This window comes from Myotis nattereri (assembly GCF_964212035.1).
Source record: "Myotis nattereri genome assembly, chromosome: 3".
Classification (NCBI taxonomy): domain Eukaryota; kingdom Metazoa; phylum Chordata; class Mammalia; order Chiroptera; family Vespertilionidae; genus Myotis; species Myotis nattereri.
In genome coordinates this window covers 178,638,080-178,695,995 of record NC_138077.1, presented here as the reverse complement: position 1 = coordinate 178,695,995, position 57,916 = coordinate 178,638,080, and the positions used below count along the sequence as shown (strand labels likewise).

At 52.9% G+C, this 57,916-nt stretch overlaps 2 protein-coding genes and 1 pseudogene across 3 annotated transcripts; all 3 read left to right on the top strand.

Annotated features, from left to right (window-relative positions):
* Positions 1–4,131: 4,131 nt before the first annotated feature.
* Positions 4,132–4,422, top strand: LOC308517172 (putative monooxygenase p33MONOX; annotated as a pseudogene). Its single transcript has one exon. The product of its transcript is annotated as a putative monooxygenase p33MONOX (transcript).
* Positions 4,423–18,439: 14,017 nt separating this feature from the next.
* LOC308515546 (maestro heat-like repeat-containing protein family member 7) lies at positions 18,440–27,668 on the top strand (the record flags this gene model as incomplete). Its single annotated transcript, XM_081086066.1, has 3 exons — positions 18,440–19,664; positions 23,733–23,821; positions 27,528–27,668. The coding sequence occupies 3 exons, from the start codon at positions 18,440–18,442 to the stop codon at positions 27,666–27,668; spliced, it is 1,455 nt and encodes a 484-aa protein (XP_080942192.1).
* An 853-nt stretch (positions 27,669–28,521) lies between these two features.
* On the top strand, positions 28,522–55,921 carry LOC308514903 (maestro heat-like repeat-containing protein family member 7). Its single transcript, XM_081085246.1, has 19 exons — positions 28,522–28,595; positions 28,866–28,995; positions 30,697–30,792; positions 31,479–31,583; positions 31,795–31,930; positions 34,452–34,564; positions 34,858–35,040; positions 35,378–35,532; positions 37,924–38,062; positions 41,233–41,432; positions 44,786–44,923; positions 46,738–46,852; positions 47,222–47,362; positions 48,008–48,187; positions 49,005–49,160; positions 49,419–49,541; positions 52,446–52,548; positions 54,779–54,841; positions 55,597–55,921. Exons 1-19 carry the CDS (start codon positions 28,573–28,575, stop codon positions 55,839–55,841), a joined length of 2,544 nt encoding a protein of 847 aa, XP_080941372.1. The 5' UTR covers positions 28,522–28,572; the 3' UTR covers positions 55,842–55,921.
* Positions 55,922–57,916: the final 1,995 nt, after the last annotated feature.

Below are 57,916 nucleotides of genomic sequence, written 5' to 3'. Positions count from 1 at the left end.
GAAACCAGGGATCTACAGACCTACAACAAGCGCCTTCCCTTCTCTGGCCCTGGTTCCCCATTGGTAAAAGGAGGCAGGTGGATTGTCCCTTCCTCTTTCTGCCCTGCCCTAGGGAGTAAAGAAGATCTGGCCAGGGCTGGTGACAAGGACAGATTAGGTCTGCCTAAGGAGCTGACTTTTTCTTCCACCCAGATTGTGGCTGATAGTCTATCTACCTGAGATAAACCGATAGGCCTGGCATGCTGCTGGCCTGGGTCATGCAGGTCACGCCTGGGACAACAAGTCCATGCAGAGAGATTGAGTTACCATCTCCAGCAGAGGGTGTCCTGGGGCCCCTGGCAGGGGAAGGAAGTTAGAGACTGTCCCGACTTTAGCTCCCTGGAGTTTACATGAGTCCAAAAATCACCTGTAATGGGCACAAGGACTTCAGCTTGCAGAGGTTCACAGAGAAATCAGCAGGGCCCCTGGGGACTGATTCAGGTGTATGTATGTGGGTAAGAGTGTAGATGGAAGAATGAATGACGGGCAAATGGAGGGAGCCTGGGAGTGGGGAGCAAGTTGGGAGTTTGGTTCAGGTCCGGTGGAGTCCTGAGCTGTGGGTCATCCCCTAGGAGCTACCCAGGAGGACACTAAATATAGGGGTCTGGGGCTCGGGGCCAAAGACAAGGATGTGAGCATCATTTCCTGTCTAAGGCACAGAGAGGAGTGGACGCAGACCACGGGGAACCGGGGAAGCGGTCAAGAAGAGTGGGGCAGAATGAAGAGGGTGGAAAGGGTCCCAGGAGCGAATGCAAGGATCACTTCAAGAAGAAAGGGTGGTCAGTTATGCCAGGAGCAGAGTCCCGTAAGGTCAGCAAAGTGCCGCCAGATTTTTTAAAATATATTTTATTGATTTTTTACAGAGGAAGGGAGAGGGATAGAGAGTTAGAAACATCGATGAGAGAGAAACATCCATCAGCTGCCTCTTGCACACCTCCCACTGGGGATGTGCCCGCAACCAAGGTACATGCCCTTGACTGGAATCAAACCTGGGACCCTTCAGTCCACAGGCCGAAGGGTCTACAGGTTTCCTGAAGTTGGAGCAAACACAAAGCCCTGTCCCGGCTTCAGGTCCATGCCCGCTGTGGCAAAGTCCAGTATGGTCTGCACCGGCCCAGAAAGAGGGCCGGCGTCCAGAACTTCCGGGCCAGGCCGTGCTGTCCCCATCGGGCCGGCTCAGTCCGCTCGCTCCCGGCGGTGCTTCGGCTGGTGCTGCGCCCAGGCCCACAGTTGGAGTCCGCGTGGCTGCCAGACCCCAGGCAGCGGCTGGGCCCAGGTGCCCGCTATGTAGAGAGAGCACGTGAGTGCACGGCCAAGCGCATGTAAAGGCAGAGAGCGCGCACGCTCTTTGTTAAGCTGGGATTATATTATCTGGGGCTTGGGAAGGACCAGGCCCCCTTTCAAAATAACCCGTCCATTTCCCAGTCCCTCCTGTGCTTGGGTGGGGTCCTTCCCCTCACAACTCATTTCCTAGATCTTCTGGGGTCTGTCTCCCTCATCCAATCTGATCCTTTCTCCAGGCTAAGCTCTGCCCCTTAGTTCCTGCTGCCCACGCCTCCTAGTGGGAGCGCCTCCCCTGTGCCAGCGTGGCTTCTACTGCACATGCACCCAGCAGAGGAATTTCCCCTTTACTGTTCACTCCTTCGCCCTCCCCCCCAAAGTCTGGGTGAGTGGACTGACTGTACCCTGGGAGACTGAAAAGCCAGGGGAGGGAGGGTGTGAAGCCCTTTGGTGGGGCAATGCTGCAACTGCCTAGTAAAGCAAGCCCCATTGGGTTCAGCTCCCCAGGCCATCCAACTCAACCATGCCTAGCTACTTACACCAACAGGGGTGCTCTGGGAGGTGAGCCGGCCTGGGTTGCCCCAATAGCGAGCTTGGCGCCAACTGTTGGTGGTGAAACAGCACCAGGTGTTAGACTGGTGGAGTCAGATGGACCTCGGTTTAGCAATCGGTACTTGAGTTCTGGCTGAGAATTCTGAGTCGAGACTCAAACTATAGAGAGGTCATTTAGAAAGTCACAGATGTAGAAGTGAGCTGTAGAAGAAATGGCGTCAGGAAACAAGCTAGAGAGGCAAAGGAAGGGCTCTTGGAGTTTAAGAGAAAGGCAAGGAAAACGTGCCTGGGGGGAGGGGGCGGGGAAAGGTGGCCCCTGCTCTCTAAAGAGAACTCAGATTGGGTTCTTTATTTTGAAGGCTTTTATCTGCTCCCCAGAGGTAGAGAGTTTAGGACGGTCCCAGGGAGGGTCTCAGTGGAATATTCATTAGCTTTCCAGGGGTGTCCCCTCAGGCTCCTGGCTTCCACTGATTGGTCCCTGCTAGGGGAGGGAGTCATTAATCAATGCAGCTGGTCAGCTGTGGTGTAGCTCCCTCTGGTTTTGCTGCTTTTCTGGGCCTGGAGCTGAAACACAGCTGAGGCCTAGATGTCATCTCTAGGGCTTAATGCTTAAGGGAGTGGTTGTGCAAGGGCTTGTGTGTGTGTGTGTGTGTGGGGGGATCCCACGAGGCTATTTCCAGGCCCCCTTGTTCCTCCTCTAAGGGGATCTACCACGTGACTAGTGACATGTGGTCCAAACCACATGACCAGCGACATGAAAGGTCAGGGGGCCTAACCCGAATGACGAGCAATACGCCAGGGGAGGAAAGGTTACCTTGGGGCAAGGTCTTTGTTTTCCCAGTTCTGCCCATTGCTAGGCACTCAGGGCTTTCCAACCTGGTGCCCTTCTGGTGTACCTGGCCCATTGTCCTTGCTGTGCTCATGTCTGCCTAACAGCCTGCCACACACCTGGAGGTGACGGGGAGCCTTCACCTATGAGATAAGCAGAAAACCCCGGCCCCAAATAACGTCACTCACGCTGGAAGTCCTCTATACCAAACCTAGATGTAATACCCGATGTAACTGTAATGTCAACCTTTCCCAGAAACATTAAATCTTAATCAACCAGTATGGAATTTTCTGGTCAAGCACCTGTAAGTAAGGTCATCTGTCACCCCGGCCCTCTCCATTCCCGTAGAGCAGCGGTTCTCAACCTGTGGGTCGCAACCCCTTTGGCAGTCGAACGACCCTTTCACAGGGGTCGCCTAAGACAGTGATGGAGAACCTCTTGAGCTCAGCATGTCAGCATTTTGAAAAACCCTAACTTAACTCTGGTGCCATGTCACATATAGAAATTTTTTGATATTTGCAACCATAGTAAAACAAAGATTTATATTTTTGATATTTATTTTATATATTTAAATGCCATTTAACAAAGAAAAATCAACCAAAAAAATGAGTGTCATAGGTTCGCCATCACTGGCCTAAGACCATCCTGCATATCAGATATTTACATTACAATTCATAACAGTAGCAACATTACAGTTAAGAAGTAGCAACAAAAATAATTTTATGGTTAGGTCAGAACATGAGGAACTGTGTTTAAGGGCCAGAAGGTTGAGAACCACTGCCCTAGAGGCAGTCTGCTTGATGAAACCCCCTCCCTTCTTTTCCTCAAAGACAAGGCTCATGGCCCTGAAGTAATCCTTTCTTTTCTTTCCCTAATAGCTCCCTTTCCCCACCCTGCTGCCTATCAAGCCTTCCTAATAAAATCTCCTGCCTTCCCCTAAGAAATAATCCACTTTGCCTGAAATAATCCACTCTTTGAAAGTCTGAGTCCCACCCTTTTTTTTTGCCCAAAAAAACCTTCCATTTTGTACAACCCCCTAGTACAGTAATGGCGAACCTGTGACACGCGTGTCAGAGGTGACACGCGAACTCTAATTGCTTGATGGGCTGCAGCTGGTTCCCGAATTGCTTAATCAAGTTAATTAGACCTCAAGTTTATGCAGGCAGGTGGAATTCGTCTTTTGACACGAGATGCACTCAGCTTTGCATTTTGGAGGGTGACTCTGGAAGCTGGTATTGAAAAATGGGAAACTAGATACTGTGTGCCCTGGCCGGTTTGGCTCAGTGGACAGAGCACCAGCCTGCAGACTGAAGGGTCCCAGGTTCGATTCCGGACAAGGGCACATGCCTGGGTTTTGGGCTCCATCCCTAGTAGGAGGCTGGTCTCTTCTGGCTCTTCCACAGCCTTCCCTGGGCCCAAATCTTAGCACCATGGATTCTGGAAGTGGACATAGAGACAGAAACTCGGCAGATAAATGCAGCCTCTTTGGACCAAGATCCCTCCAGAAGTCTGATCTGGAGGCATTGCCACCAGCCCTACGGAGGAGCCCAGAAGCCTCCAGTGGAACTGAAGCGCATGCAGGCCACCCGAAGGCGGAAGAGCCAGCAACCTTCACGCCGCCCAAGATGGACCTCCCAGCGATGGGAGGGAAGAAGCAACCACCTCGGACCCACAATCTCAAACCCCATGACTTGAATGTGCTCACACCCACTGGCTTCTAGAGCTTTCTCTTCCAATGACTCTGAAGACGGGGTGTCTGGCACCCACTTCCTTTATTACCCTGGCTCTGACATAGGGATGGGTTGGGTTTGTTGTTTTTAAACCTCTTTTTTTAAAAATTAATTAATTAATTTATTTATTTATTTATTTTTTAATATATTTTTTATTGATTAAGATATTACATATGTGTCCTTGTCCCCACGTTACCCTCTACCCCCCCCCCCCACTCATGCCCTCACCCCCCTGTTGTCCGTGTCCATTGGTTAGGCCTATATGCTTGCATATAAGTCCTTTGGTTGATCTTTCCCCCTTACCCCTACCCTCCCCTACCTTCCCTCCAAGGCCCGACAGTCCAATCAATGCCTCTCCGTCTCTGGATCAGTCCTTGTTCATCAGTTTATGTTGTTCATTATATTCCACAAATGAGTGAGATCCTGTGGTATTTATCCGCTCTCCAGTTCCATCCATGCTGTGGCAAATGGTAAGAGTTCCTTTTTCTTCTTCCTCTTCTTAAAGAATACCTTTCAGCATTTCATATAATGCTGGTTTGGTGGTGATGAACTCCTTTAGCTTTTTCTTATCCGTGAAGCTCTTTATCTGACCTTCTATTCTGAATGATAGCTTTGCTGGATAAAGTAATCTTGGCTGCAGGTTCTTGCTATTCATCACTTTGAATATTTCTTGCCACTCTCTTCTGGCCTGCATGGTTTCTGTTGAGAAATCAGCTGACAGTCGTATGGGTACTCCCTTGTAGGTAACTGACTGTCTTTCTCTTGCTGCTTTTAAGATTTTCTCTTTATCTTTTGCTCTTGGCATTTTAATTATGATGTGTCTTGGTGTGGTCCTCTTTGGATTCCTTTTGTTTGGGGTTCTCTGCGCTTCCTGGACTTGTAAGTCCATTTCTTTCACCCGGTAGGGGAAGTTTTCTGTCATTATTTCTTCAAAAAGGTTTTCAATATCTTGCCCTCTCTCTCCTTCTGGTACCCCTATAATTCTGATGTTGGTACGCTTGAAGTTGTCCCAGAGGTTCCTTACACTATCTTCATATTTTTGGAATCTCTTTTCTTTTTTCTTTTTCGGTTGGGTATTTTTTGTTTCTTTGTATTTCAAATCTTTGACTTGATTCTTGGGATCCTCTTGTCTGCTGTTGGATCTCTGTAAATTATTCTTTATTTCAGTCAGTGTATGCTTAATTTCTAGTTGGTCCTTTTTCATGTCCTCCATGGTCTCACTATACTTATTGAGGGATTCATTAAATTTATCGGCGGTTTCCATAAAATTCTTGAAAAACCTTATAAACGTGGCCTTGAACTCTATATCCAGTCGTTTGCTTTCCTCCATTTCTGCCATTTGTGACCTGTTTCTTTGTCTCTGCATTTTGGCTGCTTCCCTGTGTTGATAGAGTGGCCCTGCGCGCCAGGTGTCCTGTAGGGCCCAGTGGCTCAGCCTCCCTAGTTACCTGAGGTGGATACTCTTGGTGCATTCTTGGTGCCTTGGTTGTTGTAGGATCACTGGGAGGAATTGACCTCCAGGCCAATTGGCTGTGAGAATCAGCTGTGTCTGAAGTGGGAGAACTTCTGTGCTGAAGACACCCTTCTGGGGCAAGACTTGCTTCAGTGGGGCTTTGGTGCTCACTGAGTCTGCTCCCTGAGTGTGTCCCTTATGGATCTGAGGAGTTGCAATCTGGATGGTCCCCCTCTGACCACTGGGTACAGTGGCTCCTGGATCTAAGGAGGTGCTAATTCAGCCTCTGCCTGAGGCCACACAGCAGGAGCCACGAAGAGGCTCAGCTGTGAAGCAATGCAAGCTGCTGCGGGGCCTTGGGCCTTCTCTTGGAAGTTCCGGGTCTGCCTGGCTCGGCTGCAGTTAGGTCCATTCACATGCAAAAGCCTCTGCCACAGCCTGGGTGGGGCGGGGTCTCAGGGAGTCAAAGGGCGGAGCAAGCAGCTATGGCTGATTCTCCTAAGGAGTCACGCGTCTCAGTGACCCGATAATTGCTGCAAGCACCTCTGAGGGAAAGCCGCACTCAAGTTCGCCCGCTGCCCGACAGTCCAGCTTCTCCCCGTATGAGTCCTGGGTCCCCAGAGACTTCCCGGAACCGGAGTTCAGAGCAGTCGGGAGCTTGTGATTCAAAAAAACAGCTGTGTCCTCAGGTGCCACCCCCTTTCCGCGCGTGCGTGAGCCGCCGTACCTCTGCATTTCACCTCCGCAGCTCCTCTGGCTCTCAGTGTGCTTTTCTTTTCTTCTAGTTGTAGAAATTACACTCAGCCAGCTTTCCTGTCGTTCTGGATGATGTCTGCTCTGTCCTTTGCGGTATTTTTCAATTGTTGTGGAGGGCGGCAATTTCCTGGTGTTTATCTATGCCGCCATCGTAGTTTCTCCTGTTTTTAAACCTCTTAACCTGGGGCTAGAACTGGAGGCATAGTTGGTTTTTGAGAAACATTAGTGCAAAGCTTGTCCTTGTGTGGAAGAAACCATTGTGCATTGCTTTAATTTAACGTTAGACTAAATACTCTCAGCAGTGATGTATGGGGGGCCTCATCAACAATTTTTGCATTTTTAGCCTAGACAAGAACTCAGTCATTGCTTACGAGGTAGAAAATGTTTGTGTTGCTCCCAAACCAAGGCCCCCCCCCCGCCCCCCCCCCAAACCAAGGCTTCTTTTTTTCTTTTTCTTTTTCTTTTAAATATCATGGATTTTTACAGAGAGGAAGGGAGAGGAGATAGAGAGTTAGAAACATTGATGAGAGAGACACGTCGATCAGCTGCCTCCTGTACACCCCCTACTGGGGATGTGCCTGCAACCAAGGTACATGCCCTTGACCGGAATCGCACCAGGGACGTTTCAGCCTGCAGGCTGATGCTCTATCCACTGAGCCAAACCGGTTAGGGCTAAACCAAGGCTTCTTGATTCCTTTACCAGGGTCAGCGAGGGCATGGACCAGTTGGGGAGCAGAGGTACTCACTGACTAGTTTCTGGCCCTCTCGGCGGCTGGTGCTGTGTGCTCCAGACTTGTTGGTTCGGGGACCTAAAATCTGCTTGAGATCTGGGCGTGAAGAAAAGCCGGGTTTGGCAGGGACCCTTCTCCTGCGTGGAGACCAGAGCCCTGGCTATGGCTGTTGGGGAGAGCCGGTTTCTCTTTTTTTAAAAAAATATTTTTATTGATTTCAGCGAGGGAGGGTGAGGGAGAGAGAGAATAGAAACATCAATGATGAGAGAGAATCATTGACTGGTTGCCTCCTGCATGTCTCACACCAGGGGTTTAGCCCACAACCCGGGCATGTGCCCTGCCTGGGAATCGAACCTGACGCTCAACCACTGCGCCATGCTGGCTGGGCAAGAGGCACTTCCTACTGTGGTGCCTCCAGGGCAGTTCTGCGGGGCAGGGCTTCTCTTTCACGTGTCAACAAACAATTTATTTGTGTCTTCTGTTATGCTCACGTCTCTTACTTGTTTTGACAATAAAAGTCCTTCCTACTTTCTTAAAAAAAGAGAGAGAACAAATAAACTTAACTATCCTGTAATCCAGTTCCTACCTTGCCTTCCCCATTCTTCCTTACATCCTCTCCTGAATTTCAAATTCATAAAAGAAACTCCAAACTTTTTCTCTGGAGCATTTGAGATCTTGCTCTCCCACTTTGGGCTCAGATAAACTCTTATAAAAATTTTCTACAGGTTCGGACATTTCTCACATCTACATTGTCAATTACATTATTGTTTTGGGTGGTACCCAGTGACATTTTTGTTGTTAATCCTCACCAGAGGATATTTTTCCATTGATTTTTAGAGAGAATGGAAGGAAGGGATGGGAAGAGAGAGAAACATCAATGTGAAAGAAACACATCAATTGGTTGTCTCCTGCACTTACCTTGACTCCCAACCGGGGCCTGGGATTGAACCTGCAACCCAGGTTTGTGACCTTGACAGGGACTCAAACATGTGACTTCATTGCTCTGGTTGATGCTCCAATCACTGAGCCACACTATCCAGGGCCCAGTGACGTTTTTCTATCTAGTCATAGGTAATCTTAATTAGCTTAGTTATTGTTCGTCCTTATCATGGAATCTAGGTTTCACTTTGAGTCTCCCGGCCCGCCCTCATTCCCTTCCTGTTCCACCCTTACCTGTGTGTGTGTGTGGGGGGTGGGGGTGGGGGGGGTGGGAGGCAGGGTGGAGGAGGAGGAAGGTGAGACACCCCAGGCAGTGTCCTAGCTTCTGACTTTGGGCCAGTCCTTTACCTCCTCACAGACTCCCTGGTTGGGACGCTCTTTGCCCTCACCCCCCTATGCATGGGACTCCACCTCAGGTCTGCTGCACCCCAAGCCTTCATGGTCCTGAGACCCAGGCAAACAGAGGCATAAAGTCAGTGGGGCTTTTATGGAGAGGCTTGGGCACAGGTCAAGGAATTCTGTCTTCACTTGAGTGAGGTCATTTCCAGGCAGTGGTGGAGGGTCTGAAGATAGATCCTTCTTTGGATTCATAACCAGTAATGTTGGTGGTGAAACTGTACCTCAGTTCTTAAAAAGAAAAAAAAAAAAGAAAAAAAATATATATATTGATTTCAGAGAGGAAGGGGAGAGAGAGAAACATCAATGATGAGAGAGAATCATTGATTAGCTGCCTCCTGAATGCCCCCTCCTGGGGATCAAGCCCACAACCCAGGGATGTGCCCTTGACTGGAATTGAACCCAGGACCCTTCAGTCTGCAGGCCGACGCTCTAGTCACTGAGCCAAACCAGCTAGTGCAGTGATGGTGAACCTTTTGAGCTCGGCCTGTCAGCATTTTGAAAAACCCTAACTTAACTCTGGTGCCGTGTCACATATAGAAATTTTTTGATATTTGCAACCATAGTAAAACAAAGACATATTTTTGATATTTATTTTATATATTTAAATGCCATTTAACAAAGAAAAACCAACCAAAAAAATGAGTTCGCGTGTCACCTCTGACAAGCGTGTCATAGGTTCACCATCACTGGGCTAGGGCCTCAGTTCTTTTTTAAAAAAATATATATTGACTTCAGAGAGGAAGGGAGAGGGAGAGAGAGATAGAAACATCTACACTAATAAAAGAGAAACATGGTAATTGGCGTACGACCGCTACCCTTTTCATTGGCTAATCAGCCAGATATGCAAATTAACTGTCAGCCAAGATGGCGGCCGGCAGCCAGGCAGCTTGAAACTAACATGAGGCTTGGTTGCCTCAGTGATGGAGGAAACCAACGTTCCCCGCCTGCGGCTGCAGGCCTCTGAACCTGAAGTTTGAAACATTTTAACAAATACCGCCAGCAGATTCGCAACATTGTATGCAAAGGCCAGTAACCTACTTTCAGGAGCGGAGGCCTAAGAGCTGGAGCCAAGCCTCAAGCTAAAGCTGGCCCAGAATAAAAAAAAAAAAAAAAAAAAGGAAAAAAGGAGCGTTTGGGAGTTCAGTCACCCCCAGCCTGAAAACAGCCCTCAGCCCCTCACCCAGACTGGCCAGGCACCCCAGTGGGGACCCCCACCCTGAAGGGTGTGTGACCAGCTGCAAACAGCCATCATCCCCTCACCCAGGCTGGCCAGGCACCCCAGTGGGGACCCCCACCCTGATCCAGGACACCCTTCAGGGCAAACGAGCTGGCCCCGACCCGTGCACCAGGCCTCTGCCTTATATAGTAAAAGGGTAATATGCCTCCCAGCACCGGGATCAGCAGAGCCGCGAGGCCTCCTGGCACCGGGATCAGCATGACAGGGGGCAGCGCCCAAACACCCTGATCGGCCCTGCTCTGTGTGTGACAGGGGGTGGGGCCACAACCCCCCCACGCCCACGGGCCCTGCTCTGTGTGTGACAGGGTAGAGCCATAACCTCCCCATCAGCCCTGCCCTGAGTGTGACAGTGGCGGCGCCCCAATCCCCTGATTGGCCCTGCTCTGTGGATGATAGAGGGCGGTGCCCCAACCCACTGATCTGCCCTGCTCTGTGTGTGACAGGGGACGGTGCCCCAACTCCCCTATCGGACCTACTCTGTGAGTGACAGGGGGGAGCTCCTCAACCCCCGGATTGGCCCTGCTCTGTGTGTGACAGGGGGTCGTGCCGCAACCTCCCCATCGACCCTGCCTTGAGTGTGACAGGGGGTGGTTCCCCAACCCTCCAATCGGCCCTGCTCTGAGCCTGACCAGGAGCTGCACCTAGGGATTGGGCCTGCCTCTGCCACCCGGGAGCAGGCCTAAGCCAGCAGGTCGTTATCTCCTGAGGGGTCCCAGACTGCGAGAGGGCACAGGCCGGGCTGAGGGACCCCCCCTTCCCCCCGAGTGCACAAATTTTTGTGCACCGGGCCTCTAGTCAATGATGAGAGAGACACATCAATTGGTTGCCTCCTGCAGGCACCCTGACTGGGGCCTGGGGTTTGAGCCTGCAACCGATGGACCTTGGTTCGTGAGTTCAGCAAAGAAAGATTCAGAGCCAAGAGCTCAAATACAGAGGTAGAACGGAGCCACAGAAGAAATGGGCTCAGGAAACCAGTTACAGAAGCAAAGGATGGACCCTTGAAGCTCAGAAGAGGGAAAGAAAACGGCAACATGCCTGAGGGTTAAGGAGAGGGGGACCAGAAAGGTGCAGGTGTGACCTGGGGGGAGAGAGTGCTGGGTCCTGCCGCTTGAGGTTTTTTTTTTTATTAAGTATGGAAAACTTTATGAATTTGTGTGTCATCCTTGTGCAGGGGCCATGCTAACCTCCGTATTGTTCCAATTTTAGTATCTGTGCTGCTGAAGCGAGAACTTCTTGAGGGTTTTAAAGCTGGGACTTGCTCTCGCTGGTTTGGCTCAGTGGATAGAGAGTACGCCTATGTACTGAAGGGTCCCAGGTTTGATTCTGGTCAAGGGCACATGCCCAGGTTGTGGGCTTGATCCCCAGTAGGGGGTGTGCAGGAGGCAGCCAATCAATGATTCTCATCATTGATGTTTCTATCTCTCTCTTCCTCTCCTTCCCTCTCTGAAATCTATTATATCCTATATAATAAAAGGCTAATATGCAAATAGACCGAACGGCAGAACCACCGGAAAAAACCAAACAACCAGTCGCTATGATGTGCACCGACCACCAGGGGGTGTGTGCGGAACATGGCGGGCATTGGCTGCAGTGGGATGGTGGAGCAAGTGAGCGGGGGGTGCCAGACCAAGGCACGGCACTGGTTGCTGTCATTGGGGCTAGCCTCTGGTGGTTACTGAAAATTCTTTGCTCCTGTGCTCTACAGTTCCACCCGATGCTCGCACCTGCTGCGGCTCTGGCCCTGCTCGCACCACTGCCAGCGCTGGAGCTGCCACTCAAGCCCACTGCCAGCGCTGGAGCTGCCACTCACACCCACTGCCAGCGCCGGCCCTTCCCACACCTGCTGCCCGTGCCCAGCACTGGTCCCGATCACTCAGCACCATCAGCAGGTGTGAGTGGCGGCTGCTGACCCTGATTACCCCTGAGAACTTTTCCACCTCCCCCTGCTCTTGAGGGGCGATTGAGGCAGCAGCAGCCGCTTACACCCACTGATGGTGCCGCCCCACTTGCACCCGCTGCTGGCGCTGGCCAATTGCTCCGGTGGGTGTGAGTGGGGCCGGCGCTGTCAGTGTGTGGGAGCGGTGGTGGTGGTGGTGGCGGGAGCAGGGCTGCCAGCAGATAGGACCGGGGCCGCGGCAGGAGGGACCGGGCGGGGGCGTGGAGGATGGGCTGAGACCTGCCCTTGTGCCTACTGCAGCCTTGCGGCCCACAGTTCCTTTCAAGGTACACGAATTTGTGCACTGGGCCCCTAGAGTATATATATAAAAGCCTAAGCGACTGGCTGACCGGCTGACCATCTGATAGCTATGATGCACGCTGACCACCAGGGGGCAGATGCTCAATGCCGGAGCAGAAACCACAGGCATGGAAACATGGAACAGACTGATGAATCTCAGAGGGAAGAGGGGAGGGGAGAGGATGGGAAGAGATTAACCAAAGATTTTATGTGTATACTAGGGTTCCTTGGCCTGGCCATGGGGATCGGGCTGAAACCAGCAGTCTGAATCCCCAAGGGGTCCCGGATTGTGAGAGAGCACAGGCCAGGCTGAGGGACCCCACTGGTGCAAGAATCTGTGCACCAAGCCTCTAGTCCAGTGGTCGGCAAACTGCGGCTCACGAGCCACATGCGGCTCTGTGGCCCCTTGAGTGTGGCTCTTCCACAAAATACCACATGCGGGCACGCATGTACAGTGCGATTGAAACTTCGTGGCCCATGCACAAAAGTCAGTATTTTGTGGAAGAGCCACACACTCAAGGGGCCAAAGAGCCACATGTGGCTTGTGAGCCGCAGTTTGCCTACCACTGTGAAACAAGTATACAAGATGAGTGTGGATGGGAGAGTTGGAAGGGGTCGACCTCAGCGAACACACCTCAATCAGATTGAGGACGTTCTTAGCAAAGGCCAGCTTAGGAGTACCCTAATTAAGTTAACACATTTTGTACCGCTCAGGAGTTTTCTCGTGTTTCGCGCGCCATCTGTTAAGGACCGCTCACGAGTGTTCTCGTTTTTCACGCCCATGGAAAAAGGAGCGAATCTAGATACTTATGTAAATTTTGTTTGTTCCCTCTTCATAGAGGAAAATGTTTTACGCAGTGCCATACGTTAAAAAAGTACTAGGAGCTTTAATTGTTTAATTGTTTTTGTAAATAAAAATGTTATAATTATTGAAAAACAACATCTAAACTGCATTATGATGATTTAAATAACGTGCAGTTTGCCCGAAAACGTGCGGTCCCTGGCGTATGTCTTAGAGAATTCTATGCGGTACGCAATGTGTTAATAACAATGTACCCACCTATACAGTTTAAGTTTAAAAAATTTGGCTCTCAAAAGAAATTTCAATCATTGTACTGTTGATATTTGGCTTTGTTGACTAATGAGTTTGCTGACCCCTGCTCTAGTCCATATATATAAAAGGCTAATATGCTAAGTGTCCAACCATCTGACTGGTTGCTATTATGCACACCACCAGGGGGCAGACGCTCAATGCAAGAGCTGGCAGCAGTGGTTCTCAGGTGATACACCCCAAAACCAGAGAGGAGGAAGCCTGATTCCTCAAGGGGCTGCACGATTCCACCTTTGGCCATGGTTACATTGTTGCTGGGACACCGTCAGCCCCGAATCTGGTTTACTGCACACTTGCGTTTGCATTCCTCACCCTGTATGACAGCAACTTTGCAGAGTGCCCTCTCATACTCCGGGACCCCTTGGGGGATGTCAGAGGGACAGTTTCGGCCCAATCCTCACAGGCCAGGCCGAGGCACCCCACCTGCCAGAGGTATCCTGCTTACTCCGCAGAAGCCCTTTGAGCGATGGTGCCACCCTAGGTGTGGGCAGCGGTTGGCTGTGGGGCGGGTCTGGGCGAGACAGACAGGCCACCTTCTAATTAATTGTCTTTCAATGTGCATGGATTCGTGCACCAGGCCACTAGTACATATACAATAGAGGAGATCTTAGGGGCTGATCTCAATAGAATATTTATCAGCTTTATGCTGATGGGGCAAAATGAGATTTATTCCCTTAACTTCATTGTCCTTGGGTGTGGCTGGCACAAATGGCACTAATTGGATATCTGCTATCTATCTCCCTGAGTAATTTAAGCTATTTATCCTCTGGTTGGGAGGAGATGTGTAAACCATTTACTCTTAAGTGTCCTTGGTTAGGAAAGATAGGCTTTTGTGATTTACTAGATGGCTGTAAACTGCTTGGCCCTTTAACTATGTGTTTCCCTATTCCACTCGCCTGGCTCACCAGCCTGTCTCAGAACACCTAGCTGCTTCTCCCTTCAGTGCCAGGGCCCCATTGGCTGGGAACTCCTGAGTCCTGGTGACCTCACAAAGACGGTGACACCGGGCTGGGCTCGGGGAGCCTAGGTAAGTTGAGAGGTGGCTCTGGGAGAGTCCCCGGGGTGAGGGCCTTCACAGTCCACAGGTTACCACCTAGACCCCACCCCCTGGGTAGACCTCTCTCCCCTCTGGCTGTAATTCCACAGTTAGAACTTCATACCTTTGGCTTACAGATAAATTTTCTATTACCGTGTGGATGCCCCAGGTGGAGGTAACACATTCAACTTCCCATCAGCAGCTCAAGCCTCTTGGAGAAAGTTTAGACTTTCAAGTTCTCAGAGAGTGGCGGGTGGGAATTGGGGGCAGGGGAAGGAGAAGAGAGTGAGAAGACGAGGAAGGGAGCATCATTGCCCGGGGGAAAGAGGAGGCAGATGACCTGGAAGCACCATACAGAGTTATCGCAATATTATTAACCGTATTCCTTATGCTTTATATCCTGTGACTATTTTGTAACTACCGATTTGTGTTGAAAGAAATTTTAAAGGAAGATCTTTGTGGCTCAATTTGGGACCATTGTCAAGAGGGGAGAGGGCAATTCCAAAACCAGCTCCGAGGCAATGGGGGCTTCACTGGGGTCTGGCAGTAGTGAGAGAGACATGGGAATATTAGATCTATCTATCTATCATCTATCTATCTATCTATCTATCTATCTATCTATCTATCTATCATCTATCTATCCATCTGTTTTTTTTACATGGGAAGATATTTAGGAACTTTTCTGGAGCCAGAATGAGCAGAACTTGGCTAAATCAAATGCAGCAAGTGAGGGAGAGAGCTGTCAAGGATACTGTTTCTGGCTTGGTTAGTGGTGCCAGTTTCTTTCAGTGGAAGAGAATAGAAGAATCCAATTTGGGGAAAAGATGGCATGTTCTGGTTTGGATTGTCTAGATCTGAGGTGTCCTCATGCCAGATGTATGTGTGCACTGGCATGCGTGTGTGTACACATACTCACACGAGTGCCTAACATTCTGGGCCCATCCACCTCATAATCATGTTCTCAGCGAGGAACTGGAAGACCCACTGAGAGCGTCTCCTCCTGAGGGACCAGCAAGGGCTGGAGGGCTCCCTGAGGTGGGGAAGGCAGGATGGGAATCAGCCAATGGTTCTCCAATCATGGACAGGACTGGCTGTTTTATGACCGTCCTCTGCCCTCCCCGTTTGCGGCCCTGGCTTTGGAGCAAAGGCCAAAAGGTAGCATGTGGCTGTCAAGACAGTAGTGAGTTCCTTTCGCTCCCCTGGGACCCACCCAAGTCCCTCAAGAACCATCACTCCTTTCAGTGCACAGTGGCCTTTAAAAAAAATCTTTTAAAATGTTTTTATTTTATTTTATTTTTAGAGAGAGAAAGGGAGAGGGTGAGAGAGATCGAAACATCGATGAGAGAGAAACATCATCAATCGGCTTCCTCCCACACGCCCCCTACTGGGAATTGAACTGGAAACCCTGGCATGTGCCCTGACCAGGAATCAAACTAGTAACCTTTTGGTGCAGGGGACCATGCTCAACCAACTGAACCACACTGGTTGGGCCTTTTTAATTGATTTAGATTTAATTGACAGAGAGAGAGAGAGAGAGAGAGAGAGAGAGAGAGAGAGAGAGATTATGGTTGCCTCCCTGAACCTGCCACCTTCTGGTACACAGGATGACATTCCAACCAACTGAGCCACACCTGACCGGGCACACATGGCCCTTTAATGGAGGGCAAATGTGGGCTGCCTCAGTAATGGTCAGGCTGCTCTGAGGTCCCTGCAGGATGGAGGGGGTTGAAGGAATAGGAGAAAGTGTGTGCGTGTGGGGAGAGAGCTGCTCTTTTCTCATGGAAGGGGGAGAGGCAGCCAGGGCTGAGACCTGTGGTTTCCGCCCAGTGACCTGGTTTTGTGCATCTGCTGTGTCAGAGGGTATAGGTCACACTCTCCCACAGCCCACGCCAGCTAGGCTTTCCAGCACCTTTTCACTCTCCGGGCTGGATCTGGCTCCTATTTTTTCTAGGTTGAAAATCCTCTCTTTGATAACCACGGTGTGTGTGTGTGTGTGTGTGTAAACAGGTGGAAGGGGAGATCAAGGGATGATCCAGGGCTTTTTGGAGCCTAAAGTGTTTTTTTGTTTTTTGTGTTTTTTTTTATAATTATGAGACTCCCCTTTAAGTTAAAGAAGACAACATTGTGAATGCAAAATGAAGCACGGTCCCTTTGTAAAGGGGTTGCAAGCAAGGAGCCCTGGCATTTTAAACTGAATTAGCTTCAGGGTAAAAGTGCTTCTGGTGCCGATGGTGAGTGAGCCTTTCCTGCTCCGGAGGCAGGACGCAAGGCTGCGCACAAACTGCTTGCTGGGAATGAAGGCAGCTCCCCCTGTGCTCCGCCTCACTTTCCCCACCGCACAACCGGCCTTCCTCCTCTCTGCCCAGTGCCTGGCGGGAGGCATAGAACACATAGCAACCATTATAGAAGGCCTTCGGTGGCTGTGTGAATGACCCCAGGCGGCAGGCTTTGTGCTCCCATCTTAGAGACAGGGAAGAGGGGGTCAGAGGGGGAAAGTCCCTTATTACCCAAGTTCACTAATATTAGTAAGAGGATGAGGTGGGATTTGAACCTGGGACAGCATGACTCCAAATCTATGGTCTTTCCAAAGCCAAGTTATAAAGATGCACAGCAAAGTTTGTGGAACAAATGATTCAGTGAGTGAGTGCATGAATTAATAATGAATGAATAAGTGATCAAATCAGCTAGTGGGAGAATGGCTGGGCGAATGAAGAAGAGATAAGAGGATGGAACAACAAGCTTATTTGTTGAACACTTACTGGTGTAGACTCATAGGGATCGTATTGTCCAGAGGGGGAACCAGATGCTGTGTGCCGAGAAGGGGGAAGTGGACCAGAGGCCTTGGGGACTCACAAGTGGACCTCACTTGTTTGGGGGACCTGGAAGGCTTTTAACATTTGAGCTGAAACCTGAGGTGGTGAAGCTGTGGGTGCTAGCCAGGGAAGGAGGCTGGAGAAAGGGGTGCCCAATGCCCGAAGGCCCAGACTTAACCCAGGAGCCTGACTCCTTGGAAAAACTAAAGGAGCTGAGGGGATAGAGAGGAGTGGGGAAGGGAGTGTGGATGGGCAAGAAGGGTGAACAGGGAGTTGGGGCAGACACAGAACGGCCTTTTGCTAAGGATTGAGGGTGCTGTCCTGAAGACAACGGGAAGCGATGGGGTAGGCAGACAGGCGGCATAAACAGATGGTCTTGGCTGCCCTGAGGGTCATTGGGGTGGGTGACCTTCCTCCCCTTGGCCGCCATTTCAAGTGTATAGTGCAGCAACAATGTCTAACTTCTGGACTCTGTGTGTGTGTGCCTGCCTTGTAGGCTTTGCTCAGTAAGTATTGAAAAAGCCGCTCTTCACCTGACTTGATCTGCTTCTGTGTCTCCTTCCAGGGGCCCACTCCTGCCTAAGAACACCATGCATGCAGGTGAGCTATGTCTAGGGGAGGGGGTGGAGTGGGGTGGGGGGGAATTAGGGAGTTGGCCCCGCAGTCAGACTGCTGGGTTGAGGCAAGGCTGTGCTTTTGACGATGATCTCAGGGTCTCTTCTACGTAGCCTGCCCCACTCGGAACAGGCAAACTTTAGCGGGAGCAGGCAGCTCTGCCAAGGCTGCTGTGGGAACCTTGGGCCATAGTCATTTGCAGAGTAGTTTTAGCAAGTTGGGGGTTGGCTGGGAGCAGTGTGACCAATAAGGTGCTCCTTCTCCCCTTTTTCTCCCTCAGGCGGGAGAAGTTCCTCATCTGTCTGTATTTGTGGACTTCCTACTGTGCACTTGGCACAGTGCTAGGTGCTGGGGATGCCCCAGGGACTAAGATATGCATGGTTCTTGCCCGAGTGGAGTTCAGGTCTGGCAGGGGCGAGACCACTAATTGAGTCATTGGAATAAAGTGCACTGAATATTTTGTCGTGGAGGTTGGGGCTGGAAAGGTGGGCTGGGTGTGGTCATGGAGAACCTTGTAAGTGACACAGGGGCCTCATTTTAAAGAGAGCAGGGGTCCTTGGAAAGATTGTAACAGGTGAGGCTTGGCTGAATTTGCCTTCTCTCTCTCAGGAACACTGCGGGGAGCCCAACAGTCAGCTGTCAGAGAGAAGGGGCAGTGGCATTGACAGACCTCTAGACGGGCATGGCTCTGAGTCAGAGGGCTAGTGTGGTCCTCTGTGAAGACCCAAAGAAGACACCCAGTTTCAACTCCACTGGGGCCCCAGGTTTAGGCTCTGACACCATCTCTGGGCCAAACCCAGACACAGACCTTGTTCCTGCCCTGAATGTCCCCCCGAATCCTGGCTTGGCTCTTGTCCCAGACCTTCATCCAATTCTGAGTCCTGTCTCCGAGGAGGCCCCTGGCCTCGTGTCTGATAGCACCCCCAGTCCTGATGAGAGCGGGGCCGTGGCTCCAGCCGCCCTCCAGACCACCCCTTCCCCCTCCGGCGAGGCCCTGGGACTGGAGCTGAATCACATCTCGAGGCCCAACTCACAGGGGGCCCTACATCCAGCCTCACCGCTCGTTCCGAGCCCTGACTCTGCCGAGGCCCAGGGTCCGAGCTCGGACAACCACTCTGGGCTGAAGTCTGAGGAGGCCTTCAATCCCCACTCAAGCAAGGTTTTTGAGTTGGGTCAGAATAACTCCAATCCTTCCAGGTCTGAATCCAACCCATTTTTAAGGACCTTTTCAAGAGAAGCCCTCGTTCTGGGCCACTGCCTCTCCAGGCCATGCTCCAAAGCGCTCCTTATCCCAGCCTCAGGCTCGACGGATTCCCCCTCCAATCACCTGCTCAGTGTGGGCTCAAGAACCATCTCCAAGCTGGACCTGAAAGGGGCTCCAGGTTCCTGTGGGACCCTCAGCCCAAACACCAACGAGACCGTCAAGTTGGTTTCCCAGGACATTTCTGGGTCTGTTTCAAAAGGATCCTTTGGTGCAACCTGGAACACAAGTTCCAAGGGAAACATCAATGTGGCTTTAAATAGCAATTCCAGGTCTGATTTGAACATGACCGTCACTCAGGCCTCCTGCTTGGCCCTGATTCCTGGCTTCCAGGATGATATCAGCCTGCGTTCCAGCACCCATAGACCCAACTCGGTCCTTTCTCCAACCTCGTGCATGACCTTGATAATGGGCTCCAAGGAGACCCTGAGCCTGAGCTCTAGCCTCATCTTTAGCGATACGTCCACCCTGACCCTGAGCAGCCAGCAGGAGGATTCTGAGGACAACACCATCCACACCGTGCCCCTGGAGGAAAGCCAGAGCTGGAGCGAGATGGCCAACGCCGAGATGAGCCGGTTCCCGCTGGTGTTCCCCACCTGCAACACCTCAGACAAGGGCACCGCAGCCTTCCACAGCGTCCCTGAGCGTGAGTATGGCCAGGGCGACAGCCCGAGAGCGGGCACTGTCCTGGGAGAACCTTGTATTCAGACTTGTGGGGCGGGAGGGGGGAGAGGGAGAGGAAGGGAGCGGCATTCAGTGGATAACATGCAACATATTCATTATGCCCAAGAGACCCAGTGCTCAGCTTCTGTTTGTTGGGCGACTTGGGACAAGCTGCTCAATCTCTCCGAACTTCAGTACCCTTAACTTTAATAATCTCCATAGGATAATACTTTTATTATGTCCTAATTACAAGTCGACTAACTTTATCTTCCCTTCCAAATGCATGCGTCTTTCTTTCTTGATAAATTTCAGACCTGGCTGTTCGGGTCAACATTTTTTTTTTTCCTTTTCTTTGTTCAGGTCAACATTTGACCCGTGGAGTAGGCAGGCTTAGCTCATCTCTATTGAGTTTTGAGGTTCCTCTCTGAGCAAAGCCTTGGGGTTCTACCTGGAACCAGCGCTCACTCTGACATGCCAGTGTTCTGTAAATTAATCTCCTAACAGTTTTTGATGCTGTAAAGATTTCCTTTCATTTATTTATACCCCCAAATAGTTTTGTTTGTTCATGGACCAATACCATATTGCAATGAAAAAAATTTACCATGGCTTTGTAAATATGTATTCATATCTGGTAGGGTAAGAATAGCCTCTTAAAAGTTCTTAAAACTATTCTGAGGACAACAGCATCCAAACCGTGCCCTGGAGTCTGTTAGTAAGCCCTCATTCTTCCATACACATTTTAGAATATTTTTGTCTAGGCCTAGGTCCTCAAAAAATTTTCTATCATTTTTTTTGGAATGCTATTAATTTATCTATCAAAGTTTTCCTTTATATAGGATACTAGAGGCCCGGTGCACAAAATTTGTGCACTCGGGGGGGGGGGGTGTCCCTCAGCCTGGTCTGCACCCTTTCACAGTCTAGGAGCCCTTGGGGGATGTCTGACTGATGGCTTAGGGGAGCGGGCCTAAGCTGGCAGTCAGACATCTTTAGTGCTGCTGGGGAGGCGGGAGAGGCTCCCGCCACTGCTGCTATGCTTGCCAGCTATGAGCCCAGCTTCTGGCTGAGTGGCGCTCCCGATGTGGGAGTGCACTGACCACCAGGGGGCAGCTCCTGCATTGAGTGTCTTTCCCCTGGTGGTTAGTGCACATCATAGCAACCGGTCATTCCACAGTTCAGTCATTTTGCATATTAGCCTTTTATTAGCTAGGATATCCTTTACTAGAATTAACAAAAACTCTCTATCAAAATGTATTGCTGTTTTGTTTTGTGTTGTTAATCCTCACTCGAGGATATTTTTCCCATTGCTTTTTTAGAGAGAGTGGAAAGGAGGGAGAGGGAGAGAGAAAAGGAGAGAGAGAGAGAGAGAGAGAGAGAGAGAGAGAGAGAGAGAGAGAAACATCGATGTGAGACACATCAATTGGTTATCTCCCACATGCGCTCCTACCAGTGTGGGGATGGAGCCTGAAACCCAGGTATGTGCCCTTGACCGGAAATCAAACCTGAGACCCTTCAGTGCATGGGCTGATGCTCTAACCTCTGAACCACACTGGCCAAGGCCTATTGCACTTTTTAATTGGCTAATTCCTAGGTATTTTATTGTTTTTATTGCTATTATGAATCATATCTTATTTTCTAATACAATTCTTATTTTGTACTGATGATGCTAATGATGTAGAGAAATTTTGTTTTTGCATGTTGAACTTTAAAAAAACCCCAGCTTGAGATATAATTTACATATCTTAAAATTTACCCACTTTAAGTGTACAACTTAATGTTATTAAAATATACACAGAATTGTGCAATCATCACCATAATCAATTTTAGAACATTTTCATCACCCCCCAAAGAAACCCCAAACCTAATTTAGGTATCACCACCAACCCATGCCCTCCAGCTCTGGGAACCTACTATTCTACTCTCTGTCTGTAGAGATTTGCCTGCTTGGCATTTTATATAAATACTAGAGGCCCGGTGCACAAAAATTTGTGCACTCTGGAAGGGTGTCCCTCAGCCCGGCCTGTGCCCTCTCGCAGTCTTGGACCCCTCAGGGGATGACCATCTGCTGGTTTAGGCCTGCTTCCTGGGGGATTGGGCCTAAGCTGGCAATCATACATCCCTCTGGTAGCCCAGGAGCCGTCAGGGGATGTCCGCTTGCCACCAGGGAGCAGGCCTAAGCTGCAGTCGGACATCCTTAGCGCTGCTGAGGAGGCGGGAGAGGCTCCCACCACCACCTCTGTACTAGCAGCAGTCAGCCTGGCTTGTGGCTGAGCAGAGCTCCCTCTGTGGGAGTGCACTGACCACCAAGGGGCAGCTCCTGCATTGAGCGTCTGGCCCCTGGTGGTCAGTGTGTGTCATAGTAACCAGACATTCCCAGTCATTCTGCTGTTAGGGTCAATTTGCATATTACCTTTTTATTATATAGGATGTGGTCTTCTGTGATTGGAATACTTTAACCCTGTTTCATCCCTCCTTTCAATTTATATGTCATCCTGGTGATGCATATTCATTCTTTCTTAACCCTATACATATTATTTTATGTAGTTAATGTTCTTATATTAACCCCAATATGAGCCTCTTTATTTGCCTTCATTGCTTATTGCATCTCAGACCTTCCCTCTGCCATTGATTTCCTTGAGCCTGAAGTATGTCCTTTAGACTTTCCTTTAGTGATTCTGCTGGTGATGAACTTGGTCATTTGTCTCTGAAAAATGCCTCTAGTTCCTTTCATTCTTTTTAAAAAATCTAAAACAATAAAAACTTGTGGAAAAGTTGAAAGCACTATATAAAACTTGTGAATGATTGGATAAGTTGCCAAATGATGCCCCATCACCCCTGAATTTTAGTTTTTATTTCTTACAAAAGAGGACAAAAGGTAACCATCAAAATCATGAAATCAGTATTCATACACGGGTCCCATTTCATTCCCAGACCCCACTCTGATGTCGCTGACCGTCTCAGGAATGTTTTTCTGGAAAAGGAGATCAGCTCCAAGTCACTCATTGCGCCTTTTTGTCTCGTCTGTTTTGTTTCCTCAGTCCTTAGCCTTTCCTTGACTTTCTTGTTCTTTTCTTTTTATTTTGAATATGAGGCATCCGGCCAAGGGGGCAGCAGCTGATCCGAGCTCAGGGCTTGGAGGGGAGTCATCCATCGATCCCTTTTGTCATTTCAGGAGGCCTCATCCACCGCACCCCCCCCCCCCCAAAAAAAAAACAACCAACAAAACAAAACAAAAACACACACACACAAACAAACCTGAGAAAGTCTCAGAGGCTTGGTTAGCAGTCTTGTCGATGGGTTCCTGGCTAGATTCAGTCACTGGTCCATGGTGGCATCCTGGGCAACCCCTTCCACTCGCTGCTTCAGGCCGGGCAAGCCCTTGCGGGCCACGGCTGCGGGGCCTGCGAGGTCGTCAAGGGGAGCCAGGCGATGGTGATCTCCTGACGTTGCAGATTATGGGCCAGCTGTTCTGTAAGTTGTGCCTTAGTTTGGGTTTGTCTGTTTCCTCATGAGCACGCCCCGCCATGCACTCCTGGCAGGAAAAGCACAGGAGTGGTGCTGGCTTTCTCGCATTGCCTGCTATGCAATGGTGGCGCGTGCTTTGACTTGCTCCATTACTGATGATGGTCATGTCAATCACTTGAGTGAGATGGTGGCTGCCAAGGTTCTCCTCCGTAAAGTCACTGTTTACCCCTTTGTCATAAACATCATGTGGGGAGCTACTCTGAAACAGTGTAAATATCCCCATCAGACTTTCAATTTACTCATTTACTTATTTACATCAATGTAGAGTCGTGGATTCCTAGTTTATTCAATGGACTACGTCATCTGTTGCTGCCATGACTTATTGTGATACTCAAACTTCCCCCAATTTGACCAGTGGACTCCCTTCCAGCAAGCTTTTGTGTCCCGGTGACAGATCCCCATTGTTCTGTGAGCTCCCTTCCTTATTTCCAGTATAAGATGTCTCTTTTTTGGTTTCTGGCTGGTCTTATACTTTCTCTGCCCAACGCCTAGAGTCAGCCATTTCTCCAAGGAGCCTTGTCCCTTTTAGTGGAGAATGGTACCCTTGGTGCTAGCTGTTTTCACGGCTATTGGGATACCTCTGTGTTTCCTATTGGCTCCATCTTCCAGCAGCTTCTGGTAGCCAAGATGGCCCTGAAGTTCCAGGCTCATCAGAAGGAGATACACTCTCTTAAATAAAGACCTCCATTGCCCTGCTCGCCCAGGAGCCCACCCTTGGACAAACCCCTGTGGCTGAGGGCACGGGACTCTATTGGCCACGCTTGGGTTGCAGACCCACCCTATGTGAAGAGGGGTGATGGGTGGGGCTTGAAGAATTCCGCCTCACCTAGCCTCATGGAATGGGGAACCCACAGGGAAGGCAGGAACTCTGTCACCAAAAGGAGGAGGAGGAAGTCTGGGGCTGACAAAACAGCAGGTATCTACTACAACAGATAAGAGTTTAATTACGAAATGTGATGACGGTTGAAAAGAGAGTACGCTGGTGCACAAGAGGGTCACAGTGGGGCCCCTGTTCGCCTGGAGGTTAAGGGAAGCCTCTTGGAGAAGTGACAAGCAAGCTTAGACCCGAAGGGCAGCACGAGACCTGGGCGAGGGGGCGTGGCAGTGGGTTGGCCCAGGCCGAGGAAGATGCCTGTGCAAAGGCCCCTGGGAGGAAGCGTGTCTGGGTCTGAAAGCCTGTGGCCAGTGTGGCCAGAGCATGGTGAGTGAGGGGAGAATGTGGGGGCAGGGCCCAGACAGGGAGGAAGGCTGCCCTGCAGGGCCCTGACAAGGATGCTCTGTGAAATGAGGTGCCACCGACGGTTTTAGGGAAGGGAGCCAGTCTGGCTGCTGGGGGAGTCAGGATTGGAGTAGCCCAGTGGGGAGGAGAGATGGGACTATGGCACCCCAGGTATACTGTATCTTTCTCCCCTCTTCTCTTCTATTGAAATGATGACATGCAGGAACCTTCAGTGACGAGACCTCATGCCTGGTGAACGCACCAGGGAAGAGAGAGGATGACAACAAAATGACGCTGGTATGCTTCCTGCCCAGCCAGCAGTGGACTTCCTGGGATGCCCTCCCCCCGCCCCCAGCCCCAGCCTGACACTCCCTGTTTCTCCCCCGGCTCCTCTTTTCTCCATGGTGCCCATCACCATCTGATGCACCGTGTGCTTTACTTCTTCATCTTCTTTCTTGTTCGTCTCTCCCACTATAACGTTTCCCCTGTGAACCGGCAATTTCTGTCGGTCTTATTCACATCTGTTTTCCCAGCACCCAGGGCACTGCCTGGCGCACCATAGGTGCTCAGTAAGATATCTAAGCAACTGAATGAATTGTGAGAGGGTCTCTAAAGGAGACAGAAAGGCTGCACAGGCCGGACACAGGTCTTGAAGCAGGCCTCAGGTGGCCAGAGAAAGCCAGTGTCTGCAGCACTTGGTGAAGGCCAGTGGGGCAGACTGGACAGGCTGGTGGACATGCGTATGACACACAGAGTGTGGGCAAGACAGGTTGATGGACAGTCTGGAGGTTGGGGATCCATCCAGGCCAGGATTCCTAGGAGGGAGGCCTGCCCCCTGGCAGCTTCGAGGCCAGCTCCCGTCTCTGAGGCAATGCAGGGTGAGGGTGGGGGTGGGGAGGTGGTGGCAGGACTAAGAAGAGGTCTTGCATTTGGGGAGCATCCGTCCTTATCCCACGATACCCCTCTAGTTGTCCACCTTGCTCTGGCCACACTACCTTTTTCTGTTTCTCACACATGCCAAACCCATTCTTACCTGAGGGCCTTTGCATTTGTTACTTCTGCCAGGAAGGTTCTTCTACCTATAAGAGAGGCATAATAAAGCCGAAGTGAGGTCTATCTCTTTATCTGTCTAAAAGCCTAAGCGACCATCTGACCGTCCGACTGGTAGCTGCCACCAGGGGGCGGTGCTCAACGCAGGAGCTGCCGAGCTGTAGTGACTTGGCAGCTGTGGTTCTCGGGTGATGCCACAGAGAGGAGGGAGCCCAATTCTGGGGTGTGTCACCTGAGAACTGCCCTCTTGCAATCTGGGACCCCTCAGGGGATGTCGGAGAGCCGCTTTCGGCCTGATCCCCACAGGCCAGGCCAAAGACCCCACCAGTGCACGAATCTGTGCACCAGGCCTCTAGTGTTACATAATGTATGCACAGCCCTGAGCACAGTCCCTGCACAGAAAGGGTTTATTACTGCGGCCACTCAACACATTTAATCGAGTTCCTACTACGTGCTAGGCACCAGAGATCCAATAGTGAAGTGACATTCTAGTTTGGGAAGACAGGTAGACCCTCCTTCTAGTTCTTCACATGGCTATCTCTTGTCATTCAGGACTCGGCTCAAATATTATCTCCTCTGAGAGGCCTTCCTTGACTGTTCAGTCTGAACGAGCCATGTCTCTCCCATCACTTTTGCACCTGAAGTTATCAACCTCTGTATAACAAACCACCCCAAAACTTAGTGGTTTAAAAGTTCACTCTGGCAACTGGGGAAGGATGGAAAGGGCCCAATGTCTCATGATTCTAAAATTTGACTGGTCTCAGCAGGTGGTTCTTCCGCTATGTGTGGTGTAGACTGAGATCACCCGGGGAGGGGGGGTTGGAACATCCAAATGACCCCATATTCCAGCGTCTCTCTCCACATGGTGTCATCATTCCATGGCAGCTGGGTTCCAGAGGGGAAGAGTTGCCAGTTCCTTTAAGGGTTAGGCCAGGAACTGCACAGCATTCTATGGTCCAAACAAGTGGTGAGATGAACCCAGATTCAAGGGCCATCTGTCCTGTTGGTAGGAGTGGAAAAGAACGTGTGGGACCTTTAACCCACCACACTGCCCATCTGATTACTTTGTTTTGCTTTCTTTATTATATGAAGTTACTTTATTTCGTGTTTTCTTTCTTCTTCTGCTTTAAGATAACGAGAATGAATAGATTAATTGGTTAATGTATTCCCTCTCTCAGGTAGCAGAATACCTTAATCTGACTAGGATGTGCCCTTAAGAAGGTAGATAGCAGAGGACCTTAAGAGGTATTACTGCCCCTGTGTGGCTCAGTTGGTTGAGCATCATCTAGCAGTGGTTCTCAAACTTCTGGCCCGTTAAATACAGTTCCTCATGTTGCGACCCAACCACAAAATTATTTTCGTTGCTACTTCATAACTGTAATGTTGCTACTGTTATGAATCGTAATGTAAATATCTGATATACAGGATGGTCTTAGGCGACCCCTGTGAAAGGGTCTTTCGACCACCAAAGGGGTCGCGACCCACAGGTTGAGAACTGCTAATTAATGCATCAGGAGGTTGCATTGGATGCAACGAGTTCCTGGTCAGGGCACATGCCTGGGTTGCAGGCTCCAGTAGGGGACATGCAGGAGGCAGTTGATGAATGTTTCTCTCTCACAGATGTTTCTCTCACTCTCTCACTCTCTCTTTGAAATAAATAAAAGCACATTTTATAAAAAGAGGTATTGCTCATGGTGAGATTTCAGCTTGAGGTATTGGGACCCTTTCTGTCTCCCCAGCTGCGACCTCTTCTCCCTTAGTTGACTGGTCAGGGGGAGAGTTTAGCAGTTGCTCATATCTGTCCTCCCCCAAATGCTGTTCTTCAAGGACTATCCACACCCTCCTGTTGTCACCTTCTCAAGTCTCACCCTGCCCCCCAGGAGTTCCCCTTGTGGTTCCTCATTTCTCTCGAGTGATGCTGGGGGCTGGCAGCTGGGGAGGAGCAGCTGGCATGCCTGCAGGTGGCAGCGGCTGATGCAGGGGTAGGGACAGCCCCTGCAAGCCGGCTCAGTGTGGGGCTCACCCTGCGGCTTTGCCCTTTGTGCCCCCCCCGAGGTCGAGAATGTCATCACCCTCCAGAAGAGCCAGGATGTGCCGGAAGGTGACGGAGAGAAGAAGACCATGATGAAGAAGATGATGGTGTGGGAGCCGCATCCGATCTGTGGCTTTGGGGTGGGGAGGGAGTGGAAGTCCTGAGTCCACCCGCTGATGAGATGGGGGCTGAGGTGGTGAGAGGACAGATGAGGAGGCAGGAACTTGGACTTGAGTCCCAGCTCCACCTCTAGCTGTCCTCTGGCTATGGGGGAGCTCAGGCAAGTCATTCCCCTTCTCCGAGCCTCACTCTTCTCATCCTGATAATACCCGAGTCACTGCTTGTTGGGAGGACACAAGCCAATGGTTAGTTCCCTGGAAAGCATTATACACCCGGGAGCAGTTATTTAATACCAGCAATTCCTCCTGGTGGGGAGGGAATTTCCTTGTATTTTGCAAAATATAATCACTTCTCAGTTATCCACAGAATGGGCTGGGTTTCCAAAATTGTATTTAGCTTTGGGTCCCTTAAAGAGAGGAAGCATCCTTGCCCTTGATACCTCCGTTTAACTAGCATGAATTGCGCACCTATTGTGTGCAGGTACCAGATCAAAAGTGAGACATCATTAGACCATCTTTAAAGGAATCCAACTGGATTTCTTTCAGGAGCCCTTCGCTGAGTTTTTGCTTTGGGCCAGTCCATGATTTAAATATTCCTCCCCACGATGAGGCTTCAGAAACGGTTCTTGCTGAGCCCCCATGCTGTGGCTAAGTGGATTTCTGGGTGCAGCTGGTTAGAGCGGGGGTGTTCTTGGTGGCGTTGAACTGAGTGCTCAGGGCAGGTTTGGGCAGCGAGCAGGCTCCCCTCACTGGAGGCCTATGGGAGTGGAGGCGGGGAGTTCTGCCCAGACGAGGGGCTCTGCCGCCCGCTCCTTGTAAGGAGGGTGGTCACGGCCCTGTGGTCTGCAGCGGCCTGCCCCCCTCATTGGCCCAACTGTGGTCCCCTGTCCAGAGGCAGATCCAGGAGGAGCCGCTGGATTCCCTCTCCAGCTCCGTCCGTCAGGAGGCCATGGAGACCCTGACGCAGCTGAGGTGCCCACACCCCCTCCCCAACCCCATGTCCTTCTTCCCATGGGCTCTGCCTCTCTCCTTTGGGGTCTCCCTGCTGTGCCCCAACCCCACCCCCATGCCTTCTCCTCTCCCCTTGCCCAGTCCCTCCTCCCCTACCTCCTCTCCCCCTTTGTGGGTCTGACTCTCAGACCCACCCCTAAACCTCCATCCTCCCAGCTCTGCATGCACAGCCCAGCCTCCGGCCACAGGGCCCCCCTCACTCCACGCCTTTGCTTTCTGTCGCTGCACCAGCCACACCCAGCCGGCCCTGGGTGCCCGGGAGCGGTCCGAGCTGGTGAACACGTGCGTGAGGAGTGTGTTCTCCCTGCCCTCCGTGCAGGCCATGCAGGAGAAAGATGAGGCCAAGGCTGAGAGCATACAGGTGAGCAGGGCCCTCCCCAGCAGGCCCCGCGGCTGCCCAGGGCCCTCGGAGTGAGGCACATTCCAGGGGATGGGGAAGTCCACCCTCCTGCTCAGGCCTCGGGGCCTCGGGCAGTTTGCTGACCCTCTCTTGGCCTGAGAGGGATGTTTGGTGAATGAATGAATCTTTGGAATGGGGATCAGCGCCTCCTCTGAAGTGTTCTGTCCGCTTCTGGGCCCGGCCCTGCCCTGTGAGAGGGATGTGGGCAGATGTTGGCCTGGCCAGAGGAGGTGGCCAGGATTGAGAGGAGGAGGACTGAGGACTGGGCCACGATGCAGAAAGACTGGGCTGAGGCCTGGAGAAGTAGAACCTCCAGGAGCTCATTCACACGAGCGTCTTAAGCCTCTGCAGGCCTGTCCTAGGAGGAGTGGGCAGAGGTGACCCTCAGTGTAGGATGTAGGGTCAGTGGGGGAAGTTAAGGGAAGGGTGTTTCAGCTCAGGGAAAGGCACATTCATTCATCCTTTCGTTCATCAAATATTAACCGAGGGCCTACTCCTGAAGTGCAGGGGTGAGATTCAGTAGGGGCAAGGGCAGGGGGAGATAGACATGATCAGGGAATCTTACAATTAACGCAAAATTACAACACCGGCAAATGTTGCAAGCAAGAAGTACTTGGTGCTATAAGAGCCCAGGATGGGGTCAGGGGTCATGGTGCTGGAGCTGAGGTTAAAGAAGAGCTAAGTAGCAGAAGGGGGTGGGGCTGGCAGAAAGAAAGGCACACCAGGCAGAGGGAACAGCCTGTGCAGAGGCCCGAGGACAGAGAGAACATGGTGTCGGCGAGGGTGACACTGGCAGTGTGGCTGGAGCCCAGAGGGCCAGGCTAGAGTGCTGGGAAGCAAGGCAAGAGAGCTGTGGGCGCCAGACCAGGCGGCTGTCGGCGGGCTCTGGGTTCCAGAGGAGACCTAAAGGAAGGGTGGCTCATTGGGGGGTTGGGGGGATGGTTGGGGAGGAGGAGGAGAGCAGTCCCCTTGTAGTACCAGCCCTAGCCAGCAGAGGTCAGCACTGCACAGTGATAGGTTGCAGATGAGAGGGAGTTGGCGAGTGAGGTTTGCTTGGTGGTTGCCTTGTAACCCTGAACAGTGACAACATGGGAGACAGACATGGTGACTTGGCAGGACAAGGGAAGACAGGGGGGAGAGGGCCTTCCCAGCGTGGCTGGGATCACTGCTCGGCCCTGTGCATGTATAATGCACGCACTTCCTAAAACAATCCCAGGGCTGTGGTGCGGCTGACAGAGGAGGAGCCTGGGCAGGGTAGAGATGGCCCCTGAAGGGGCGACCTGGAAAATCGATTTAGGTCTAGGAATAGCAATTAAAAGAAGAATCAGAGACAATAATAAAGTGTATCTAGCTCTTAAGCTCTAGAGCATTTTCCCACCCACCCCTCCTTTGTTGCTTACCTGACCTATAGTAGATTCTCAGTAAATGTGGGGTCTCTGCTTTCTCCCCCTTTAAGGTAAGAAGTGAATGGATAATAATTATCAATTTGTTGATAAGGAAACTGTACCCATGGAGGGGAAGGAATGTGTCCAATATCATACATCAAGTTAGTCTCGGAGGAGGGACCAGAAAGCAGCCTTCCAGGGCCCACACACAGGGGTTGCCCGGGTTTAGGGTCGGCTGCAGGGGCTCCGAGTGGCTTGGTCCTCCCCCTGTCCACAGATCCTCTACCGCCAGACCCTGGATGCCCTGCAGACACTGCTCAACGCTCTCTTTGTTGAGGACCCCACTCCTGCTGGGCTGAAGAGCATTTTGGAGGTGTGGGGAGGGGGGAGAGGAAGGGTGGAGGAGGAAGCAGAATTGGCTCAGGAGGGGGAGCGTGGGGGGCGGGGGGGCTAGATCCAGAAGGAGTGATTTGACTTCCGGATGTCATCTTGTGCCAATGTTCTGCCTCCCTGTCTTTTATAGCCCTGTCCCAGATGCCTGCCCCTCCACCCTCTCCCTATCTCTCATACTCCTGCTGTCTCTATTATTGCCCCTGTCTTTCTCTTTTATCCTCATGACTCTCCATCTTTCATCTCTCTCCTCATTGGTCTTCCAGCTTCATTCTCAGCTTCTGGACCCCATGAGTCCCTAAGCTTTAAGAAGAGGAGAACTGTGGGGAGTGATCTTTCTTTCTTTTTAATCCTCACTTGAGACTATTTTCCCATTGATTTTTAGAGAGAGTGGAAGGAGAGGGAAAGATAGAGAGAAATATCAGTGTGAGAGAAACACATCAATTGGTTGCCTCGTGCATGTGCCCCAACCAGGGCCTGGGCTGGGGAGTAGTCTGCAACCGAGGTACGCACCCTTGACGGGAATTTCACCTGGGACCCTTCAGTCCTCAGGTCAACGCTCTATCCACTGAGGCTAGGGCGGGAGTGGTCTTTCTGCCCTCCCCGGAAGCTGGTCAGTGGAGGCTGGCAGCCGGCCTGTAGTGCTGAGTCTTGCCCTCGTCCTCACAGCCCCTGGGGCCCTGGATGAACTCTGGAAAGGCCCATGAGCGAGCTCGCGCTGTGAACAGCAATGTCTCTGTGTTGAACCATACGCTTCTCACCCTGCCTTTCTTTGTGAGTGTCCCCTGGGAGGCGGGGGGCCACTTCTGGGGAGACTCTTCCCAGCTCTGAGGGTGCCTGTGCATCTGTCCAGAGATTCCCAGGCGACCCTTACCAGCCTCAGAGGGCTGTGCTATCAGGGCAGGTATCCCAGCCCCGTTCACCATGTGCTGTATAGCACTGTTGAACCTATCAGACTCAGTCCCTAAGATTACAACGCAAACAGATGTCTTCGGGATTCCCTGCGCTGGGGCTTCTGCTGGGGAGACTCATCCTTCGCATCGGGGACCCTGAGGAGGACATAGGCCGGGAGGCTTTGGATGGCATCGCCGTCCTCTACACCATCCTGGAGCTCCAGAAACGTAAGCCTGGAGCACCTCTGAAGCAAGGCTTCTGCGTAGGCGCTTGGCCAGGGACTTGCCTGGAGCGTTAGCTACAAGGCACTGGTGGGAGATCGTGGAGACCAGCAAAGGGTCTGATGGGGTCTGCAGAGGCACAAACACAGTCCCCACGGGACCAGGGGACAAAGGCACACACAAGCCTGTTTTGATTTAAGCAATCCTTCTGTCTAAGCTTTTCCTCATCCTCCCGAGTTTAAATGGTGACTCGTTTTCACGTTCCCAAGGAACCGTATATACTCAGGCATGGTAGCCCTAATATCTTGTCTCCTGGTCCGTCTTTCCCACTAGACTAGACTATAACCCCACATGAGGGCAGGGCAAGGCTGTGTCTGGTTCACCACCGAATCCCCAAGGGCTAGCCATGGGCTGGCACATGGTGGGTGCTTAGTGACTATTTATTGAATGAACAGAATACAGATTTTATCTTAGGATCAGGAGTGGTTAAAACCTGTTGGTGGAGAACATCCCTGGATTCAGCTTCAGGGAGCTGGTGATGCGGTGTGGGCTGGCACAGGTGCCCAGATGGCACTGCACCTAGAGGTGCACAGTATCACCTGTTCCTTGCATCCTTCTTTTTGCCATAGGCCCAACATCGCCCCAAGCCAAGGGACCTGGGCTTACAGTTTAAATTTCCCTGGCTCTGGAGGCAGAGTGACCTCGGTACAAGATCAGCTCTAGCCCTTCCTAGCTGTGTGACCTCCGGCCTAAATTTCCTCACCCGTAAAAAAAGGGTGCAATAGGATATAACTCGCAAGATTTTTGAAAGCTTAAACGAGATCATATATGTAAAGAGACCAGCTCAGTACCACACCTAGACATCTGTCAAATAGTTTTGTTTTCCCCATGCCTACACGGATGATCAGTTTCAGCCTTTTGGGATCTGTCTGGTGTCTGCTTTTCTTGACCTCTAGCATTTGGGACAAATATTTGGCCCCTAGGCAATGTCCCCTGCTGCCCAGGAGCCACTCAGACCTCCTGAGTGGTGGGTGAAAGTGGTATAAGTCACGTTCATCATTAGCCTTAGGGGCAGGAACAGGGTAGACCAAGTTAGTACAGCATTGCTAGAGTTAGCAAACGAAAGGAGAGGACACCCACTTAGCTGTGAGTTTCAGATAAACAATGAATAATTGGATTAAATATATATTTGAGATATACTTTCACTAAAAACTATTTGTTTACCTGAAATTCACATTTAACTGGGTAGCCTGTATTTTATCTGGCAACCCGAGGCCAAGCCCACTCTGTTAGATTCTCTAGGAGCAAAGTGGTTTGTCCACGCTCCTCCCCCCTGTAGGAAGCAGCCAAGCTGGGATATGAACCTGCGTGTGCCTGATTCTAGGTCTCAAGCTCCTTCCCTTACATACAACCCACACATGTGGTCCATGTGGTCCCTCCATCCTGACAGACCTTTCCTATGCCCATGTCTTGCCTATGCTGGGGGATCCAGGTAGGACCCAGGACAAGCCACAGTAAGGGCTCAGAAAATGCACCTGAAATGTGTTTCCTTCAGTAGAAAAAACAGAGCCATCATGTGCCAGAGACTATTCTAGGCCCTGGGACACAGCAGTGAAGACAAATGTAAAATTAATGAATTAAAGAATCCCCCCTGTTGAGCTTGCCTCCTTGTTGTCAGGAGACAATAAAATAAAAGCATATAGTAAGTTAGAGGATGATAAATCCTAAAGAAAAAAAGGCAGAAAAGGGGGGTTGGGAATGCCAAGGGTAGGGCGATTGTCAATTAAAAACAGTATTGCCACACCCCCACCGGAATGACAAAAATGAAACATACAGACAATACACATGCCGGTGAGACACGAAGCCACGGGAACTCCCGCGCACTGTGGGTGGGAGCACATGGTCTCCGCTGTGGAGACCTGTCAGCGTCCCCTGAAGCTGAACCTGCGCTTGCCCCAACACATAGCGATTTCTCTTCAGCCACCCAGCTAACAAATGTGTACATTTATTCACCAAAAGGCATGGACTAGACATACTGGGCTGTTCATAGCAGCACGATGCATGGTAGCTGGAAACAACCCAAATGTCCCTCAGAAGCGGAACAGATACAGAAATTGTAGTATATTCACACCATGGGAAACCATGCAGCACTGAGATGAATGAAGCAATACTGCTTGCTATGGTGCCAACGAATCTCGCCCACATGATGTTGCATGAAAGGCAGACACCAGGCTAACATATGAGTCCATTCATAGAAGTCCAACAGCAAGGCTGTCCCATCTGTGGGTGAAGGCAGAACCCTGGTTACCGGGTGCCGAGGGGAGAGCGGACCGAGAAGGGCACAAGAGGGGCTTCTGGGTGCTGATCACGTTCTGTTTCTTGGTCTGGGCCCAGTTAGTGGCTAGGCTGTGCATTTGAAAGTGTATTAAGCTGGTGCTACGATGTATGCACTTCCTCCATCTACGTTTAACAAAATGCTCTAAAGGCGCGGTGGTTGGGCCCCGCTGAAAAAGCTCTCTTCTTTCAGGAGCCAGAGATAAGAGGGAGACCAACCAGAGGGAACTGTATGAGAGCAACAAGCGGTTCTTGGGGCCCTACAACCCTGCCAGCCCATGCCAGAACATTCTGCGTGTCGTCGCGGTACGGCTGGCTGCCCCCTGCCCTGGGCCTTCCCGGGGATGTGGGAGAAGGGCAGCGCCCATACCCAATGCCTTCCCCACCCCTCCCATCTTCCCAGGTTCAAGTCCCCTTTACAGGAAGCCTGCCCCGACCCCGTGGGCCGCGCTGGCCTGTGCCACAGCATATGGGCCACGTCGCCCCTGTTTTGCAGCTCCTCCCTGCTGACCTCTGCCCGTCTGGCGCATCTGTGCATCTGTGTACAGCTCATTCGGGGTCTGTCCGTGTGTGCCTGCATCTCTGCGCCTCTGTTTCAGGAGTTCGGAGACTTCCTGGGGCCCCAGCAGGTGAAGGACCTGTTGCTAGCCGCCCTGGAAGGGCTGACAGGCGGCTCAGAGGCAGAGGCTCGGGGGAGAGACTCGGGGGAGATGATGCAGCTGGCCTCGGAGGTGACGCTCAGCTCAGTGCTGGAGTGGTACCGGCACAGGGCGCTGGAGGTGGTAAGGCCCTGGGAGCAGGGGCTGGGCGGGGAGACCCCTCTAGGGCCCGCTCATCCCTCAGGCAGAGCAGGGTGGTGGTGGCTGAGTTCTAGGTGCCCCCAACTTGGAGCGAGAAAGAACTCACCCGTGGGGTGTGGGGTGGAGGTGGGCAGTGAGGACAAAGGGGCTCACGTTCAGGGAAGGAGCGGGCATCTGCCCTCCCCGTTTCTCTCCTGTGTGCCCCCTCTTTCCTGTCACTCTATCCTGTCACTCCTCTCCTCCTCCATCTCCCTGCCCCCTCGCCTCCCCTTGCTTCCCATGGGCCTCCACCTGCTCACGGCCGCCCGCTGTGCTCCAGATCCCGGAAATCATGCAGGCCATCTACATGCAGCTGAGCCGCATCCAGGAGTCCCGGGCCCGCGAGGTGGCCCTGCTGCCCATCTCCCTCCTGGCCAGCTCGTTTATGACCGAGGTCGTCGTGGCCCTGCTCATGTGCCCCCTCCCACTGGACAGGTACCAAGTAAGGGGGGCTTGTCGGCCACTACATCTCAGAGGGTCAAAGCAGCTCCCCCCTCCCCACCCCTGCGGCCTGGGACTCTCCTTCTACCCCGAGGAGCCCCTTGCCCTTCCAGATGGCCCTCTGCTGTGCTCTGCGGTGCTATGGCAACCAGCAAGCACTCCCAAGCACTGCTAGCTGTCTGTGCTCCGCATTAATAGTGCAACAACCCCATTCTACAGATCAGGAAACTAAGGCTCAGGGAAGTTGTTTTCTAAAAAATATTTTTATTGATTTCACAAAAGAAGGTTGAGAGAGAGAGAGAGAGAGAGAGAGAGAGAGAGAGAGACTTCACTGATGAGAGGGAATCATTGATCAGCTGCCTCCTGCATACCGCCTACTGGGGATTGGGCCCATAAACCAGCCATATGCCCTGACTGGGAATCGAACCATGACCTCCTGGTTCAGAGGTGGACGCTCAACCACCGAGACATGCCAGCCAGGCAGGAAGTTTGTGAGCCAGCAACAGCGTGAGGACCTAAACTCGGATCTGACCAACTGCAAGCCCAGAGCTGTAATGACGCCACAGGAAGGAGGCCTGGGACACAGTCCTGACTCAGCCGTCAGCTGCGGTGTGGGCTTGGTGCCCTGCCTGTCCTCTCTGGGCTTAGTTTCCCCGCACAGGCAAAAGCAGGAAGTAATCCCTGCATTCCCACTCCAGACGAGTGGTCGTGACAAGCAGTGCAGCCAGCTGTGCTGAGTTCCTGCCGGGTCCCGGCCTGTGCAGGAGGGCGCACTGGGCCCTCAGCCTCCAGGGAGCAGGTGGCCTGGTGGGCAGAGAGGACTGATGTGGCCCGATGGGGCCAGATGTGAGCTTGCAGGCAGGAGATACCAGTCTGACTGCTCCAGCCGCTCAGCCCAGGAAATGCTCCCACACTTGGAGTGGCTACGACAAGGCAGAGAGTGTGTGGCCCACCTCTTAAGATGTCTGGCCGAGAACGAGTGTGAAAGAACTGTGCGGAGCTATGCAAACGGGGCGTGCTTCTAAGTGAGAGTTGGTGTCATTCATAGAAACCGAAGACGTGGGTGGTGCGGGCTGCGCGACACGGGTCTGTTCTCCCGCCTGCAAGAAGCGTACCCTTCTGACGGCACTGCCCGCCAGGGGGTTTCTTCTCAGAGCCACGACGTTCGGACTCACCAGGCCGCTGGGGCCGCACTTGACATAGAGTCGCTCAGGATGTAGGAGGGGCAGTGCCAGGGGCTCCTCTTTGCAGGAAACCATGCAGCAGCCCATGAAGCCACCAGGCAGAGCTGGAACAACACTGAAGGAGGCCCTGGCTCTCAGGTGCCAGCTTGCACTTGTATGAGTCCGAGGGCGAGGGACTCCTTAAATTTTGTGCCCCAGACGCTTCACTTTCCTCACTTTCCTCTTGGCCTTGGGTCCAAGAGTGGGTCTCTTGGGCCTCTCAGGTGAAAGGTGCAGGAGCCGCCCTGGCTTAAATGTCTCTGGCCTCACAGGAACTAGATTTCTTACAACAAATAACTCATAGACTTTGCTTCCAGGGTCCCCACAGGGACAAATCCAGTCTCAAGAGTCCCTGCGCCCCAGGAAGCTCAACGCTACGGCGTCCCCGGTCGGTTCTTACAGTGAATTTACAGTTCCTCCCAGCCCAGATGCAGTTTACCAACTGGGTCATTTTTACCACAAGCAGTGGTGCCTAGCAACATGGTTGGCATGCTGTGTTTATCAGGTTTCCAGGGGAATAGAGCTGGAAAGTTAACGGAAGGTTCAAACCTCACGCAGAAGCACTGGCCTCTCAATGCTTTCAAGTCCCCAGGATAGGCGTGTCCGCAGGCTGTGCCGTCTGCACAGATGCCCTCCCCCTGCCTGGTGGACGGCCTTCTAAGGGACAGGGGTGGGGGCTCCTTGATGTTATGTGGCAAATGCAGGCTCCAGGCCCCAAAGGGCATAGGCTCTGGAGACATCAGACCTGGTCACTTCTTGACAATACAGCTCTTTAGCTGTGGAGTCTTGGACTGGCGATTTCACCTCCCTGAGCCTCAACTCTGCATCTGTGAAATGGGAATAACAACCCACCCTGAGGTCATTGTGAGAATTCAGTGACTTTGAATGGCTCAATATCTCGTTCACACCTGTAGCCCCAGAAATTTGCTTAGTGCCTGGCAGATAGCAGACGCTCAGTATTTGCTGGAGTAATAACTTGTATGTAAAGCACCTGGCATAACATCTAGGAAATCGGGTTTTCTATCACTATTGGCCCCTGCTTCCCAGGGAGTGTTTTCTGGGCCGTTCCAGAAATTTGCTGGCATGCTCATGGACACCACTGGAAGGCCAGGTGGGCGCCCTGCCCTGGTCCTCACTAACTATCCCACCCCTGACCTCCCAGCAACGGAGCAGAGATGTGGAGGCAGCTGATACTGGGCAAGCCCAGCTGTGAAGTCCGAGATCTCCTGGACCTGCTCCTGACCAGCCTGAAGGAGAAGCCTGTCACCAAGAAGGGCAGGGCCTCCATCGTGCCCCTAGCGGTGAGACCTGCCTGCCCGCCCCTCTGCCCCTGCCCCTCCCGCCCTGCTGGGCTTAACACACCCTCCTTCCCGTGCCCTGCTCTGCTAGCAGCTAGTTGTGTGGCCTTGAGCAAGCCTCTGCCTCTGGGCTCTTGACCATGGCCCACTGATGACAATGGCACTGCCACCACAGGCCCATCAGCATCCCGGGGTAGTGAACCCGAAATGACCGGGGGTGGCAGCCCTGCGTCTGAGAACCGGCCTTGCTATGTGACTTTTGTGCGGCCCGAGCACCGTACCATTCTGAGGCTCAGTCTCTGCATCTATAGTGGAAAGAAGAGTATGTGTCTCGTGGGGTGGTTGTGAAGACTAACTCATTCCTCATTTGGTGACACAAAACATTTACGCTCTCGGTGCTGCCAGGCTCAGAGCACAGACCTAGGACACAGAGGGAACGGGCTCTGACTGCAGGAAGGTCGCTGGTTCGAGAGACAATTTCTCTCTGCCTCTCTCACTGCTACCCTGGTCTAAGGCACCTGCTCACTCCCTGCTCCCACTCCTGCCCCTGTAATCTGTATTGCAGCCAATAGGTCTCTGAGAAATGCGCAGCTGCTCTTCTCAACCTCCTCAATGGCCTCCCATTGCCCTGGAGAGTAACACAGTGCTCCTACCCCTGCTGCAGGCCCCACACCCCTCACGGGCCCTACCACACTCCATGCTCCTCTTGCTTGCTCCAGCCTCATGGTCTTGACCAGAATGTCATATGTGCTTTGCTATCTTCTGTCACAGGGCCTTTGCACATGTTGTTTCCTCTGCCTAGACTACTCTCCACCAAGTTAACGTCTATTCATTCCCCCAGCTCTCAGCTCAAGCATCACCTCCTCAGGGCAGCCCTCCCCGATCTCCCTGACATGAGGAAATCTGTGCATATTATACTTTGCATCACATACTTTATCTTGGGAGAATTTACCCCAGTTGTGATTTGACAGCAGTTGGAGGGGGTCATTCGATTAATCTGTGAGGGGCATGAAGGTGAATAACTGAGCCTATTTTGCTCACCATGATATCCCCAATGTCTCACAGACGCCTGGCACATAGTAGACATTAAAAATGTTTGAACTGATATAGTCAACAAGTATTTATTGAGCACCTACTATGTGCCATGCACACTCATAAGCTCTGGGATACAGCAGAGAGCAGGACGTCCTGATGGAGGAAAGCAAATACAGGCATGGGGAATGGAGGAGTGGGTGGCATTGTCCTTTGCAGAGGAAGATACTCCCGTTCAGCAGTACAGTCCACGTCTTACCCAAGGTCACACAGCCGGGGAGCAGTGGTGCCAGGACTCATACCCAGACCTCCTACCTCCAACCCTGTGCTTCCCCCCTGATCTCTCTGCCGCTCCCCCCAGCACGGAGTTCTGTGAACAAGCACCAGCACCCACGCCTCCCCTGCCCGGGGCATGTATCCGCTCCTCCTCCCGTCAGTGTGCGCTAGCCTCTTCTTCAGTCAGTCAGTCATGCTGCTTGTTCAACCAGCATGGTAGTGATCGCCTGGACTAATTTAAAATATATGTATTTTAATTGATTTTTTTTTAAGAGGGAGAGAGGAAGGGAGAGGAGAGGAAGACAGAAACATTGTCTGGCTGCCTCCTGCTAGCCCCCTACTGGGGCTCGAGCCCGCATGTGCCCTGACCAGAAATCAAACCGGTGACCTCTTGGTGTATGGGTTGACGTCCAACCACTGGGCCACACTGGCCGGGCTGGACTAATTTTTATATTGTGGTATTGATAAACCATTTGAGCAAGATTAAGCCAAGAGCAGAGCCCTGTGGCACATCCCTAGCCACTTTTCTTACACCACAGACTGTTTTGTCTAAATATAGTCATTGGTTTTGGGGCTGCTGAAAAGCGTCAAGGCTTTGAGTCCAGGAGGCTTGTCTTAGCTCTGCCACTGCCTGTCTAAATAACCTTGGTCAGTCACTTCCCCCTCTTTATCCTCCATATTTGCATCTGTAAAATGGGTAGTAATAACTCCTGCCCGACTATCTTACCTGTTAAGAGCGAGGTAGTGTATGTGAAGGGGTTTCTTAAGCCGTGAATTACAAATAAGTGCCACTTATTGTTCTCATCCAGCCCACATTATGTCTTTTATTTCCACGCGAACAAGCCATGGGTTTGGTGGCACAGATTTCAACCATTTCTTTAGAAAGCATTCTCCCTTATCCTCCACTCAATTCCCACCACACCTGTGAGCTGGCTGGAAGAGGACCAGTAGTCTCACTTTATGGAGGATGAATCTGAGGCCTGAAGAGGGACAGGGAGTGGTGGAACCAGAATGAGCCATCAGGTCTCATGACCCCAGCCCATCACTGCCCCCTCCCACTACACATGGTCCTGCAAGTTGGAGAGGACTTGATGGGCTGAGTGGCAGGGGTGGGGCCAATGTGAGGGGTGGGGCCAATGTGAGGGGTGGGGCTGAGTGTGAGGGGTGGGCCCACGCCAGGACCAGAGAGGTCTGGCCCCTGAAGTTGGGAGGTGAGTGCAAGGTGGCTCCTTGGGAACCTGGTGGGCCAAACGCCAACAAAGCCGGGTTCCCGGGACTTGGGAGGGCTGGTGTGGGGGCAGGAGGGCGAGGCAGGTGGGTTTGGGGTGCGAGAGTCCAGGACTGGTCCTCGCTGGCTCTGTTCAAGGCTGGTGCTTGTTTGGCTGCTGGCTATATGGGGAGGCAGCGGGGCAGGTAAGGGCCCAAAGTAGAGTCAGCTGGTGCCCCTCTTTGTGCCTGTTACAAAGAGGAAGAGGCAGGGCAGCCACAGCCTTATCTCAAACCCTGGGCTCATGACCCAGCTCTGCCTGCAAGGGGTGACCTTGGGCAAGTGCCATCCTCATCTAGCTTGTCTCCTCACTGAGACAGTGCCATGGACACTCCGCCTCCCAGAGATGGGGTGGGATCCCTCCACTGGAATCCTCCAGGGGGTGTGAATAGCAAGAGGCAGGTTCTTGTTGTTGCTCTGGCGCAGGGCTCACCCAGAGAGCCGGGAGCCGGGTGGGTCGTAGAGGGGATCTGGGTTTTCCCAGGCTGGGCCAGAGTAGAGCAAAGATCCGGAGGTCACCCAGAGAGGCGGTGCATCCCCTGCCAGGGATGCCGAGGCAATGGGCAGGACGTCCCACCAGCCTCCCCTCTGCCCTCAGGCAGCCAGCGGCCTGTGCGAGCTCCTGTCGGTGAACAGCTGCCTGGGCCGCGTGAGGCGCATCTACCCCCAGCTGCTCCTGGCGCTGCTCATTCAGGTCCATTACCACATCGGCCTCAACATGCCTCGCCGCCTGCCGTCCCAGCCTGACCGCAAGGACGCCAAGAAGGACGCACAACCCTCCGTCTTCGAACCCGTGTGGTATGCCCCTGCTGTGTCCGGCTCGGGGAGGGCCACGCAGCAAGGGCCCTTCTGAAGGCCTTGAGGGCGCCGAGCAATGGGAATTAGCTGTGGGATAGAAGAGAAAACAGAAGCACACTTCTGTGAACGCCAGCAAGGTGTCCGGCACCTTCTGTGCGTCAGACTCTGCTCCGTGCTGGGCCGCAGGAGAACCTGCCCCCCCCCCCCCGCCCCCTGCCCCCGGGGCTCACCGTGCCGCTCTCCTCTCTCCCCAGGGGTATTAGCTGTATTAGGTTTGAATCCAAGACCCAACCATCGGATTTTAAATTATTAATCAGAATAGGTAATATATGCACATAGCAAAAATCTCCGAAGACATTAACAGGGAGCGTCCTTTCCTCCCCTTACCCGGTTACCCTCCCCAGGAGGACGGAGTTCTTCCTTGCCCTCCCAGAGGTGTGTGTGCAGAGATAAGCTCATAGGTTTATTTCTCTATTTTTACACCAATGGGGCTGTGAACCTCACACAGGTGTACCTTTCTGCTTTTAGCATATGCTATATATTGGAGATCATTACATGTACAGCTGTTCATTTTTAAATATATATATATTTTTAATTGGTTTCAGAGAGGAAGGGAGAGGGAGAGATAGAAACATCAATGATGAGAGAGCATCATTGATCAGCTGCATCCTGCACGCCCCCTACTGGGGATTGAGCTACAACCCAGGCATGTGCCTTTGACAAGAATTGAACCCAGGTCAACCCTCTAGCCACTGAGCCAAACCGGCAAGGACACTGCTCGTTATTTTTAACAACTACATAATATTTCTGTGTAAGACATTTCAATGTACCACAACTTATTTCACCAGGATCCTCTTTTTTTGTTTAATTTTTAAAATTGATTTCAGAGAGGAAGGTAGAGGTAGAGAGAGATGGAAACATCAACGATGAGAGAGAATCATTGATTGGCTGCCTCCTGCATCCCCCACCCCTACTGGGGACCGAGCCTGTAACCTGGGCATGTGCCTTGACTAGGAATTGAACTGTGACCTCTTGGTTCATAGGTTGATGCTCCACCACTGAGCCACACTGCCTGGGCAGGGTCCTCTTGATTTAGGCCCATTGCAACCGCAGACAATGCTGCAGCAGTTTGCTTGTTCACATGTCTGTGTGCACACATGCAGTTGTCTCTGCAGGAGGAACTCCTGGCAGGGAATGGCTGCACCAGAGGGAACTCCTGGCAGGGAATGGCTGTAGCAGAGGGTTCCTGCGTCTAAATATTAAGGTGGAGCAGGAATATGTGGGGGAAAGAGTTCTGGGCTGTGCAGTGATGAAAGCAGAATTGGAGTGAACCCTAAAACACCAGATTTGCCAGGCTGCTGCCCACAGAGGGCACTGCCTCCAGCGTGTGCGAGTGTCTATGTCCTCCCACTTTGCCAGCACAGTGTAGTAGAAGACATTTTCATCTTTGCCAATCTGAAAGCTGGAAAAAATGGCATCGTGCTGCGATTATAGTTTGCAGGTGGCTCATTCTGTTTTAGTTAAAGGTGCTAATGCTTAAACTGGAAGATATAACCTTCCTTCTCCAACAAAAATGTATAAATCTCAGCTTAGCCACTCAGCCAGTGCTGGGAGTTTCGGGGGTGAGGGAGGAGGGTGGATGGGAGAGTTGGGAGGGTGAGCCCTAGGCTCTTAAGGTGGACAACATCTGGGGCCTGCCTGCCTCTGTCCCTTCGTGCGTACGTGTGTGTAGGTGTGTGTGTGTGTGTGTGTGTGTGTGTGTGTGTGTGTGAGTGAGAGAGACTTTACACTCTGGGGCATTGCTGGTGCGGCTGTCACTGAGTGCAAGTTTCAAAGCTTTAGCACAGAGGTTGCATGATTCTGAATGCCCTGGTTCAGAAGCTTGAGTTTTCACACTAGACTAATATTCATTACAAAACCAAAAATGTGAAAATTGAGCCAGTTACCTGAGTTCCAAAATACTTGATGCTTCGTCCTGAATCATGGGAACCACCAGCTCCCAGTATCATTTGAGGTCTGTCCACACAACTGCTTCATAAACTCGCTTTTTTATAATCCTCACCAGAGGCTATTTTGCCCATTGATTTTTAGAGAGAATGAAAGGGAGGGAGGAGGGGCAGAGAGTGAGAGAAACGCCAGTGATGCGAGAGAGACACATCGATTGGTTGCCTCCTGACATGCCCTGACCCGGGCTGGAGAACTGCAACCGAGGTACATGCCCTTTGCCAGCAATCCAACCCATGACCCTTCGTTCCATGGGCTGACACTCTAACCCAGTGGTTCTCAACCTGTGGGTCGCGACCCCTTTGGCGGTTGAACGACCCTTTCACAGGGGTCGCCTAAGACCATCCTGCATATCAGATATTTACATTACGATTCATAACAGTAGCAACATTACAGTTATGAAGTAGCAACGAAAATGATTTTATGGTTGGGTCACAACATGAGGAGCTGTATTTAAAGGGCCGGAAGGTTGAGAACCACTGCTCTAACCACTGACCAAACCAGCCAGGGAGCATTATAAACTCTTAAAGCAAGGGTTTGGGTTTCTGGAAAACACTGTTTAAATGTAAACTTTATTCCACACATTGTCATTTTTTTATTTTAATAAAGGTTTATACACACATGTAGATGTATATATATCTATATATATCCATACACATACACACACACCTAAACATATATATGCGCACATACACATACTAGTACATATACATATACGCACATACACCCTATATATCTGTGAGCACCCAGTGCTGTGCTAGGCGCACAGTAGGACGACTCCCTGGCAGTGCCCTCCAAGCTCACCCAGGGGCTTCAAAGGCACAGAAGCCGGGGCCCAGCCTGGTCAGGCCGCAGGTTGTACAAGCTCCCCAGGTCCTGTTGTGCATCTAGGTTTGGGACTCACTACTTAAGTGTCCCAATCAGATGAAGGGCTCATGGTTGGACAGGAGACTGTGTCCAAATGAGCAGACAGGACTGTCCCGCAGAGCACCACCCAGCCATGGGCGTGACAGTGGGGGAGGGCAAGCGTGAGGCAGGGCGGGGAGGCAGGGAGCCCCAGCTCCGACCTCTCCTCCCACTGACGAGGCCCCGGGGAAATGGGAGGGCAAAGCACCAGCTCAAAGGGAGGGAAGTTTTGCTTCTGTGTTCTCTTGCTCTCAAAGCTAATGATGGTTCGTACAAAAGCCACTCTTTGTGGATACGCTGAGCACACTCGCCAACAAGTAGCCTGGCAGAGAGAAGCTCCTCTGGCTAAAATGGGGGCTGCCCGTGGAAGAGGCCTGGGCGGAGGGAGGCCCAGCCTGCTGGGAGCGGGGCGCCATGAGGTCTCAGCCCCCTTGTCTTGGCAGCTGGGTGGTCAAAGTGGTGAAAACCCTGCTGCTGAAGATGGGCTGCTCATACGAGGCCACCTTTCTGGATGACCAGGGCGGCTGGGAGCTCATGGGGCAGGAGGAGAACCACCACCGAGGCGTGTCCCTGCTGGCCAGGTGAGGCCGGGCCCGGGCAGGGGTCGGAGGGAGGGGAGAGACCGCGGCTTCTTCAGACAGACAGACAGACAGACAGGTGTGGGATTGTGTCTCTCTGGCAAACCAGCCCCTCAGTCCTCCACCCCTTCTCTAAACCGGGAGAGCACCGTCTGCCTGGCGGGTAGACGGCACAGAGGTGAGGGACGGCACCCGCTCTGTGGAGGCAACATGGCTGCCACAGGGCCTGGCATCGCAGGGCACTGAGGGTTGATGAAGCCCCTCGTCTCACTGCGCTATGATTAGCTCCCACACGAATGCAGGAAGGATGGGGTCGTCAGGTAGTTCGGAGTGTGGCCTGGGAGTTGGTTTGCCTGCGTCTGAACCCCCTTTGCCATCCCCAGCTGTGACCCGGGCAAGTCACGCCCCTGTCTGTGCCTCAGTTTTTTCTCCATTAGTGTGGAAATAATAACAGGACCCCCAGCAAGATTTGGGGGGAGGATTAAATAAAGTACTGGGAAGAGCCCCTGGCATGTGGTAAGAGCTCAACACAGGTTAGCTTTTACTATCCTTCTGCTGACTGGGGGTGCGGGGGGGGGTGCGGGGGGGCGGGCAGGAATGACTAATGCAGAGGAGGATGCCAGAGAGGGACAGTTATGTACCAAAGTCACACAGCCAGGAAGTGGCAGAGCCGGGAAATGACCTGCTGACCCAGCCCAGGGCTCTTCCCTGTCACCACACACAGCCTCCCTTGGGGTCAGGAGAGGGCCCCTTGATGTCAGTGATGTGACCCCTGTGAGAACAGCCTGTCCCTCAACCCTGCACCAAGTGCCCAGGATGGTGCTCTCCCTGGGTCTCAGGACACAACACATTTACTGAGCACCTAATATGCTCAAGTCAGCATGCAAAGGGCTGTGTGTATGTGGGTTATTCCGTTTAATTCTCACCATGGCTGATGAAATAGCACTGTTATTATCCCAGTGCTACCCAGGAGGAAACCGAGTCACAGAGAAGGTAAGTGACCTGCTAAAGCCACACAGCTAGTGGTGGGGCCAGGATTTGAACCCAGGCTGCCTCACTCCAGACTCTGCAGCTGCCATGCTCTCTGACTCACTGGTGAATGGAGCGTAGCGCAGGGGTCCTCGGACTTGAGCGAGCCGCACAGTCATTCACAGGGCTTGTTGACACGCTGATTGCTGGGCCCTACCCCCAGAGTTTCCGATTCACCCCATTTGGGGCGGGGCCTGAGAATGTGCATTTCCAGGGATGCTGACACTGCTGATCCAGGGGCCACGCTTTGAGAACCACTGACTTGGTACAATAAACAAGACAGCTGGAGTGGAGAGCCCGGGGTTGGGGCTCCAGCCCTGCCACGTCCCCAGCGCTGTGACCCCGGGCCTCTGTCTCCTTATCTGTGAAAATGGGGATATAACGGTAATCTGCCTCGAAGCTTCGGGGTGAGGATCCGATGCAGCCACATGGTAACGCATCAGGCTGCTGCCTGGCACTCAGTGGGCGGCCCTCGCACTCTCTCCTGCTGTGTCCTCCTGAACCCGTCCTGTGCAGTCGGGAGTCCTGGGCCTGTCTGTCTGACTGATCTGCCCTGTGCTCTTGGGCAAGTCACTTCCCCACTCGAAGCCTCAGTTTCCTCACCTGCTAAACAAAGCAGTTAACCTCGGTGGCCTCTGAGATGCTGTCCAGGTGGGGAATCTTGGGAGCACAGAACCCCGGTGTCCTGGTCTTGTCCATAGTTTCGAGGGTCATGGCCAGACCCCCACCAGCCGGGCTCCCTGGGGCTGGAGAGCCTGAGGGACTGCCCCTCTGCCCCCCACCCCCAGGGCCATGGTGCAGTACTCCTGCCAGGAGCGGTGCCGCATCCTCTACCTGCTCATCCCGCTCCTGGAGCGCGGCGATGAGAAGCACAAGATCACGGCCACTGCCTTCTTTGTGGAGGTACCAACCGGGCACTGGGTGCCGGTAGGGGCTGCTCCCAGGCCTCCCCCGAGCCTAGGCCTCAGGTCACATTATTGGTCTTTTCTCCTGTGTAAACTGTGCTTAACCATTTACAGTATTTTGTGAGCATGATTCCTCTTGAATATGATGAGCTCCCTCTTCCCTCCCTTCTCACCTCCTCTCTCCACTCCTCCACCCATTCCACTCTGCTCAGACCCCCTTTGTGCCCCAGGCAACCACCATCCTTTGCTGGGCATGTCTGTGTGCCAGGCACCAGATCGGAGATGCAAATGCACATTTGACTCTGCCCTTCTCTCAGTGCACTCTTGGTGCCTGGGCACACGGGGAGCAATGGCCACCCTCCCTCAGCTCTTCCAGATGGAGCAGGTGCGGCGGATCCCCGAGGAGTACTCCTTGGGGCGGATGGCGGAAGGCCTGAACCACCACAACCCCATCATGAAGGTGCTGTCCATCCGAGGCCTGGTCATCCTGGCCCGCAAGACTGAGAAGGTGAGCCGAGGACAGCGGTGAGCCCGGCGGAGCCCGGCTCAGGGCGGGAGGGAGGATGGAGCGGGCCGCCGTCCGCTCTCGGGTGCCAGCGCTGGAATCAGACCCCGTTTCTGTCCTGCCCATCAGTGAAACAGATAGCTCTTAATAACTCCCTGAATGCTGTATTCTTCTGAAGCAGTTTCTAACCCAGACTGTTCACAACGATCTTCAAGGCAGTGTGTGTAAGAAGGCCCGGGCACGGCAATAACTGCTCTGGTTTTACGGATTAGGAAACCAAGGCCAGGACTGCTGGGGAATCCTTAGCGTTTTTTAAAGTGCTTTGTTTTTTCCGACCACTCGCGGTTGCAGCTCAGGATGGACGTAGCGGGAGGAAGTGACAGAACGTAGATTCACAAAGCAAACTGACAACACGAGGCAGCGGGCAGACAGCAAAGGGCTCCGGGCGTCCGGGCCAGGAAGGAGCCAGCAAGGCAAAGGGGGCTCTGGGGAGAACAGAGCGTGGGTGAGGCCATCCAGGCGGGTGGCTGGCATAGCAGAGCCTGGAAGCAGGACTTGTTCCACCAAGTGCTTCTCCGTGAACCCGGGGCTGGGTCTCCTACCCGTTAGCCCAGGCAGGAGCCCTATCCCAAAGCTCCTGCCCCACAGACCGCCAAGGTGCAGGCCCTGCTGCCCTCCATGGTGAAGGGCCTGAAGAGCGTGGACGGGCTGCTGGTGATGGAGGCGGGCCACAACCTCAAGACCATCTTCAAGGGGCAGGACCGGAAGCTGAATGACAGCTCGGTCTATGTGGAGTTGCTGCAGATCCTGCTGCCACACTTCAGTGACGTAAGGAACCCCACGGGGGTGGGTGGTGGGAGGTGGGAGGTGGGAGGGGTGGGGGTCGGCATATAGAGGGCAGTTCTTTACTACCCTGCGGTCTGCCATACCCCATGGCCCGCAGGACCTGGGCAGGGCCAAGTCATTCCAACACATCTTTTTGCAATAGGTGTGCATAGAGGAAGGTCCTTTTCTAATTGGCTCTGATAGAGGGCGTTCTCCCCAGAGACTTGCTTTGTTGCTGTTGTGCACCTACAGGGGGTGCAGTTTTTTTTTTAAATAAATACTTTGTCATTTTTTTAAAAAATATATATTTTCATTGTTCTCAGAGAAGAAGGAAGAGGGAGAGATAGAAACATCCACGATGAGAGAGAATCATGGATCGGCTGCCTCCTGCAAGTCCCCCACTGGGGATCGAGCCCACCACCCGGGCATGTGCCCTTGACCGGAATTGAACCTGGGACCCTTCAGTTCGCAGGCCGATGCTCTATCCACTGAGCCAAACCGGCCAGGGCCAGGGCCAGGGAGTGCGTTTTTATCGGTTCTGGCAGAGGGGGGCATTTTTCTACTTGGCACTTAGGCACCTTGTAGGTAAGCGGGAGCCCTGGCTGGGAAGAGCCGGTGGAGCTCCGGATCTAGGCTCCGGTGAGGGAGAGGCCAGCCCCAGGCCAGCCCCACCGGGCAGCCTCTGCTGGTCTCTGTCTCCTGCGCCTGGAGGGCCACTCGGAATGAGTGGAAGGAAGGTTGGGTGCCTCCATGTGGGGCTCAGAGGCCCAGGCAGCCTCCTGGAGGAGGGGATGCGCCTGAGCCTCCGCGTCTGTCCCAGGCACGAGAGGATGTGCGCTCCTTCTGCATCAGCCTGTACGGCAAGGTGGTCCAGAAGCTGCGGTCCCCCTGCACGCCGGCCATGGAGCAGCAGCTGGTCAGCACCTTGGTGCCCCTGCTGCTGACCATGCAAGAGGGCAACACCAAGGTGGGCCAGGTGAGTGTGCAGGCACCGGGCCCTGCGGGCGCGTCTCCCTCTGTGGAAACGGATCCAGAATCACCAACCATCTACCGAGGGGAGTCCCTTTTCCAAACGCGCCCATGTCAGGGTTCCTCTTCCAAACAACCAGCCTGCTTGTACATTTCAGACGGGAATTGGTTTTCCAAAATCCAGTGTCACACAGTCTCTTCTGGGACGCGTTCTGGCTGTCCTGGGATGCTGCCGCTCTGACATTCTCTTCCTGTCGGTCCCCAGTTGTGTGTGAAGACCCTGTTCCGCTGCTCTTGCTTCATGGCTTGGGAATTGCCCAAAAGAGCTTACAGCCGAAAGCCCTGGGACAGCCAGCAGCAGGCGGTGACCAAAATTTGCAACTACCTCGTGAGTGCTGCCGACACTACCGTGGTTCCTTATGAGTATGTTGGACGTGGGCAACTCTTTCCTTTTTTTTCTTCTTTCTTTATACACCCTGACTGGCAAGCCCACTACCACCCATGAGCTGCTGGCTCCTGCATGTCCATCTCCGTCTCTGGCTCGTCTCCTCCCTGCTAGTGTTCACTTCCCAGTGGCCCGCCAGATGCCTCCGGCTCAGCCCCATGCACTGCCAGCTCAGCATCTCTCTCCTGGCCTCCCCATGTCACTTCTGCTCAGTCCCTCTAGATCCCTAGAATCATCCCTAGATGACTCCGTCATCTCCCTCACCTTCCACGTTGGATCAATATTAAGCAACCGGAATCCCCGAGTCTGTTTTTCCCTCCCCATCCCCAGTCCTTGCCTTTAGTTCAGTCGTGGATGTCCCTCGGCTGGGACAGGGGTCCAGCCACCCAGTGGGTCTCCCAGCCTTTAACCTCATCTTCTGCAATCCATTCCCCACCCAGGCCAGCGGGGTGTTCTGGTTCAAACACGCGTGTGTTTATCTTCTGGAAGGGCCTCCTTGGCTCCTATTTTACTGTCTGTGACACAGCTCTGTGAGACATGCCCTACAGGGGAGAAGCGAAGTTCTCAGATAAGTTTGGGAAATACTACGTTGTCATCTTCCTCTTGGGCATGTGCAATGCCATCAGCCCATTAAAGCCTTTGAGATGTTCTGTGCTAAGGACGTTTCACGGTTGTTCAATGCATGGTTCCCAGGCCTATGTGACTGCAGAGCCCCTTTCCAGGTGACACTGAGAACACCCTAAGGTAGAAAAGGGCTGCATTGCATGACGCAGCCCAGTTCCTCCACATGACAATCAGGAAGCTTTGCCACCCAGTCCCCTTTACTCCCCTGTTGTCAGGGCAGGGTTCCCCGATGCAGACTCTAAGAGATGAGCATGCGGGGGGTTATGAAGGAGGACCCTTGGGGCCAATGCCTGTGGAAGGGAAGGCAAAGAGCAGGAGTGATAGAGAAGTCAAGCCTCAGTGAGCTCAGGGGAGGCCTCAGCCAACACCATGTGAGATTCTCCGATTGGGGCTGTGGGTAAAGTCTTCGCCCCTCTGTGTGCACCTGTCTCTGGATGCCAGCCGCCCTGGGAAAGGACGTGACCTCGGATCAGCAGTTTTCTCCAGCCAAGGCAATGCCCAAAGCTGGGGGAATACATTTTTCATACCAAAGGGAGAGCTGGACAGAACATGCCAGCATCCCCCATACCAACCTAACAACTATATACAGATTGTTACTGGAATTGAGACAAGGGCTCCACACCACCATTATCCATGATGCTCAGAATCCGCTCAATCCAGTGTCTAATGTTATCACCATCATTGTACAGAGAGAGAAAAAGGCCTGGAGGAAGTGTTTTCCAGGGCACTAATCCAGATCCCTGCCATGACCAGTGACTAGGCAGATACTGATCATGAGTGACGGGCCGTGGTAGGGCCTGCGGCAGCCTGGAGGCCTGGCCCTGCGGAAAGCCTGCAGGGGGCTCCAGCTCACTGTGCAACCACTCTTGCCAGGCCTCTGGTTTCACAAGAAAAGCCAGAAACACCGGTTTTTATAAGACATTAATTAGCAGTCTATTTAGCTTGCTTAAAACCCTGTGCTGGTCACTGCTTGGCTGGCCACTGTGGCCTGTGGGCTGCCAGCTTGTGGCCTCTGTGTAGACCCCGCAGGATTCCCAGTCTCTTCTTTGGGCTCTGAGTGTCAACAGCTTTGCTCATGTGAAGGTCAAGTTCTAGTCTTAGCTTTAGAAGGGGTGGTAACTAATTCATCAATTCATTCATTCATTCATTCATTCGCGCACTCATTCATCCATCCACCCTACACTTTCATGGTACCTGTACCATGCCAAGTCCTGCCCAGGGTGCTGAGCTGAGTGAGATGGCTCTTTCTCTTTGGGGAGCTCAGAACCAAGGGGAACAACAGGTATGAATAACTACAGCACAAGGTCAAAGTGCAGTGACAAAGTGTGCAAGATGCTGCAGAAGCATCAAGGGTGGTGGGATTGGCTCTGCCTGAGGGTTAAGGAAGCTGCAGGCAGGAGATGGCTTCTGGGCTGAGCCTCAAGGCACAAGAGGGAATTCATCAGTTGAGGAAAAGAGGGAAGGCACTGAGATCAGGAGCCATTGCGTGTACCAGGCACAGACCTGGGGGGAGCCGGCGACGTCCTGGGCCTGGAGCACAAGGTGCAGGTGGGTGGAGGCAGTGGTGGAAGTTCAGGCTGAGGAGGAACTTGATCATGAAGGCTTTGCACGCCAGGCCCAGGAGTTTATTTCCTGATGTGCGGATTGTCCACCGAGGAGTGACAATCCTCTCCTTCATCTCCCGCAACAGCCTCTTAGCAGGATGCCTGCCCCCAGTTTCCACTGGATCAGACTCATCCTGAACACCACTGTCAGCCTTTGTTGCCCCCCACACTGATTTGCTGTTGCCCTATCAGGCAGGAAAGCTGGCTGCCTATTTTCTAATGCACGAGTAAGCCCTGTTCCTGTCTAGTTTTTAAGACCCTCCTCACTCTCCAGTTTACTCCCAACTGCTCTGCAATTGAACCCTTCACCCTGGTCAGACCTGCCTCCCTATCGATCAAGTCCCTCGCTTGCCGCCACATGCATTCTCACCTCCGGCAGGAACTGCATTTTAGAACGTCCCTCCCAGCTGCAGCAGGGGAGTGAGGCGGGCGGGAGAGGAGGAACTGAAGTGATTGTGTGATCAGCTAAGAGAAGGTGAGGCTGGCCTCTGGGGGCTCAGGCAGGGATATCAGGAGGCAAAGGGCCAGGCTTGGCTGTCCTACAGTCGCCACTCCTGGCACCGGGAGGAGTGGATGAGTCCAGGTGAGGGCTCAGCGCTCTCGGGGTTCTCTTGTCCAGGTGAACACCCACCGAGACAGCGCCCTCACATTTCTCAGCCAGAGCCTGGAGTACTCCAAGAATGCCCGGGCCTCCCTCCGCAAGTCCTCGGTCGTGTTCATAGGTAACCTGCCCTGGCTCCTGGGGCTCTGCACAGTCTCCAGCCCTTTTGGCGCCTGGGTGGGTGCTCCCCTTGGGTTTGCGGGTTGGCCAGCAGGGAGTCATGGTGCAAGTTAGAGAAGTCTTCTCTCCTCTAAGATCAGTGCCTGGGACGTGGCCACAGGCTGCACGCAGCCTGGGGTCCTCGTGCAGGCCGCGGCCTTGGCTCCTGTGCCGACAGAGCTGCTGCTTCCCGCCTGGGTCGAGGCCCAGCAGGAAGGCCACGCGGCACAGTGGGACAGGGAAGTCAAAGCTCGGCTCCTTGATCCCCTTTCTGAGCTCGGTTTTCTCATCTGTGAGTTGAGGATCAACTGCTGTTTCAGATGGAGGAGAATTTTTCTTTGTAATGTGAAGCCTGGCTCGGCAAGGTGCTCAGTCAACGTTAGTCACCATCATTCTCCTATTTCCCACACTCCCGACCTCTGCCTGTGTGGGGAAGACAAATAGCAGGTTCCCCTCACCCCACAGTACCCTGCTGCTGACACGCTGGGCATGTCTCCTCCCAGCTATTACCCTGCCCCCCCCACCTCCCCCCCCCCCCCCACCCAAATAACCACACACCCTTCGCCAAGGACCAGGCCCTGCTGCTCAGAGGCTTGGAGAGGACGATGCTCCCACCCCACACCTTGTAAAGCGATGTTTCCCTGAGTTCCCTCATTTCATTCGCAGTTTTGCATCCATCCACTCAGCCACGAATCCCTTCAGCGGTTTGTTTAGCAAATGGTGGCTGACCCTCTCCTCTGTGTCAGTCCTCGGCTTAGGTGCAGTGGTTCTCAACCTTCTGGCCCTTTAAATACAGTTCCTCATGGTGTGACCCAACCATAAAGTTATTTTCGTTGCTACTTCATCACTGTAATGTTGCTACTGTTATGAATCGTAATGTAAATATCTGATATGCAGGATGGTCTTGGGCGACCCCTGTGAAAGGGTTGTTCGACTGCCAAAGGGGTCGCGACCCACAGGTTGAGAACCGCTGGTTTAGATAAACAAAGAAGCCTCAGGAGGTGATGCTGATGGCGGAGGGCTGGCAAAGTGATCGGCGATGGGATAGCGGAGCCATGCCCGGGACTGGGGGAGCCCTCAGATGTTTCTCACATGGAGTGACATTAATTCCTAAATCTTGTTCCAAATTGGTCACTTTGTAAAATGTTGGTGTCTAACTCCTGGGCGTCTCCTCTGCGCCAGGGCCTGTGCTGGGAACAAGGCCGCGAGCAGCGCCCGCCTCTGCCCGCAGACAGTCCCCAGCGGGGGCAGCGATCCCAGCCTCGGGGTGACCAATCTTTGGGGAGACTCTGAAGGAAGTCATGAGCACTTTCTCTAGGAAGAGGCACACACGCACACAGTTGTGCACATGCTTTGGATCCTCAGAAACTGCCCCCCTCCGCCCTTCCCCCGTGGATTGAAGCAACCCTTGGTCTGGCGGGTCATTCGTAAGCCACATGTGAAGTACAACACGGTATCTACAGAGAGAGACACTCGGGCTGTGGGAACCCCGAGAGGGGCTTCCCTTTGCCTGTGGGCAGGGGCAGGAAGGACTTCCTAGGGGAGCAACTCTGCTGAGCTGAATACTCAAGGACAAACAGGAATTAGCCAGAAGGACCGTGGAGTCACCAAGATGCAGGACAGCACCCCATCCCAGGGGAGCTTGTCATGTAGGAAGGGCCTTCCGAGAGGTACAGGCCATGCAAGGACCGGCTGGCACTTGGGGAGCCAGGCATGCAGCCGGGGGCAGGGGAGCGGGAACACCATGGTTGAGGAGCTGGGTCTCCGCCCCTCCAGGGGCCCTGCCAACTGCCTGCCTGGAAGGGATGCCAGGCACTCAGCGCCTTTCATGTTATTGTGGCTCCAACGCCCTAAACCAGGGGCAGCTGAGGCAGCACCTCCCGAGTCTCAGGTGAGGACAGGAAGGGCCAGTCTGACTCAGAGGCCACCTGGGGCTGCCCGTCAGCATTGGCTACAGCCCACATCCTGCCCCTGTCCCGGTGCCATCCCCGCCCTGCGAGCCTGCCACCTCTCCCAGGGGCCCTCTTGGGACTCTGTCCAGGGTCAAAATGAAGTTCGCCTTTGTGTCCTCGTTTGTGGGGCTGGAGAAGAGTGGGAAGAGCTTCTCTGAGGAGGTCTGGTCTGAGGGAGGGATGGGGGCGGGTCCGAGTCAGGAGGTGGGTTGCTCACCTCTTGCTTGCATTATACTCAAGGGTCCCTGGTCCCCTTCATGGATAGCATAATGACGGAAGAGCGTCTGAATGAAGTTAAAGCCGGTAAGTTGTGCCCTGTGTTGGTGAGATTTCAGGGGCCAGTGAGAGAATGAGGAGGCTCACAATGGGTCAGAGAAAAGGGAAGGGATGCGTTCCAAGGCAAGAGTCCTCAGCTCAGTTCAGCTGTGTTAGTCTTCATGCACGCGAGTACATGTTAGGTACCATGGAGTCACCCCATCCTAGGGAAGCTTATCGTCTAGGAACCCAGACCATAAACCACTTAGCGCAGGGCAAGCAGTTCAACTCTTTTTTTTTTTTTTTTTAAATATATTTTATTGATTTTTTACAGAGAGGAAGGGAGAGAGATAGAGAGTTAGAAACATCGATGAGAGAGAAACATCGATCAGCTGCCTCCTGCACATCTCCTACTAGGGATGTGCCCGCAACCAAGGTACATGCCCTTGACCGGAATCGAACCTGGGACCTTTCAGTCCGGAGGCCGACGCTCTATCCACTGAGCCAAACCGGTTTCGGCAAGCAGTTCAACTCTTAAGGGGGGAAGATTACTTTTGTAACTGGGAAAGCAGATGGGAAAGCTGAAGGGAGGCTGGGGCAGTCCAAGAAGGCTTCCTGGAGGAGGCACGTCTTGCTTCAGCCTTTGAAGTGTAAACAATTTGAGGAGCTGGGAGACACGTAAGATGAGGGGAGGCTGAGCCGAAAGTGCCTAAGCCAAGGCGTGGAAGTGAGAAGGAAGGGTGAGGTGTGAGACCCGTGTGGGGACCTCTTAACAAGTGGCCCCTTTCCTTCCCGTGACTCAGCTCTGGAAAACTTGAGATACGACCCGGAAGCATCGGTGTGCATCTGTGCGGCCCAAGCCCAGGACAACATCCTGGCCAGCTGCTGGCGGACCTCCTGGCCAATGCCACACGCGGAGCTGTGGGTGTGCGACCCGGCCGCCACGCACCGCCGGAGCTCCAGCTGCGAGAACCTGCCCACGTCCCACCAGCCACGCTCCTGGATCATGCAGGCCCTGGGCTCCTGGACGACGTCCTTGAGGCAGTGATGTCCCTGAGCCCCAGCCCGCCGCAGGGCCGGCCCTGGCCCCAGCCATGCTCACTATAAATGCCGCGTGGCTGACCTCTCGCCCCCGAGTGTTTCCTTGTGGGAGATGCCCCGGGGTCTGGAGCGGTCATTGCTCCACACAGCGAATCTGTGAGAGGAGCCTGGCCTTCCTCGTTGACGCGGTCGACATTTACGGACTCGCGTGGGCTGTTTGTCCACACGTTATAAGTGGGGAAGCTGAGGCCCAGAGGGGTGAAGCGGCTTCCTCAAGGCCACACAGTAAACACAGTAAACACTGGGTGTTTCAGCTTCCCTCCCCGCCACTGGGAGAGCTTAAGTACGAAAGGAGAGGAGGACATGGGTATTTTTTGAGGGAGGCAAAGAAGAGCCTCCTCCCACCTCGTGACATCATGCACAACCCAGAGCCCTAATCTCCGAGACCCACCTCGGGTCTTTACCCAGAGCTTGGTCACCATTCATTTGGGCAGCATTTACGAGAATTGAGCAGCTAACCTGGGCCATGCCTGCTCTGGGCACCAGGGATACAGACCCAGCCCGGCTCCGGGCAGTTTGTGGTCTGATGCGGTGGTTCCCCACAGCAGGGCCATTTTTGAGCCCCAGGGAATATTTGGCAGTATCTTAAGACATTTTTGGTTTCTACAGTTGGGGAAGGAGATGCTATTGGTATCGTGGGTGGAGGCCAGGGATGCTGCTAAACATCCTCCAATGCACAGGAAAGCCCCCACGGGGAAGAATTATTCATCCCAAGTTGTCAAAAGTGCTGGGGTTGAGAAGCTTTGGTCTAACGGAAGTATAAGAGACACACAGCCACCCACAGCCCAGCAGGTGGTGAAGGGAAGCGTGGAGCTGTGAGGTCCAGAGGAGCTATATAGACCAGCTTGGGTTGGGGTGTCAGGGAAGGCTTCCCAGAGACAATGCCCCCTCAAGGGCATTTGGAAAGATGCCCGTATGGTAGATGCGTATGGAGAGCAGGGCACATAGGGCCAAGGCCCAAGGGCAGATACATAGGTGCAGCAAAACCCAGTGGAGGGAAGAGGAGGGCAAGGGTTGGTCACTGTGGCCTTGGAGGGAGAACTCACCAGGAGAGCAGTGGGAAGGCGTGATGGGGAGGCGAGAGGCAAGCAGGGGAGACACGGAGATTTCTGCTTTGGAAAGCTCCCTCCTCCTGGGGATACAGGCATCCCCAGGCACTGCTGGTGGGAGGGAGATGAATGCAGCTACTCAGAACAGGAATCTGTCTGTCTTCAGTCACATTGTTTATACCCATGACCCTGAATGTGCCACACTTAGCACGGCCGGGATGAACCTGAGGGGGGCGGGGTGGTGAAGGATTAAAGAACACAGACAAGGCAATAAAGCTGGTACGAGGTGGGACACTGGTCTTGGAGGGAGATGCCAGGAGCCGGTCCATGCTTGCTGTTTCAAGGGACCTGGCATATATGGCATACTGTTCTTAATATGTTTACTCACCTTCTATGCGTTTTAACCAAGGTGTCTGAAAAAGGTTGTTTCCCCAGGTAGGGATTTTCCCCTGAAGTTAGGGAGGGAATAAAACCTCTTAACTAAGTGCCAGGCGGGTAATTAATCACTTTAACTATGAACAATCATGCTTAAGCTACATAATCTTTACTCCCTGGAATGGAGATAAGAAACACCCTAACCTTTGGAATAGAGATTGATAGGATTGGAATCAGCTGGTATAAATACAGATGTAACAAGACAGAACTTAGAAGACAGAACCTACACAGAACCTAGAGACAGAAGAACTTCGCTGGAGAGAACATGGCAAAGATCCTGGACAGAAACTGGCAACAGAACCTGGAGACAGAACCTAGCGAGAGAACCTGGCTGAAGAACCTAGAGACAGAACCTGGCTACAGAACCTGGATAGAACATGGCAAGAGAACCTGACTAGAACCTGGTGACTGAACCTGACTGGAGAACCTAGTGAGGGAACATGGCTACAGAACCTGGCTGGAGAACCTAGCAAGAGAACATGGACACAGAACCTGGCTGGAGATCCTAACCAGAACTTCGCCGGAGATCCAGACCAGA

Excerpts from the sequence above, each read along its gene's own strand:
- LOC308514903 (XM_081085246.1), top strand. The coding sequence starts at position 28,573 with ATGGAGACCCTGACGCAGCTGAG. Across the intron at positions 30,793-31,478 it reads GGCTGAAGAGCATTTTGGAG|CCCCTGGGGCCCTGGATGAA; the intron begins GTGTGGGGAGGG and ends TCGTCCTCACAG. Across the intron at positions 44,924-46,737 it reads GGCGTGTCCCTGCTGGCCAG|GGCCATGGTGCAGTACTCCT; the intron begins GTGAGGCCGGGC and ends CCCCACCCCCAG.